At 47.5% G+C, this 70,990-nt stretch overlaps 2 protein-coding genes across 6 annotated transcripts in view; one reads left to right on the top strand and one right to left on the bottom strand.

Annotated features, from left to right (window-relative positions):
* Positions 1 to 17,139, bottom strand: part of LOC101099909 (mediator of RNA polymerase II transcription subunit 15) — a 69,940-nt gene extending 52,801 nt beyond the window's left edge. For 3 of the 4 annotated variants that reach the window (XM_045042178.1, XM_045042173.1, XM_045042174.1), the window contains exon 1: positions 16,988 to 17,139. In XM_045042178.1, coding sequence (XP_044898113.1) covers positions 16,988 to 17,055 — 68 coding nt within the window. In that variant the 5' untranslated portion in view covers positions 17,056 to 17,139. The remainder of the gene's footprint in view (positions 1 to 16,987) is intronic. The other variant, XM_045042177.1, reaches the window with a different exon arrangement.
* An 11,023-nt stretch (positions 17,140 to 28,162) lies between these two features.
* On the top strand, positions 28,163 to 68,813 carry KLHL22 (kelch like family member 22). Of its 2 annotated transcripts, none has more exons than XM_023241683.2 (7): positions 28,163 to 28,228; positions 34,927 to 35,192; positions 44,342 to 44,507; positions 49,544 to 50,262; positions 57,354 to 57,546; positions 64,455 to 64,688; positions 67,854 to 68,813. In XM_023241683.2, exons 2-7 carry the CDS (start codon positions 34,966 to 34,968, stop codon positions 68,217 to 68,219), a joined length of 1,905 nt encoding a protein of 634 aa, XP_023097451.1. In that variant the 5' UTR covers positions 28,163 to 28,228; positions 34,927 to 34,965; the 3' UTR covers positions 68,220 to 68,813. The 2 variants fall into 2 exon arrangements, with proteins under 2 accessions (XP_023097451.1, XP_023097452.1); XM_023241684.2 differs by having other exon boundaries at positions 28,193 to 28,307.
* Positions 68,814 to 70,990: the final 2,177 nt, after the last annotated feature.

The following is a 70,990-nucleotide window of genomic DNA, read 5'->3' as shown; positions in this document are numbered from 1 at the left end:
ATACCTGTGCAATTGTCGTGTATGTGGGGGGGTAAGCTCCCAGCACTTGTGGCACAGCCCAGGAATGCTCTGTTTGGTAAAGCAGAGCTCAGGCCAGCACAAGAGAGAGCTGTCCCACCCTCTCTAAATGCCGGCTGGGTCTAAGCATTGCCCATGGTTGAGGCCTATCCCAAACTTTCTGCCCTGCCCCAGAGGAGGAATCCTATGAGCCCACCCCTAGAAGGGCCAGGAAGTGAAAACAGACCAGAAGGAAAGCAAATCACTACACTGGTCCTGAGCAGGAAACACAGTTTTGACTTAAATTAAGCTAGCTTAAGCCACAGTGCAAATAAATACGTTCCCTGCAATAATTTCATTTAAAAATAAAATTAAATATGAACCTCCAGGCTGGCATAAGGAACTGAACCTGCACGTCTAATTTTGTTCCGTCTTAAAACCCCACTAAAACTACCGATAAAGGGGGATTTTGTTTTTCTTTAACACAAACTCACAAAGCCAGGAAGGACAGGAGTAATGGCTCCAACAACAGGATTTTAGAATCTAGAAAGCCGATGGTCCAGTGGTGATAGACACAGCAACCTAAGAAAGCAGAGTCCTAAGTAAGTGACAGTGAGGAGAGCTGAGGGCCAACCCAGTGACAGCTCCAGATCTTGGCAAAGCTCAGGACAGGGTGTGCCAGGCACTCAGGAACCAAGGGTAAATGGAAAGATTCCTGTGTGAAAGCCTTCCCCGCATCCCCTCCTCCACTTCACACTGCTGGGTAACCATTCCCACACCAGCAGATACCAGAGATTTATTCTCTGGAGAAGAGTCACTGCACTGGGAGGGGTCAACCCACCCACGTGAGAGGGCAAGGGGAGGATAATGAAAAAAGTGAACTATGTGGCCACTGGGTGTCTAGATCCACACTAACTGTTGAAGCCCACCTGTCTCCCTTCTGCCCACCCGTGGCTTCCTCCAGTGTAGCACCCAGGCCTTCACTCTACAGCCCAGTGTTTAGAAGACCATGTTTTGGAGGAAAGACACAGAGCCTGAAGCTACATGAACCTCTGGGGAAGCTCCCAGTGGACAAGCCCCTCGTGCTAAAAGCATCCGCCTGCCTTCCTGGTACCCCTGTCCTCTTGAGGTGAGCCACCAACCAAGGGCTTCCCAAGACACCCTTACGTGGCAGATGAAGACCCCATGAGAAAAAATGCCAAGAAACTATCTTTACTATCCAAAGATAAGACGTTGCATCCATTTAACAAGAACAGGAGTCTACAAAACAGGAAGTCAGGTTACAAAAAGCAAAGCAAAGAGTTCTTAGAATTAAAAGCATGTTAGCAATGAAAAGTCAGAGATAAAACTGAAATATCCCGCAGAACACAGCAAAAGGACAAAGAGATGGATATAGAAGATAAAAGATAAATTACAAGAGGACCAAAGGGCCAACATTCAGACACAGGGGGGCAGAGGGAACACAGGGAGCAGAAGGAATGTGACACGACATGATTTGGAGGAACTTTCCCTGAAGCACCCGACATGAGTTGTGGCCAATGAGACAAGTCGCCTCGAAGCTCACTGGGAGAAGTGCTGGGCCCGCACAAGCAGCAGCACGAGAAACAAGAAAACAGCGGGATGCACTTCTCAATCCTTGAGTTAGTATTTCCAAACCAGAAGCCCATGTGCACCCAAATGGACATGGCCTCCAGAAATTGAGTTCTTTCTCTAGAAGCTAGTGGGATGAGGGAGTGAACCAAAAAGAACACACCACAGGATACAGGAAACAAGAAACCCAACAATGGAGCTGTGCAGCTCAAGAGACTAGCACTGCCTCTGGCCTGTGCCCATGAGAGCTCCAGAGGGAAGTCCAGGGAAAAAGCCAGAGCTGACAGACAGCCTGGCAGCACTGAGCGTGGGGATGACCGTACTGAGCGGTGACTGGAAGATACAGGAAAAGTCAGCCACAGGTACACAGAAAACTGGGCACATTTTTAAGAAGGCAATTTAATTCTGGAGAAAAAAAATAATGGTCATCTGTAGGATATCATTTGTATAGGCATAAAACGTAAGTATTCCTTACGGATTTACCCAGAAGGTAAAATACTGGCAGAACGAGGGAGAAGCACAGTTAATGGCTGTGTAAAGGGAGCTACAGAGAAAGTCAATAGATAATTTATGAAACTCATAAACGTGATGACCTGAGATAGAGGCACATGCATGTTACACGGAATCACAGGCACATGCCAGAAGGAAGAGCAGAGAGTCACAGGGGAGTACTCAGTGAGTGGGGACACACCACGGTTTCTTGTCTTTTACCACTCCTTGACTTTTAAAACTGAATGTGCATATATTACTTTGATAAAATAAGAATTGAAAGTTCAATGACAAAATCCACATAAAGAGTGTGCCACAGACTCTGCCACAAAGAAATACTTAGTGAACACCAGCTGTTAATAAGGGTCTCTTCGGGCCACCTGCTTGGCTCAGTGGGTACAGCATGACTCTTGAGTTCAAGCTCCATGTGGGGCATAGAGATTACTTAAAAAAAAAAAGGGGGGGGTCTCCACCTTTCTTTTTTTTATTATCATTTATTTATTTTGAGAGAGAGCATGAGCGTTCAGGAGGGGCAGAGAGACAGAATCCCTAGCAAACTGTGTGCTGACATTGTAGCAACACAGGGCTCGAACACACGAACTGTGAGATCATGACCTGAGCTGAAAATCAAGAGTTGGACACTTAACCAACTGAGCCACCCAGGCGTCCCTCCTTCACCTTTCTAATCCTTCCAGACTCAGACAACATGGAGACATGATGCTCACACTTCATTGCCAATTTTGACCCCAGGAGCATCCCGAAAAGCCTACCACACATTCCACAGCCCCTCAGTCAGAGAAGTCCTGAGCAAAGCAGTCCCCTGCATCCTCCCATCCAGCTGAAAAAGCCCCTTCCTGTCCATCCCACCCCCCCAAAGCGCAGGACTGTTCAGTTGGGTCTTCGACCTTCACCAAGTCCTTAGGAAGCTCCAGAGCAGCCTCCCGTGCCTCTGTTGGTCTCCTCTCCTCTCAGTTCCGTGGCAGCGGTTTACTGCCCCAGGTGGTTTCGTCTAGGAGGCAGGCAATGACTAGACACCAATTGTTCAATCACCAATAGTAACCAATGCAAACACCTGGCCTCAACAGGGAGTGGGCCTTCTTGACCTCACAGGTAGCCGTTAGCAGAATACAACTGCTTCCTTTTCTTTGTTGCCATCCTTCTGCATTCCGGTTCTCTGACTTTTTGAAGAAATATAAAGTGTTTTCTAACTAGATAAAAATCCGTATTTCAGAATTTAGCCAGCCACCTACATGTAAGGAAAGAATATTTTAGTCTTGCAGAAAGAAATTTCTTAATCATACAAACACAAGAGACTGAAAGCACTTTCTTCTCACATTCCTCTTGGTTTGTTTGATCAAGCTCTCCAAATTCTGCCCTCAAGATTTCTCAATCCCCAACGAACTGGATCAACAGAAGAACTACTCCTAGAGAGAATATCATTGCCCTGAAAAGAGCATGTTGTTATTTGAGCTAGTTCAGAAGACTTACAAACTTTGTCATTTACTCCAATCTGCTGGTTTGGCCTCAACAGGTCCAAGAGAGTCCTCGAGATCCCTGTTCAGGCACTGGCCTCTGGGCTCCAGGCCTGCAACCACGTGCTGAGGATTCTCTCTGCCAAGCCAATAATTTATTAAAATGCTTATCTCACATGATTTTGTGGTATTTGGAGAGTAAAGCCCTATCTACAGATCTGCACTCAAGGACTAGCAGTTGACATCATATGGTGTCTGGAATGTGATTGAAAATAGTCCAGGAGTGGGTGGAGAGGGATGGGTGAAACTGGCCATATGTTGCTAACTCTCCAAGTACCTGAGAGAACATTCTTCTATCTCAACTTCTGCAAATATTTGGAAAAGGCCATAATGGAACTTTTAACAAGATAGTAAATAAAAAGCTCGTGTCAAGCATGCAGGATGACTGTGCAGAGGAGCTTGGAGAAGGCTTACTCCCAAGACTGCCTCACTGTGAGGCCATCTTGGCTGTCACACAGGCAGTGAACATGCACTCTGAGTCACCCTGGCTGCACAGTCCCCCTCAGCCTAGGGAAGCATGGCCCTCTGGAAGGCAGCAACCAATAAATGTCTTAAGAAATCTGCTCCCACACCACAGGTCAGTCCAGTTCCTCACAACCCAACCACGGGAAGAGTCCCATTGGCCAGAAGCTTTGCTATAAACCGGGGCCATAGGCACACAGTTCCCAGCCAGAGTCACCCCCAGGAGAGGAACACAATCTGAGCTGTGAAAAAGCCAAAACCCAAACTGAACTCAAGAGTTCAAGTATAAATTTTAAAAAATTAAAGTTAGGGGCGCCTGGGTGGCGCAGTCGGTTAAGCGTCCGACTTCAGCCAGGTCACGATCTCGCGGTCCGTGAGTTCGAGCCCCGCGTCGGGCTCTGGGCTGATGGCTTGGAGCCTGGAGCCTGTTTCCGATTCTGTGTCTCCCTCTCTCTCTGCCCCTCCCCCATTCATGCTCTGTCTCTCTCTGTCCCAAAAAAGATAAATAAACGTTGAAAAAAAAAATTTAAAAATATACAGGTATAAATAAACAAACAGGTGTGTGTGTGTGTGTGTGTGTGTGTATACACACACATATATATTCACATATTTAAAATACATACATATCTTGGCACAAACACAGACCCTCAGGGGGCGCCTGGGTGGCTCAGTCGGTTGAGCGTCCGACTTCAGCTCAGGTCACGATCTCGCGGTCCGTGAGTTCGAGCCCCGCGTCGGGCTCTGGGCTGATGGCTCAGAGCCTGGAGCCTGCTTCCATTCTGTGTCTCCCCCTCTCTCTGCCCCTCCCCCGTTCATGCTCTGTCTCTCTCTGTCTCAAAAATAAATAAAACGTTAAAAAAAAAAAAAAAAAAAACAGACCCTCAGATCAATGGAACAGAATAGAGAACCAGATAGAAATGGACCCACAAATGTATGGCCAACTAATCTTTGACAAAGCATGAAAGAATATCCGATGGAATAAAGACAGTCTCTTCAGCAAGCGGTGCCGGGAAAACTGGACAGCGACATGCAGAAAAATGAACCTGGACCACTTTCTCACACCATACACAAAAATAAACTCAAAATGGATGAAAGACTTAAGACAGAAAGCCATCAAAATCCTCAAGAGAAAGCAGGCAAAAACCTCTTTGACCTCGGCTGCAGCAACTTCTTATTCAACATACATCCAGAGGCAAGGGAAACAAAAGCAAAAAGGAACTATTCGGACCTCGTCAAAATAAAAAGCTTCTGCACAGCAAAGGAAACAATCAGCAAAACTAAAAGGCAACTGACGGAATGGGAGAAGATATTTGCAAACGACGTATCAGGTAGAGTCAGTATCCAAAGTCTATAAAGAACTTACCAAATTCCACACCCAAAAAACAAATAATCCAGTGAAGAAATGGGCAAAAGACATGCATAGACACTTCTCCAAAGAAGACATCCAGATGGCCAACCGACACATGAAAAAAGGCTCAACATCACTCATCATCAGGGAAATACAAATCAAAACCACAATGAGATACAACCTCACACCTGTCAGAATGGCTCACATTAACAACTCAGGCAACAACAGATGTTGGCGAGGATGCAGAGAAAGATGATCTCTTTTGCATTGTTGGTGGGAATGCAAGCTGGTGCAACCATTCTGGAAAACAGTATGGAGGTTTCTCAAAAAACTAAAAATAGAACTACCCTACGACCCAGCAATTGCACTACTAGGTATTTATCCAAAGGATACAAGTATGCTGTTTCAAAGAGACACACGCTCCCCAGTGTTTATAGTAGCACTATCTGTTAACAATAGCCCAAGTATGGAAAGAGCCCAAATGTCCATCGATGGATGAATGGATAAAGAAGATGTGGTATCTATATACAATGGAGTATTACTCGGCAATCACAAAGAATGAAATCTTGCCATTTGCAAGTACGTGGATGGAACTGGAGGGTATTATGTTAAGTGAAATGAGTCAGTCACAGAAAGACAAATATCATATGACTTCACTCATAGGAGGGCTTTAAAATACAAAAAAGATGAACATAAAGGAAGGGAAACATAAATAATATAAAAACAGGGAGGGGGACAAAACATAAGAGACCCTTAAATATGGAGAACAAACAGGGTTACTGGAGGTGTTGTGGGAGGGGAAATGGGCTAAATGGGTAAGGGGCATTAAGGGATCTACTCCTGAAATCATTGTTGTACTATATGCTAACTTGGATGTAAATTTAAAAAAATTAAAAAATAAATACATTTTAAAAATAAATAAAATACATACATATCAAAGCATACACCCACAGAAGCAGGACTGAAGAGAAAAAATTAAACTGTCAGCAATAGCCATCTCTGGGTAGAGAGAGTATGGAAAACATCTTCCTGTTTTGAAATCCTCTACAATGTTATCTGAAAGGGAATTAAGTACTGCACCCATCAGTCCTGAACACAATGACCAAAACAGGAGACAGAGGCAGGCCCAAGCTGCTGGGACTGGCTTCCCGTGCCCACACCGCCCCACCCCAGTCTCTCCAAACATCTCCTCTGCCCACCACACCCACCGCCAGAGCCTTCTGCCTGGCCTCCTCTGCCACTCCCACCCACTTCACAACTGCAGCTAACTGCTCTTCCAAATTTGTTCCTTGCATCACCCACTGGCCACTGGACTCTCTCCTTGGAAAGGTTGACACCCCACACACTCCACACACCATCACCTTAAATTTTTTCATTTATTTAATGTTTATTTATTTTTGAGAGAGAGACAGACAGAGCACGAGCAGGGAAGAGGCAGAGAGAGAGGGAGACACAGAATCCCAAGCAGGCTCCAGGCTCTAAGCTGTCAGCACAGAGCCTGACACAGGGCTCGAACCCATGAACAGAGAGATTATGACCTGAGCCGCAGTTGGACACTTAACTGACTGAGCCACCCAGGCGTCCCTATACACCATCACCTTGTACCCCACCTGTCAGAAGCAGCACAGAATCAGGGCCCATCTCCCTCAGGGGTGCATATCTGTGTCTTTCTCCTCCCCTTCCTCCTGCACGTACACACAGTTGCCGAATTTCAAAGCTTCCTTACATATAGGATCTCTCCCTCCTAAATCATCCTCTCCATTCCCACTGTCGTGGCACCTAGTGGGTCTCAAATTTGAGTATGCATTCAAAATCACCAAGGATGCTTATTATAAAGGCAGGTTCCTTGACAATGTCAGATGTTGGTAAGGATGTCTGACAAGGGGAACACCCCACATGGCTGGTGGGAAAAGTAAATGGATACACACCACCTGGGAAAACTGTCTGGCAGACTGCACCCCAACGTCCATCGAGTGTAGAACAGAACAGAAAAGTGATCTGGGGTAGAGTTGCACAATGGATGACACATGGCATAAGTAAGAATGGCTACCTAAAAGGTTGATCACCCATCACAGACATGCTAATTGAAAGAAGCTGCTGAGTGAAAGAAGCCAGACATGGTGTGACTCCAATGACAGGGAAGTTTAGGAACAAATGTCTCCCTGGCCTGGGAAGCCAGAAGAGTGGGGGCACATTGGCTGAAGCACAGGGGGGAGCCTGCTGGGTGCTGGGCCTGTTCCAGATGCAGGCCTGGGCTGTGGCTAAGGGGGTGTTTTCATGTGTGAACATTCATCTGGTAGTGTCATGCTGAAGATGTGTCCTTTTGTCATTCACTGAAGTAGGTTTGTTATACTTCAATATAGAGAGGCACCATGTGAGACAACCAGAGCTCCTAAGCCCTGACCCCATCCTCAGGTTGGACTGGATTGGCCTTGAGCCTGAGTTCCTAGTACACAGCACCTGGTGAGGATTTGCTCTGCATTTTCACAGGCCTGAATCCCTCCAGCATGAATCAGAGCAGACCCATGGCTTTTGGAGGGCACAGAGTGTGTGTTCCATCAGGGTTTCTCAGAGCAAATCTGGCATTCTTTGTAACAGGTGCTCCACGCCACACACAGTGGCCAGATCACTCAATAAAACATCACCTCTGATGAGGATTGAGAGGGAGTCAGAAAGGGGAGAGGGGGCAGAAAAGAAGGATGAGCCTCTGGAGGTGTGGAGAGGGGGGAGTTCTGGTCCAGGCCCCTTAGTCCGGATGTGCCCACCTGCCTGTCCCTCTCCTGGACTGGATGCGAGTGGGTCAGCTCAAAGGCAGCTGGGTCACTCCTATTCCCTACCCACCCTACTCCCCCACCCCCTCCAGCAGATTCCCAGGTGAGGAACTTAGAGAAGACTGTGGGGCCACGGGCAAAGAGAAAACAGGGTCCAGAAGGAGGAGGGAGCAAGACGGAACTTGGCTGTCATTCACCAAGCATGAGCTCCAAGATGTGTGTAAATGAGAACATGGGTAAACCTGAGGGAAGGGTGTACCCAAGCACTCTATACTATCCTTACAATTCTGCATGTTTGAAACACTCTCAAAATAAAAAGCTCAAAGTAAGGAGAACAGGGACTTCAAGAGGTCAAATGTCTTCTCCAAAGGCTCACTGCTCTAAGTAACAGCTATGCCACCTCAAGATACTTAACTCATTCAATCAGTGATCTTTATTAACCCTCACCATGTTAGCAAGTGATTTGTTATTAAAATGGAAGGGAACATCTCCATCACAGTATAGGTTTCAAGATTATTATGCCTGGGCTTCTAATGTATCTTCTTTGTTCTCCAGGATTGGATACTCATTTGTTTATCTGTTAAACAGAACCACCTACTAACTGCCTGGACTCTCCATCTTTAATTTTTTTTTTTTTTTAACGTTTATTATTGAGAGACAGAGACAGACAGAGCATGAGCATAGGAGGGGCAGAGAAAGGGGGAGACACAGAATCTGAAGCAGGCTCCAGGCTCTGAGCTGTCAACACAGAGCCCGACGCAGGGCCTGAACCCACAAACCAGGAGATCATGACCTGAGCCGAAGTCAGATGCTTAACCAACTGAGCCACCCAGGCGCCCCTGAACTCTCCGTCTTTAAATAAATGTCTTGATTAAAAAAAAAAGGCTCAGAATGCGAAGTGGTTCAATGTTTAGGTAGCACTGATGGAGAGAAAGCCCTGCAAGGCCATCAGAAGAGAAGCCAGCACTGCTTTCCACCATCCTACCTGTGATTATTATGCACCTCTTATCTAAGCCAAGGCATCATGCCAGGAGCTCAATGAGATGCAGAGGTATAAGACCAGATCCTACACTCTAGGAATTCATAATACTGTTGGCAAGGCAAAAAAATAATGATGAGTGTAAAAATAGCAAAAAAGAGTTAATCTGTTTAGTACATGCCAGGGTGCACCCAGTGCGGGCCCTACAAACTCAAGAGGAAGTAAGAATTGCCACGGTCTGAGCCATCAGGGCTCATGAGAAGGGGATGATGCCAAAGCCAAACCTCCAATAGGGACGAGAAAGAACAGAGAAGTATGAAACCAGAGGGCCTGGCATGGAGGAGGGAGCATCTGGCTGGGCCTCTCATACCAGCATGGTGGGAAAGCCATCTGGAAGGACAGTTTCAGACTGAAAGGAGAATGCTTCTTAAAAGGGGTGGAAAGAATCATCTTAGGAAGGCTGTGGTGGCACTCAGGGCCCAGATGAGGGAGGACATCCACACTGAAGGCAGAACACATGTGACTTTCCACCTTATGGTAGCTATCTGTGACCATGGCTCCATCTTCCTCATGTGCACACAGGGCACTTCATCTGGACCACATGTTCTGCTTGCTAACCTGTTCTCAGTATCATTGGGTTATGAACATCTCTTGTGTCATTTTTTTAAAAGATTTTTAAGTAATCTCTACACCCCAAAGTGGGACTCAAACTTACAACCCCAAGATCAAGAGTCACATGTTCTACCGACTGAGCCAGCCAGGTGCCCCTCCCATATCTTTTTTTTTTTTTTTAATAAAGTTTATTCATTGGTGGGGAGAGGGAGGGAGTGACTGGAAGAGGGAGAGAAATAGAGAAAATGAATGAGCAGGAGAGGGACAGAAAGAGAGCAGACAGAGGATCCAAAGTGGCCTCTGCACTTACAGCAGAGAGCTCGAGGCAGAGCTCAAATTCAAACTGTGAGATCATGACCTAAGCTGAAGTCGGATACTCAACCAACTGAGCTACCCAGGCGCCCTGTCTCATATCATTTTTTTTAAGCAATTTTAATGTTTATTTATTTTTGAGAGAGAGCGCAAGCGCACAAGTGGAGGAAAGGTGAAGAGAGGGGGACAGAGGATCCGAAGTAGGCTCTGTGCTGACAGCAGAGGCTCGAACCCATAAACCATGAGATCATGACCTGAGCCAAAGTTGCCACTTAACTGAGCCACCCAGACACCCTCTCCCATGTCATTTTCTTAAAATTGTTTTCATGTTTATTTATTTTTGAGAGAGAGAGAGAGAGAAACAGAGCATGAGTGGTGAAGGAGCAGAGAGCAGGAGACAGAATCTGAAGCAGGCTCCAGGCTCTGAGACGTCAGCACAGAGCCCTACACGGGCCTCAAACCCACATGCAGTGAGATCGTGACCTAAGCCCAAGTCGGAGCTTAACTGACTGAGCCACTCAGGTGCCCTTCCCATGTCATTTTTAACAGCAGCACTGAACCTGCCATCTCCAGCTCCCACAACAAATCTAATCCAGCTCCACTGCTGGCTAATCTCCCCTGTCCCACTCCTGACTTGATGTGGACATGAGCATCCTCACTGCCAACAGATTTTGAATACTCTCCTGCCTATAGCCTTGGAGGAAACGCCTAAGGAAGTAGACATTTTAAGCTTACAGGAATAAACGGTATTGCCAAATGGCCTTCCAGAAAAATGGCCTCATTTATGTGCCTCCAGCAGCAGCTTGTGAGGAATGTCGGTTTGTCTGTGTCTTCTTGTTCATGGTTCACTTTCTCCAACTTGGGGCACCTGGCTGGCTCAATGGGCAGAGCATGTGACTCTTGATCTCAGGGTTTGGTTTTGTTTTTTAATTTATTTTTGAGAGAGAGAGAGAGCACACAAGCCGGGGAGGGGGTAGAGGAGGAGACAGAGAATCTTAAGCAGGTTCCATGCTCAGCGCAGAGCCCGATGTGGGGCTCTATCCCATCACCCTGGGATCATGACCTGAGCCAAATTCAAGAGTCAACATTCAACCGACTGAGCCTGAAGCTGAATGTGGGTACATGGGCATGGAGTCTTTATACTACTTGGTTTCTGGATTTAAACATTCCATTTTGAATTCTTAAAAATTCATTAGAATTCCTTTAAAAATGTGCCCTCTAGTATGGAACCAACATTATTGCCCTGAGGAATGCTTTAAAGGGTACTCCCCTGCCTTGCATGACAGTGGTATGATGATCATGTGACCACCGGGAATGCCAAACATGGAGCCTGGGCTAACCACCCACCTTGTCACAAATGGTAGTAAGAGTCGGAAGACTTCTGGTCAGGAATGGATGTTAAGGGCTGCAGGTGTGGCAGGTGGGTGGGATCTCTTACAAAAGGGAGCTGGTGAGGCTGGGAGGCTGGCTACAGCCTGTGTGGAGGCCAAAGATCATCAGAGGCTTGCTGGCTGGCCCTTCCGCCATTGTTTGGGTCGCACTGACTCACAGGGAGTTGCTAAAACGGATGCCCACTGGCACTTGGCTTGGGTTAATTTCCAGAGCTGCCATCTCCCCTCTACCCCTAAAAAAGGCATGACCTCTTTCAGATTATAAGGCAGTTTGCCTCTCCTGTTCTGCCATGGTTCAGCAAACATTCATTTGTAATATGCAGAGCATAACTATAAGCAGCAGTGACTTCTCCTCTACACCTCAGTTTCTTCCCCTTAAAAACAGGAGTAACAAGTGCATCGAATGACCCTGCAGGCATGAAGTCAATGGGCTAACATAGGTCACCTCCTGCAGCGGGGGTTCATGTCAGCTGCTGTGTTGCTGCTGTTGAGGAAGCCCTGGACCCCTGAGCAGATGAGGGCTCACATCCCTTCAGGTTACTGTCACTCCTGGTCTAGAGGCAGTAGGGCCAAGGGTCAAGACTCTTGAAGTCAATGGCTCCACGATCACTTCCTGATTGCTGTCAGGGGCAGCAAGGCTTAAGGTGGTCAGACAGATGGGCCCCTGGCCTCAGGGAATGAACATTTTAGTGGTGGCTTATACACAGAAGCCTGCAAGCCAGCCCAGTTGTTGAGGTACGGACCAGGCTATCAAGAAAGCAGAGGAGCTCAGGAACTTCCCCACTGGAAAACAAGGGCCAGAATCGCACCAGGAGGGTACCAGGCTGTTGGGATGCCTGAACATGATAAGCCACAGAAAAAGCTCACCCAAGACTCGCTCACTTCTGCTTGGAGGATAAAACATAACCCACAGGCAGAATCTAGACATGCAAGTTTCAGGGCACTCTCCATCCTTCTTCCCTAAGGCCTCTCCAGGACCTTGGAAGTTGCTATTCAGTTGTTTGTTCTTTGTTCCTTATGTTTTGTTTTGCTTTGTTTTATTACATTTCTGGCTAAGTAGCACTCAACTTTCTCCTTATGGTACAGGCAGAAAGCTCTCCATCTCCTAGGTCCCAACTTGGAGCTCAAATCTCTTTCAGAGGCTGACTTGTTTGCCCTGAGTCTGCTTCATGCTCCCTAATCTCCTGGCACTTGAGTAGAGAGCCCTGATACATGCTGCCCTTCCCCCACCACCCGTATCTCCTCCCCTCTGCAATCTGTTCAACCCAACAGACATTTATTTATTTCATGTCTATATGTGCAACATGCTGTACTAAGAAGTGGGAGGCATAAAAAGTCTCAAGAATAAGATGGAAGAAAAATTTAGAAGAACCGGAAGAAGTGATTGACGAAGTCCTTTCATTCATTCACTGCTTACCTACTCCATTCCAGGCACAGTGCTGGCAACTACAAATACATGCTTGTTCTCTGGGATCCCACAGACCAGACCCATGGTCAACACTAATCCAACAATTCCCCCAGGAAGGCCCAAGGCCCACAAAGGCCAGCTTGAGAACTCTAAGGGGGGATTCTCCTAGAGTGTTGCGGGGACGGTAGATGTTCAATGAAGAAATGATCTGAACTCACCAACAACATCACAACTACCCTACCCACGAGCTCCTTTAAGTGTCATCAACTCCCATAACCAGCCTTGGGGGTTTCACCTTCACCTTCCAGGGCTCGGATGGAGGTCTTTTTATTTTCCCTCCACCTTCCCTGTTAAGACAGACTGGACTCCAGCCATTTCATAGATAAAGATGATGATCCAGAAAGGTTAAGTATCCTGCACATGGTCACTTGGGCTAACAAGTAGAGAAAATGGGGTTTCCAGAGCTTCACAATGCACGCTGGCACAGGTAAAGAAGACCACTGTAGAGAGAGCGGTGCACGCAGCCTCTAGGAAAACACTTACTCTTGCACATCTCAACAAGTGTTTTATTTGCCAGGTGCCATGTTTCATAGGACTGGGGTCCCACCAGAAACTACAAGGGGCTGAGATCCAACACATCGAAGGAGGTGACCCACTTTGGCCAGGTAGACAGGGAAGGATCTGGAGTATTTGTTATTTACGCAGACATTTAAAGGAAAGGAAGAGAAACTGGTCATAAGTGTGTGGGGGGGGGGAGTCTACCCATTGTCAAATACCCTAAATACTTGGTAATAACTTGTTTAAAAAGAGAGGAAAAAAAACTTAGAGTGTTCAAGAAGCTGAAAAACCAGAGAGAATGGAGCAAGTTGGGGGGTTTGAGAAGAGGTGACTAGGCCAGGCCACCTGGAGTCTTATTAATGCTAAGAGAAGTCACAGAAGGTTTTCAGCAGGGCAGCAGAGAGCAAGGGGAGGTGCAGTCCAGAATGGGCCCCAAATGAGGTAGAGGCGGTGGAGGGCTAAGAAGAGGCTATACTAGAGAGTCCCTGCAAGGGCTCTCCTAACCAGCCCCAACTCAAAACTGCTTTTTCTCATGATGGACAAGAGACTAGATTATTGGGCCTGTGATCTGAAGCACTGTTCTCTTGGTAGATACTCAAGAGCAAGATGGAGAGAGTGAACGAGCTATCAGATGCTTCTCCTTCTGTTGAAACTCCCCAGCTCTTCACTATGCTTTCTTTACTCCCTCACTCATCTATAAACTACTCGGGTTCAAAACATTTCCCAAGATATCCACCTTCAACCAACAGCATGAACACCAGAGGAAGTCAGAATTAAACCCATGAACACAACAAATCAAGGTACCAAGAATCATGATTTTCAAAGTGAACCATAGAGATAAAACAGACAAATCTGCGAACTCAGAACACCACATCATGTTAGGCAGACAACCTCTGAAACTGCTCATCCCAGCAGTGGTAGCAGAAGAGCTCCCAAAGGTGTCCATGGGAATCCATGAACACGCTACGTTATATTTACAGAGATAATTAAAGTTATGCACTTTAAAATAGGAACATCACCCTGGATTACCTGAGCGGCTCCAATCTAATCTGAGTCTTGACTAGAGAATTTTCTCGGCTGAAGTCAGAAAGATGCAGAAGAACCCACACCTAATGGAGGGGGCCAAAATACAAAGCGTGAGACTGAATACAGGCCGCTTCCAGGAACAAAGACTGACCACTGGCTAACAAATAGTAAGGCACAAGAACACCTCAGTCCTACAACTGCATAGACTGAATCTGACCAACAACCTGAATGAGCCTGAAAAGCAAATTCTACTGCAGAGCCTCTGGGGGAAAAAATGCACACCTAACCAACGTCTTGATTTCAGCTCTGTAAGACCCTAAGCAGAAGACTCAGCTGAGTCCACCTAGATCTCGGATCTACAGAAACTGCCAGGTAATAAATTTGTGTTGTTTTAAGCCACTGTATTTGTGGTATTTTGTTACGGCAACTAGGGAAAAACTAACACACAAGCAGCTATCTGGCAGAAAGGAACGGAAAGGGAGGGGAGGGGAGGGGAGGGGAAGGGAGGGGAGCAAAGCGGAGGGAAGCGAAGGGAAGAGAAGGGAAGCGAGGGAAGCGAAGGGAAGGGAGGAAAGGAAAAGAAAAGAAAGAATCCAACTTCCCTAGAAGCAGAAGGAAGTCGAATTATGAAGTATACAGTCAGTCCTTGACACCCAGAGACTCTTCAATCGCCCTCCTTAACCTCTGACTCTCCCCCCACCCTCCCCAATTTCCTTTGATGACAACTCATCCTTCTGGTTCTTTGGTCTCCCCAAAGAGAAATCACTGCCCTGGGGGCTTTTCTTGAAGGAGCTCTGAAGTGGACCATCCATCAAGATTTCAGCTATAGACAACTCCAGGGCATCCAAAAAACCCCAAAAGCCAAAAAACAAAAAAACCCAATATTATCAGATTCTGCAATATCTGCAGAATTGTCCCCAGACTATTCCATGGCAGTGCCCAGAGCCACTAACTCTACAGTCCCTATGCCTTCCACTGTACTAAGAGGCTTCCCAGCATTCCATCCCACTTCCTTCCTTCCACACTGCTGCATTCCACCCCCTCCAGTTAGTCATCAAGAACTGTCTATGCTTGCTCTCCCCTATCTCTGGATGGTCTTCCTCTTTCAGTTTCCACCACTGTCTACTGCAGACCTTTATAATCTCCTGCCGACTAGGTCATTCCACAACCATTTTATGGAGCAACGTGACAGGCAGTGATCTAGCAGTAAGAATATAGGGATGAAAAATGAAAGGTCCCCAAACCCCAAGAGTTCAAAACTCATAATGGCCTAATTGGCCTCTCTCTCTCTCTCTCTCCTCTGTTCTTGATCCATCTCCAGGGACTCAGGGAATCTTCCCAACTTTGGCATTTCACTACCTCAAAGCAGGCCACATGCCAAATACAGGCTCAACTCCTTAGCACAGCACTCCCACCACTAACATGTCAGCACCTGCTCACCCTCATTCCATTACCATCTCCTGAACCTCCTTACTCCTCAAACTCCAGAAACCAGCCTACAGCAATGTCCTCCATGCAGTGAGCATTCACACTTCTCCACTCTTCAGCCTGGAACGATGGTCTTTCACACTCCCACTTGTTTTTTTAGGGTTCAGTTTATTCGTTACCTACTCCACAGACTGCTCTTGGTCTGCTCAAGCAAACTGACAATTCCTCCCAGAAGAAAGAAGGCACTGTAACTACTCCTTTGTGGTAGCGCGTTACCCGAGGGCAGAAGCTGTCTCAGGTAAATTTGTGGCTATCACCACACCAGTAAGCTCAGTAAAAGACTGCTAAACGAAACAAGTAGTCGGTGCTGAAGCCTAGGGAGCACTGGCAGCATTGAAGGGTTCAGCAGCTGAAACTGGGGACAAGGCACTAACTAACCCCAGCTCTTCATTCCGTCCTCCCAACCAAAGGTCGCTTCCTGACAACCTCTTCCTGCCACCCCTCGAGAAATCCACACTGGGGCGGGACTGGGGGGGGCGGCGGAGGCAGGTTACCCCTAGATTCTCCATCCCCTACCGCCCTCAGCCCCAAGCACCTAGCCTCCGAACCTCATCCTCCAGCCACCCTCTTCCAATTTCTTTCTCTCATTCTGATGCGCTTTTCTTAAAGAGGAATCACAAAACACCCAGATCTGCTAAAGCCGCCACGGGCTGCCCCTTTCCTTTTTCGAATTCAGTGTGATTCAAAGCAGGGGAAAGTCTGCAACCAAAGCACACAAATGACGAATGAGAAAGCTCAGGACGATGACTCATAACCCAGGGCTCGCTGGTTTGCAGAGTTCGGCCCCAGGAAAGCTAACGAACAGTCCGTATCAGCGAAGAACGGAAGGGACAGCCGAAGGCTCGGCCGCGCCCTGTAACTCACGCGAGTCCCTGGCGCCTTCGGCCTCCCTGCACCCCAAGCCCCCGCGGGTCCGGCCGCCCTAGGTCTCCCACGGGTCCGGCCCGGCCTCGCCCTCCGCGCGCAGGGGGGCTGAGGGGGGAAAGGTCCGGGGATCTCGGCCTCTAGACCGGCCCCTACTCACATTTGACTGACCAACTTCTGCCGGAAGGCGGCGCTCCGCCAGTCGGTCTCCTGCCCCGAAACGTCCATGCCGGTCCCTCCGCTCCCACCGCCCGCGTCCCGCTCTGCCGCCGCTGCCGCCGCCTCTACCGCAGCGCCAGGCCTAAACCCGGAAGCCGTTGGAGGCGCCTCCGCCGCGCCGGAAGCCGAGCGGGGATTGTGGGAAATGGAGTCGCGCGCGAGGGCCTATGGGAAATGGAGTTTCAAGGCCCAGCGGGGTGACTTCTCGGCGCCCGCCCCCTCCCGCGTACCCCAAATCGCTGGCCTTTCTCCCAGCGCGGCTGTCGCGCGGGACGTTGAGCCCACATGCTCTGGGCTGACGAGAGCCGGTGGGCGGGAAACATGGCTGCATAGTAGTCCTGATACTGCCCTTAGCAGGCCCACGCTGGCCACCTGCATTTCTTGCGACCCTACTGCGTGCTAGTCTCACCGAATCAATGAGATCCGCACGTTTGGGCAGAGCTGCTAGCAGTCTACAGATGAAATGGAAAGATTGTTTATCTGTCAAATATTTATCAGCACCTACTGTGAGCGGAGTACTGTGCCAACATGGTCCAGGTTCTGCTTTCCTGCCACTACCTTGCAGCGCCACATGCAAAGCGTGACCAGATAGACTTTTGTTACTGCTTCTGTTAGACTTGCAGAATCTCATATCCCACTGTATTTTGTAAGGGGTGGGGATGTAAGGAGCCTAAACTAAACCACGTTTATTAAGTTTTAGACATGGGAAATTTTGCTTGGCCCAAGAGCCATGTCCTGTTCATGGAGAACACAGCCCAGATCCTCGCTGGTGGCCAGATACCACACAGACTTGTTGGGTGGAGGCAAGTGAGCTGGAGGTAGGATGCAAGGGAGTGAGAGGGCCTGAGGATGCTTTTAGAAGGATAAAAGTTCTGCTGGGTAGGATATATGTGGCCCTTGTCAGTGCCAAAGGGAAGGGAGGATAAGCGGCAAAAATTCTGAGCCAAAATGGTCCACAAGTGCCAAGTGGACAATCACCAACATGAGCCTCAGAGAGTATATGAGCTGGCACCTACTGTTGCCTGTTGAGTGCCAGGCCCAGGCTAGGCTGGGTACACCCCCTGTCTGGGTGTCCCAGGCAGGAGCTTAGGGTGGGGTGGAAATTGAGAGAGGAAATCGTGACAGTTTTCCCAGAAAGGCCCCTCTTGCCTACAGGGTTTCAGGTCTTGAGTCTATAAGAAAGCTTTTCACATCTTCAAGCTTTTTTTGCTCATTCTCCTGAAAATAAGTTTTAAAACTCTGTATTTAGGATGATCAATTTGTTCTGGTTTCTCTAGGACTCTGTGGACTTTAGTTCTGAGATTCCTGCATCTCTGCAACTCCCTGAATCTGGGCCAACTGGCATAGTTGATGACCCTATCTATATCCCTCTTGCACATTTGTTTTCCTCTTGCACATTTTTAAAAAACATAAAATTTGGAGCACCTGGGTGGCTCAGTTGGTTAAGCATCCGACTTTGGCACAGATCATGATCTCACAGTTTGTGGGTTTAGGCCCTGCATGAGGCTCCGTGCTGACAGCTCAGAGCCTGGAGCCTGCTTAGGATCCTGTCTCCCTCTCGCTCTCTGCCCCTCCCCCACTTGTGTGCACGCATGTGCTCTCTCTCTCTCTCTCTCTCTCTCTCAAAAATAAATAAGCACTTTTTAAAAATTGAGACATAATTCATATACCATATAATTCACCATTTTAAAGTGTATAATTCAGTGTTTTTTAGTATTATTCACACATTCATGAGGTTGGACAACCATTGCCACTCTCTTACACATATCAATTTTTTTAAGTAGGCTTCACACTCAGCATAGGGCTTAAACTTATGACCCTGAAATCAAGAGTCACATGCTCTACCGTTTGAGCCAGCCAGGTACCCCACTCTTGCATATTTTTAAGTTGACATTTAAATACTTTTCTGTGCATCACTGGAAAGGTATGACTGCAGTGTATCCTATATTGTATATGGGCTCCAAATGCATTTTTTTCTTTTTTTTTTTTTTAAGTATGTTTCATGTCCAGTGCAGAACCCAACATGGGGCTTGAACTCATGACCCCAAGATCAAGACCTAAGCTTAGAACAAGAGTTGGACTTGGGGCACCTGGGTGGCTCAATCAGTTAAGCATCCGACTTCAGCTCAGGTCATGATCTCACAGTTCACAAGTTTGAGCCCCGCATACTGACAGTTCACAGCCTGCAGCCTGCTTTGAGTTCTGTGTGTGTGTCTCTCTCTCTGCCCCTCCCCTGCTCACACTCTGTCTGTCTGTCTCTCTCTCAAAAATAAACATTAAAAATTAAAAAAAAAGAGGTGGACACTTAACTAACTGAACCACCCAAGCACCTCTGTATTTTATTTATTTATTTTGAGAGAGAGAGAGCAGGGGAGGGGCAGAGAGAGAGAGAGAGGGAGGAAGAGAATCCCAAGTAGGCTCCACACTGTCAGTGCAGAGCCCAATGTAGGGCTCAATCCCACAAACTGTGAGATCATGACCTGAGCCAAAATCAAGAGTGGGACGCTCAACCGACTGAGCCACCCAGGTGCCTCAACCACCCCTGCATTTGTTCTTCATGTCCTTGGGCCTGCACATTCCGTTCATCAATTTATGGAAAACATTGGCCTCATAACCTCATTGGTAAAGCCAGTCCTCACTGTCAAATCCTTGGGCAAATGAGACTGAGACTTCCTAGGGTTCTGAAAGTAGAGAGTGAACTTCCTATCATGTTTAACCGAAATGAGCATTGACATTTCTTCCCCTTCTGCACTCTGTTTTGGGAAGGCTGATAGACACAGAGATTCACAGACAGACAGAGACTGGGAGCTTGTCAAGAGTTTGTCACTGGGATAAAATTAAGTGCTACCCCCTTTGCTGTTTGCTCCAGAGCTCTATTTCTACTTGTCCCTTTGCGGCCAGAGGTGGTAACTCCTAGGGCAGTGGTCTTTGGTTAGAATCTGGATGGGTGGCCAGGGAAGGAGAGGAGGTAGAGACAACCATAGACTTCCTAGCCTCAGAGAGACAGGAAGTCCATGGGAAGGTGGATCCTGAAATGGACCTGTACTCTCTCAGCACCTGCAGACCCCCCTGGGGACCTCAGTGTGAAAGTGGGTAGTTTAGACCCTGAAAAGGAAATGATGGAGGAAGCTGAAGCCATTCCCAGGCTTGACCAATATCCCACACCACTTGAAGGTAAGGTCTCTGCCCTCCTGGTTCCTGCAGGCTACCTTGCCATTGCTGGATCCTGTCACTGGCCACACATTTTATGAATATGATCCTGGGCCCTGCAGGAACTGGGAGCTGGAAGCTTCTGGGGCAGATGAAACTTCCCTGTAGGGAGCCTTGCACATGATCTTTGAGCATTTGTCTCTGTCTCCCTTCAGCCTCATGTGAGGACCCCTCTGATTCCCCACCTTGTTTTGGTGCTCAATCCATGGAAGGTACTCAGCTGCCCCTCTTTCCACCCTAGCACCCTCTACTGTGTTAACCTGGAGCCTCCAATCACCTCTTTGTGTGTGGATGGGGGTGGGGGGCGGTGGCGGTGATTATTGCTTCTACAAACAATACATGAAAACTTTAGAAAGGACCAAACATAAATCCCATCTATCAAAGGCAGCCATTATTTATATTTTGATAAATTTTCCTTTTCTCTCTTTCTCTCTCCCTCTATTAGTTTAAAAAATACAACAAATCATGGTGTAGCTGCCATTTGATCCTGTGCTGTAAACCTACCATTGTAGAATAAGCATCTCCCAAGGATTAACAAATATTTGGCAATTGGAATTTTAATTATTATTTATTTATTGTTTTTTTCTTTAAAAAAAATTTTTTTTAAGTTTATTTACTTTTGGGAGAGAGAGAGAGATACAAAGACAGAGACAGAGTGCAAGTGGGGGAGGGGCAGAGAAAGAGGGAGATACAGAATCTGAAGCAGGCTCCAGGTTCTGTTCTGCCAGCACAGAGCCCGACGTGCGGCTCAGACCCATGAACCATGAGATCATGACCTGAGCCAAAGCTGGACCCAACCAACTGACCCACCCAAGGCCAACCAACTGACCCACCCAGGCGTCCCTAATTATAATTTAGATTATAAAACTACATCATGGGAAAACCTATAAACAATCAACTGTAACCGGTGTAAAATATAATTTTAGTAATAGTATCATATACTGACTATGAAATCTGTCATCTTAGTCATTCCCCTGTTCTTGGACCTTTAGATTGTGGATGTTTCATTTCCTATTACAGATAATGTGTGACAAACATCTTTGTGCACAGATCTCTGTTAGTGTTTCAGAAAATTTCCGCAGCCCAGACCTGAGTCCTGGGTCCTGGGGACATACATTTGTAAGCTCTAAATTAATGCATTAAACATATTATAGAATAATTTTTTTAAATAGGTAAAATCATAACTTTCAAGCAGATATTAACTTATTGAAGAGAAAGCTGTTAGGGGCACCTGGCTGGCTCAGTTGGTAGAGCATGCAAGTCTTTTTTTTTTTTTTTTTTTTAATGTTTATTTATTTTTGAGAGAGAGGGAGAGAGGGAGACAGAGGATCTGAAGCAGACTCTTGGATGAATGCAGAGAGGCCGATGCAGGGCTCAAACCCACAAGCCATGAGGTCATGACCTGAGCCGGAGTCGGACTCTCAACAGACTGAGCCACCTAAGCTGCCCAAGCGTACAACTTTTGATCAGGGTCCTGAGTTCAAGCCCCATGTTGGGTGTGGTGGCTACATGAAAGAAAGAAAGAAAGAAAGAAAGAAAGAAAGAAAGAAAGAAAGAAAGAAAGAAAGAAAGAGGAAGCTGGTAATATATTACCAGCTTTTTAGTATTTGACAATATTGCACTGAATATGTAAATGAGATAAAACTGGCCTCTTCTGCAGTGGGCGAGAGAAACCATTTGAATCTCCACCTGATATGATTTGCATGTCTACGGACAAGAATTATTTTGCATTGCTATTATCTACATTGGACAGAGTAGTAAATCAGCTAGGGTAAGGAAAGACTAGAATCCGATAGATGAGAAGGGTGTATTCTACACAATGCACAGTACCCCTTGAAGCATGAATTTTCCTTAAGTGCCTATCACATAATTTTTACACTTTTCTACTTTTTTCCAAGAAGAAAGCACTTTGCATGCCCACCAGCGGTTGTCACATTGTAGACTACAAAATTCAGTCTGGGTGAAACTACAGATCAAAGGACCTGGTTTCTTCAACAAGAAGAAAAATACAACATGAAAGGGAACTCAAAGATTAAAGGAGACTTTCGAGGTATCCCAACTATATGAACTATGAGTATGAGATCCTCGTTTAGATCTTGATTCAAATAAACTTCAAAAAGCAACAAAGAAGAATGTGTATAGGATAATAGGGAAATGCGATCCCTTGACTACTTGGTGATATTAAGAAATTATTGTTAATTGTGTGTGTGAGAGAATGGAATTGTGTGGGTGGAAGAGGTCAAAGGCAGGATGTTTACACAGCGGACCCTTGAGCTACTCAGCGGTTAGTGTTGCCAACTCCTGCAAAGCTGAAAATCTGCAAATCGTTTCTAAGTCCTCCAAACTTAACTACTAATAGCCTACTATTGACTGGGACTCTTACTGATAACATGGCCAGTTAACACCTATTTTATATACTTATTATATGCTGTATTCTTACAACAAAGTAGACTAGAGAAAAGAAACTATTATTAAGAAAATTGTAAGAGGGGGCACCTGGCTGCCTCAGTTAGTAGAGCATGTGTCGTGAGTTCAAGCCCCACGTTGGACATGGAGTCTACTTAAATAAATACATTATTTATTTATTTATTTATTTATTTATTTATTTATGTATTTATTAAAAAGAAAATCATAAAGGAAAGTACATTTACAGTACTCTACTGTAAAAAGTCCATGTGTAAGTGGACCTGTGCAGTTCCAATCCAAGTTGTTTCAAGGTCAACTGAATTTATAAGGCTTGGTGGGGGCAGGTCTTTTAGTGTTGGAGCCAGAGTAGAATTGGGCAGAACTCCTGATATATAATAGTTTGGGGGTGATGGGCACAGCTAGAGGAGGGTTTGGAAACAGCCCTGAGGAGTAAAAAGTCTTGAAGGCACCCTGTCTTGAGCTATCTGCTACGCATTGAGCTATCTGCTGTACTGACATGGGACTATTCCTTCTGATGGTGGCTAGGGCTAGTTGAATAGCCTATTGTTCAGATAAATAGATTCTCAGGAAGTTCCTGAAAGAAACAATACAGTTATTTGCAACCTCATCCTTCTGGATAAAGTCCTGTTCACCCAGTGTGGCATAATAAGAAGTCATCTTGATGGAGACAAGGAGCTAAAGTTTAGGATGGCTTTAATCCTCAAAGCTCTTGTTGTTTTCTGCACAAATGTTAGGATATGAATCTTTTCACAATTTGTCCTTGTCACTTACTGAAAGTTATTGCTACATCACCACCTCTAGATCGCCTGCTATAGGTCATTCCACAGTGCCAATGCACCATAGTTTATTGATGGACATTCACTTTGATTCTGCTTTTTCACAATTGAAAACATCCTCTGCCATGCTGTCTTACATCCTTCTGGGGATATTTCTCCAATACAGACACCCAGAAGTGGAATCATTGGTTGAAGAGAGCCACTTTACATTTTATTTAAATGGTAATAGCTGCTGCCAATTGTTTTAGGGTATTAGTTATCTAATGCTACTGCATAAAAAATTACACAGCCAAGCAGCTTATGACAGCAGTGACAAACATTTACTATCTTTCACAGGTTTTTTAAAAAAAATTTTAACATTTATTTATTTTTGAGAGACAGAGACAGAGCATGAGCAGGGGAGGGGCAGAGAAAGAGGGAGACACAGAATTCGAAGCAGGCTCCAGGCTCTGAGCTGTCAGCACAGAGCCCCATGTGGGGCTCGAACTCACAAACCACGAGTTCATGACCTGAGCTGAAGTTGGACACTCAACTAATTGAGCCACCCAGGCGCCCTTCACAGTTTTTTTTTTTTTTAATTTTTTTTTTAACATTTATTTATTTTTGGGACAGAGAGAGACAGAGCATGAACGGGGGAGGGGCAGAGAGAGAGGGAGACACAGAATGGGACACAGGCTCCAGGCTCTGAGCCATCAGCCCAGAACCTGACGCGGGGCTCGAACTCACGGACCGCGAGATCGTGACCTGGCTGAAGTCGGACGCTTAACCGACTGCGCCACCCAGGCGCCCCCACAGTTTGTTTGTTTTTTTTTAACATTTATTTATTTTTGAGAGAGAGAGATGGAGCGCAAGTGAGTGGGGGAGGGGCAGAGAGAGAGGGAGATTCAGAATCCAAAGCAGGATCCAGGCTCTAAGCTCTCAGTATAGAGCCCAACACAGGGCTCGAACTCACAAACCGTGAGATCATGACCTGAGCTGAAGTCAAACGCTTAACTGACTGAGCCACCCAGGTCCCCCTCCTATTTTTCACAGTTTTTAGGGGTCAGGAATTCTGGGGAAGGTTAGCCAGGTCCTGGCTCAGTCCCCCTTGAAGTTCCAGGTAGATGCGGGACTTCAGAAGACTATAGTCTGGCAGAGAGGCTGGAGGATCGACCTCCAATACAGTTCACTCATGGCCAGCAAGCTAGTGGCTGGCTTTGACAGAGGTGTTCGTTCTGTGGAGGCCTCTTCTTAGGGCTGCTTGAGTGACTTCAGGACATGGTGGCTCACTTGCTGCAGACTCAACAAGACAGAAGCTGCAAAACCTTATATGACCTGGCCTTGAAAACCACAGGCTTTTTCTTCTGCCTCATTCCATTCCTTGGAAGGCAGTCACTAAGTACCGCCCATATTCAAGGAGAGGAAGATTAGGCTTTACTTTTTGAAGGGAGGAGAGTCAAAGAATTTGCAGATATATTTTAAAAACACCGTGTGCTCCAAACTTGTCATTCTGATTTACATGCTTATCAGCAATGTATATATTCTTACCCACACCAACCAACACTGGATCTCATCCTATTTTATATTTGCCTTGCTGATGTTGAGAAAGAGACTCTCCTTGACCGAACTTTAGTCAGGCTTCTTTGAGCCCTCTTCTCAACCAGGCCTCAGCCTTGGCCCCCTTGGCCTACCTAGCTCAGCCTTAGCAAAGAATTCTACTAAGTCAGTTTAGGGAGCATCCCCCACCTTTGATATCTAGTCAAGTTCTTCATCCCCCAGCTCTGATAACCCTGGTGGGCCAGTTTAGCAAGAATCTCCCTATCTTGATGTCTGATTTTAGTACTCTTACATCTACTGATCCTCTCAGTCTGCTCTTTGGCTATAAATCCCCAGCTCTCTTTGCTGTATTCAGGGTGGAGCCTGATCTCTTTCCCTATTGACATACCCCTATTACAATAGCCTTCCTGAATAGTCTCCCTTACTGTTTTAACAACTGTCAGATTAATTTTTTCATTAACAATGTGTGAAAACGTGGTGTATTGTTTGCACTTCCTGATTATTAATGAAATTGAACTTGACTTCCTTTGTTTATAGCCACTGGGACTTCTTTTTCTGTGAGTTTCTAGTAAATATCTTTTACTATTTTTCTGGCTGGTTGACTTTCTCATTCTCAATTTTTAGAAGTTCCTTATTTATTCTGGATAATAATCTTTTGTCTGTTATATATGTTGCAAAAAACATTCACTGATATATTTATTGTATCATTTGTGTTTTTGTTTCTTCTTTCACTGATGTTGATGATTCTCTCAGGCATTAAATGATTTGTTTATCCTCTTTTGAGTATTCTCCATTCATGTCCATTTCCACTTAACTGGAAATTCCTAATATCTTTTTGTTTTTAACTTTTAAGTTTTATTTATTTATTTTGACACAGAGAGAGAGAGAGAGTGCGGAAGGGGCAGAGAGAGGGAGAGAGAAAGAATCCCAAGCAGGCTCCATACTGTCAGTGGAGTACCCGATGTGGGGCTCGAACTCATGAACCACAAGATCATGACCTGAGCCAAAATTAAGAGTTGGACACTTAAGCAACTGAGCCATCCAGGAGTCCCTGATCTGAGTACATTTTGAGATGATGGTCGCTCTAGCTCTGAGAAGACTTGGGAATGTCCTCTCTTCTCAGTCCTGGCCAGCATCCCACTTTGCTCTTGGCCTGCTCCCCTTCACTCATTCTCATTCTCTCTACCCTCCAGCTCCTCCCTCCATCCTGAAGGTGCCGTCTTCAGTCTCTTCTCAAGCTGTGGTCCCATCTGTCCTCATGTCGGAGGCCAGACCCATCCCTGCCATCTTCCGGTCTTCCCCGTCCCCTGTCCTCTCCTCCTTTCACACCTCAGTCACTGAAGGCTGGCTTCTGCCACTCCAAGGGAAGGGCTCCTGTAAACACACCAAAGGCCTCCCCGTAGCAGATCCAGGGGCTTTGCCTCCTGTCCCCTCTGGGGCCACCCTCACACGTGGACCTTTGAGATTACTCTTCCCCTGTCTCCTCTATGGGTTCCTGCTTTCTGGGTGTCCCCTGGAACATCAATGTGCCTCATGCTCTGTCTTCAACTCACTCTCCTTTCATCACACATGTACTAGTTCGGTGTATCACCTCTGGCTAAAGTGCATGATGTCCATGACTTTACCTCTAGGCTGAAAGGTCCTTAGCTGGACATGTGTAGTTTCCTTACCCTGCCTGGGGCCAAAGTGAGCCTAGTCTTCCCCCAAACCTGCTCTTGCTCCAATGTCCTTGTGATGTGGGTAGCCTCATTGTTCTGCACCATCTCTTGGGCTCACTCTTCCTCCCACATCATTCATGTGCAGTGGAGAACTTGTGTCCTTCCCGGGTTTCCAGCCAGCGCCAACCTGTCTGCACTCCCTGCCCATCTGAGGCTATAGCTTCACTGCTGCCCTTATACTTGGCCTCCTCCCATCCTGTAGTCCAGAGTCTGCAACCCATCTTGGCATCTGCCATCCCTAGCTGAAGGCTGCCCTCCCGGCTACATCCACCTGCACCTCCAGAGGTAGTGTCTGCTTTCGTCTTACCTTCAGGGTCAGAAACTCCTGGTGGCCTCTGGACCATTCATTCCTCTGGATCTCATCTTCGTGCCTCTGCTGACATTCCTCATTCTGGAATGCTTTTCCCACTCCCCCTAAATTCTAATTTGTTGTGTAGCTAGGGGGTCACCTCCTCCAGAAAGCCTTCCCAGAAGTCCACTCCTATTGGGAACCTCTGGTCCTGGAGTCTGGTCCTACTCTCCTGACCCTTGTCTAGACTCTTGGGCAGCTGTGTGGGCTCAGCCAGGACAGTGCCTCTCTTCCTCTTCGACATTCCCCTACACCTTTCTTTTTAACCAGGAGCCATCCCTAGCCACATCCTTCCACCACAGCTCCACCACCCTTCATAACACCTCTCATCAAAAACGGTGTGGAACACCCCAACTTTATCTATCAGGAGGCTCTGCTGGCTGGAACCTCTGGACAGGGCAATTACAAACGAGCCTCGGAGGACAAGATCCTCTTGCAGGTGAAGTGTGGAAAAATGAACGCCAAGAGCCTCCTGGCAGACTGCTGGGGTCTTTGGAATGGGAATTGGACTTACTCCAGAATCTTAGTAAACAGGAAAATACCTGTTCACTCTGACCGTGTTCATCTTTTCTCTCCAAGATCCAGCAGAGGGCAGGCGATCAACAGGGGGCCTAAAGGGATCAGGAGGGAAGGAAGCAATGAGTGAGAGATGGAATGAATGAGAATGAGTGAGAGAGATATTGAGGAGAAAAGGAATAAAGGAGGGAAGGGATCGAAGGAATGAGTGAGTGAGGGATGAATAAGTGAGAGCGAAGGAGAGATGAAACGAGAGAAGAAAGGAGGAAATAGATTTACGGGCGCGACCCTCCCCAAAAGGCATTGCTCTATTTATTCACTTATTCATTTATTCAGCCCCACTAGGTGTAAAGAGTTAAGTTAAGCCAGATGCAGAGACGCACGTTCACCCGGGCAGCTGTAGCCCTTCTCCACTGAGCCAAGACCGGAGCCGCAACCGCACAAGAGCTGCTTGGGGCGGCGCCCCTCCTCCTGCCCCGGCCGGGCGCCCTTCCCCCAGCCCCCTAGTGAGGCGCCCCCTGGTCCCCGTGCGCACCCTGTCGGCGCCTGCGCAGCGCGCCCATGTGACTCGCTGAGGCCCCGCCCTGCGGCCGCCCGCCCGCCCCGCCCCCGCCTCCCGCGAGTGCGGCCTCGGCTTGCGGCGGCACCAGGTGAGCTGCGAAGCGCGGGTAGGGCGGGCCAGGCGGCAGAGAGCGCGGGTGGTAGGCGGCGGGCGGCCGCTGGGCCTGGGTGAGCAGCTCGGGGGGCGCGGGGACACAGGGGCAGGCGCGGGCCGGAGGCGCGGGAGTGGCGGCCTGAGGCTAGCCCTCGGCCTGACGTGGCGGGGGCGCGGCGGGCGGGACCCCCGGGCGCCGCCCGGGGTGGGGAGCTGGCGCTCGCAGAAGTACCAGGCCTCCGCTTGTAGGCGGGACCCGCCGGCCTTCTAGCTCTCGGGAAGGCCTGTCACCTGCGGCGGGCCTTCCTAGCCGCGACCCTCCGCGCTGCGCGCGGGCGGGTTCTGCAACAGGCGGGCGGGGCGGGGCTGGGCTGCTGCCACCTGGTGTGACCTTGGACCTCGGCCTGCCTGCCTCAGTTTCCTCAGCGGCACACCCAGGCCCAGGGTCGGGGGCCCGCGGGTTGCAGCTGAGGGAGTCCAACCTCGCTGGCTGGCGAGGTTTCCCAAGAAAAGCCGGAGATCGCGCTGTCATTGCAAAATCTCGGGCCCCGAAGCGTTGGCTGCGGGTTCTAATTATTTCCAAGCCTGGGTGGGCTGGAGTCTCGGAGTTGCCATCGCCTGATGCCCAGGGTCCCTTTCGCGCTAGGCGTCCGTGGGGCCGGGCCTGGGCCGTAGGTTTGGCGCGCCAAGATGCCCCAACTCAGCTTTCTGGAAGACTCGTGCCAGAGAGCACCTCAGTTGGCACCTCTGTGATAGCTCCACACTCTGGAAGTTGGTACCCACTCCCTCGTCTCCTCTTCCCAACTGTCGTTTTCCCTGTATTGCAGACCTTGCTTCATGCTGCTAAGGATTGGGGTTCATTGAGTGCAGACGCTGTTTTGGGGCTCTACAGAGACCTGAGGGGTGCCTGCGCAGTGGTGTTGAGTTGGGGTACCTGGGTGGCCCAGTCGGTTGAGTATCCGACTTGGGCTTAGGTCATGATCTCACAGTTCTGTGAGTTCGAGCCCAGCGTCGGGCTCTGTGCTGACAGCTTGGAGCCTGGACCCTCTTTCCTTCCAATTGTGTCTCCTACTCTCCCTGCCCCTTTCCTGCTCGTGTGTGCGGGCGCATGCTGGTGGGCCCGCGCGCGCTCTCTCTCTCTCAAAAATAAATAAGCGTTAAAAAAAAATTTTTTTTGAATGGTATTGAGTTGAAAATTCTTTGAAAATGCTTTTGACTCTCATCCATGAGTTCATAAAAAAACATTTTACATCTTTCAATTTGGGACATAAAGCTTCCTTCCTACTCACCTCAAAAACTTTGAACAACACAAAATGGAGGGGCCTTGCTTGTGATGAGTAGAATCAGAAATGCTATGGAGCCAGAGGGAACTTAATCTAGGGAAGAGCTTCATGATAGAATAACTTCTGTAAAATGAATCGAGAAAGAAGGTGACACCAAGTGAGCGCCCAAGAACATTTCAAATAAAGAATGACATGGGAAAGGAATCCCAAAAGAAGTGTTGCATTTGACCTAATTTTTTATTTTTTGAAGCTTTGTCAATTACTGAAGTATAATTACTTTGTGGAATGCTGTTTTTCTTTGTCTTTTTTTAATGTTTTTTTTTTGAGAGAGTGAGAGCGCCTGTGGGCTTACACAAGTGGGGGAGGGGCAGAGAGGGGAAGAGAGGACAGCAGAGAGCCTGACTGGGGGCTCAAACACACAAACTGCTAGATCATCTGAGCCAAAGTTGGGTGCTTAACCTACAGAGCCACCCCAGGCACCCCTGATATGCTGTTTTCATCTAAGTCAACAAAGAGTGAAAAGAAATGCTATTGGTGGGCAAGACAGTGGTTGGAATCAGGTTCTCATACTTTGCTGGTGGGAGAATAAGTTAGTACAACCTCTATAGAGGGCAATTTGGCCATATGCCTTACAATGACAAATATACATTAAAATTAATATGATCCAACAGTTCTGTATCTAGAACATTTTCCTCAGATCACTGCTACATGCGTGGCACATACATCTAAAGGATTTTCAGTGTGTAACTGCAAAAGCAGACAATTGGAGGAAACCCAGATGTCTCTCTGAAAAGAACTGGTTAAATATGCTTTATCCATACAATAGACTGTGGGAGGGATATTAAGTTTTCATATGCAAAAGTTAATAAAGGGTAAAATGGTGTAGATTTACAGATTTGCCTTCGAATCTAGATGCCCCCTGAAGGGAAGGTAGAATAGTAGTTTTCTTCCAGGAGAGGATCTGGTTGGGGCATAAGTTGGAGGGAGACTTAAGTTTCACAATATGCTTTTCTGTGCCTTTTGAATTTGAATCATGTGAACATATTAAAAATAAGTTTGAGAATGTAATTTTTATTTTTATTATTATTTTTTTTTACCATTTGTTTATTATTGAGAGACAGAGACAGACCGTGAGCAGGGGAGGGGCAGAGAGAGGGAGACACAGAATCCAAAGCAGGCTCTAGGCTCAGAGCTGTCAGCACAGAGCCCGATGCGGGGCTCGAACTCACAAACCGTGAGATCATGACCTGAGCCGAAGTCGGACGCCCAACCGACTGAGCCACCCAGGCGCCCCAGAGAATGTAATTTTTAAATATTTCATACTGACAGAAAAGTTACTCACCGCCTCTCCCTATCAGATCCTGATGTTTTGTCTTACTTGTTTTTTGTTTGTTTTAAAGAAAGAAAACATTCCCTTTTTCCGTGCTGGAGATAATCCTGATCCTGAATTCCTTTAACGTGTCTATACTATCTTATACCATAACACCTATCTATAAGTAAAATTGAACGGCATTTTGTTGGGTGTTTTCAAACTTTCTGTACTATATTCTGTGGTGTGCTTGTTCCTCTGTGCAGCTTTGAGATTTCTCCATGGTCATGACTATAGCATGAGTTCTAGTTTGCTCATTTTAACTGATATCTAGTGTTCTGTCAGCTCACTGTGTGCAGCATCCGTTCCTCTGAGGATCGACATTTTGGTCGTGGCCAATGCTTGCTTTATGAACAAGGCTGTAAATGTGTTGTGCTCCAAGCTTTGCTCCTTCAGAGCAGGAAGTCAGTTCATTTTTCTTCACACTGCACTCAGCACCTAGCTTAGTTCCTTAATTGTGCTTGGTGAATGTGCTTGGCTTACCCAAGGAGGCAGTCTTCTCATTGTACTGTATTCTGGACTTGTAGTAAGTGTAGCTACCATTGATTCCTTCCCAAAGGGGCAGAAGTGCTGATGTGCTCACAGAGTGTGGGGACTCACTGGGGACTGATGTCTGTTGGAGTAGTCAGTCGCCATTGCCACCACTAGAGACGGAGGCCCTCTTGACTCCCTAATGGTCATGGTAGTGAGGAGGAAGCTGCGGCTTGGAGATGAGCTAAGTGCCCAGAGTCCTGTGATTAGCAGGACTGTGATTAGACAGCCATGGGGTTCTGCGATGTGGGTGAGGTAAAGCCTTAGCTGGTGAGTAGCTAGAACAGCTGCATTGATGGAGCATGCCTGTCATGTTCTTGATACGGTGACAGAGGGAGAAGTGATTGAGCTAGACCTTGACCAATATGGGGTTATAAAGAAACAGGCCTAGGTGGGAGTCTGAAGGTGTTCAGAGGATGACTCATGTCCCTTTTGGTCTTAGGGCTAGTGACAGTATAGGGGAAGGAACATTTTGAGCCAGATAGCGGGGAGATCTAAGCAGAAGGCAGTAGGGAGCTAGTGCTTGAGAAGCCAGGTGGTATACTCATTGGGCATTTGGGGACTCCCTGCAGCCTGAGCAGGGGAACTCAGGAGGATGGGACAGGAGGAAGCAAACCAGTTAGAGTGTCACTACTGTGGTCTCTGACCCAGAGTGGTGGCCATGGAGGACTAAATGGATGGGCGTCTGAGATGGGAGAGAATGAATCAGAACTAGAGGGTCTGATAGGACACAAGGTATAAAAAGGAAAAGAGATCAGAGAACATTGAAACCATGAGGTTTCTGACATGGAAATGGTGGCTGTGTGAATAAGAAAACTAGACCAATGGAGAGGGCTGCTGGCTGGATTAGGCATTGAGCTGGAGGTGCATTTGCTAAAAGGCAAAAGATTTATATGATCTGAAGAGAAACTGGAGTATTGCATTTGGGAATATAGGGGAGATTCTTGGGAAAGAGGGGGAGGGCTGGGACAGAGTGTGTTGGCTGAAGGGAAGAGATCAGAAAAGAGGGCATTGCCACGCAGCAGCATATCAGGTCAGAAGTGGTTAGTGGGGGATATCCCTTGGCCTCAGCTGCCTGTGTATGAGCCAGTCTGGGGTGGGAAGGAAGAAGTGGATGGGCGAAGGTCCCAAATCCAGGAGGTACATTGAGGGGGCCAGCACAGAGGGAAATTGAATATGTTGGATGGGAAACAACAATGAGTCCAAAGCAATCAGGTGGAGTGGGGAAGAGGGGGAGAGGAAGGGGGAGGCAGTAGCAAGGGGTGCTCTTGAGCTCTAGTAGTGAGGAGGGAGGCCTCTTCCTTTTGGCAAGTTTTATAGTAGAATCTATTTTTCTTTTTTATTCTCTCTGTCTCTCTCTTTTTAATTTTAAGTAGACTCCATGCCCAATGTGGAGCTTGAACTGAAAACCGTGAGATTAAAAGTTGCATGCTCTGCCCACTGAGTCAGCCAGGCACCCCTATAATTTTTTCTCCTAAAGATACAGTCCAAGGGAATTGGAGAAGAAACTAATTTGGGGGAGGGGATAGTGGAATGGTGGTAGGTGGGGGAGGCAGATGTTCACAGGCAGTGAGGCAGGTGCCCCTTGGGCTATTGCCTGCTGGCTGGGTGTGACAGTGTTGTGGCCTGGAGAGTGCGTAGCTCAGTCCCACAGTGCAGTGCAGGACTGGGTAATCCCCTAACTCAGAGTGAGTGACCCAAGTGTGTTTGAGGTAGGTTTGTTTTACTGACTGGGTTTCTGAGGCTCCAACTCATATTGTGTGCATGTTTTGAACATGCTGACTCAATTATTACAAAGTAACCTTGAATTAAAAACATGATGCAGATATCTTGAATGCAGCAGGTCTAGTTGAAGTTACTGTGCTTGACTCAGAATCTTGGTAAAAGAAGACAAGTCCTGAACCCTTCTCTGGGTCTCCTGGTCACCACTCAGGTCTCTTGTCATTTTTATGCATCCATTCTACATGATGGAAACCCAATTTTGTTCTTTCTTTTTCTCTCTCTTTTTTTTTTTTTTATTTTTTTTTTCAACGTTTATTTATTTTTGGGACAGAGAGAGACAGAGCGTGAACGGGCGAGGGGCAGAGAGAGAGGGAGACACAGAATTGGAAACAGGCTCCAGGCTCTGAGCCATCAGCCCAGAGCCCGACGCGGGGCTCGAACTCACGGACCGCGAGATCGTGACCTGGCTGAAGTCGGACGCTTAACCGACTGCGCCACCCAGGCGCCCCGTCTTTCTCTTTCTTTTTTAAGTAAACTCTGTACCCAATGTGGGGCTTGAACTCACAACCCCGAGATTAAAGAGTTGCATGCTCTACTGACTGAGCCAGCCAGGCGCCCCAGTTTTGTTCTTTTATTTACCTATTCAATTGTTTAATTTTATTTTAAATGTTTATTTATTTTTGAGAGAGAGAGAGAGGGTGCACACCTGCAGGAGGGGCAGAGAGACCAGGAGATGGAGGATCTTAAACAGGCTCTGCAGCAGAGAGCCTGAAGCAAGGCCCAAACTCACAAACCTTGAGATCATGATCTGAACTGAAGTCAGATGCTTAGCTGACTGTGATACTCAGGCTCTTTTTTTTTTTTTTTTTTTTTTAACGTTTATTATTTTTGAAAGAGAGAGAGCATACCCACAGGAGGGGCAGACAGAGAGGGAGACAGAGGATCCAGGCAGGCTCCTCACTGTGAGTACAGAGCCTGATGTGGAGCTCAAACTCATGAACTTTGAAATCAAGACCTGAGCTAAAGTTGAACGCTTAACCAACTGAGCCACCAGGCACCCAGGGTTTGTTCTTTCTTAATGGCAGAGAGGAAGAGCTCTTGAGAACCTATTCTGTGCTGATGCTTTATATTCATTGTTTACCAGTTTTAGACTTTCTGAACAGGAGGGGTGATTTTATTTCCCTTTTTTCATTTGAGGATCCTGAACTCAGGTTGGTCATGCAGTGAATCTGTGGTAGGGCCAGGGCCCCAACCAAGGTCAGTCTGTTTCCAGAACCTTTTGTTTCCCAGAGATGCTAAAGGAGATAAAATTTAATGAAGAATCTTAGAGATGAAGGGACACACAGGTCATCAGGAAGGAGGCTGCAGGTTCAGATGAGCAGTGGGAGGGAAGAGGAAATTCAGGGGTTTAAGACCACAGGGGCAGGGCACCTGTGTGGCTCATTCAGTTAAATGGCCGACTTGGGCTCAGGTCACAATCTCAACTGTCGGTGAGTTCTAGCCCAGCTTGAGTCGGGCTCTGTGCTGACAGCTCAGAGCCTGGAGCCTGCTTCAGATTCTGTGTCTCCCTCTGTATCTGCCCCTCCCCCACTCGCACTCTCTCTATCTCTCAAAACTGAATAAATGTTTAAAAAGAAAAAAAAAAACCACAGGGGAAGCACAGGTGTGCTGGTGGGAGGAACAAAAGTGCCAGGAGCAGCAGGTGCCACTTGGGAGAAGAGCTGGCCAGTCTGCGTATTGTGTGGTGTTACCTCCCTGGCTTATTCTGTGTCCCCTCTGTCTTGCCAGCTGACAGCCGCAGTGGTGAGGTCTGGTGTGGTGGTCAGGATGGCAGAGGAGCAGGAGTTCACTCAGCTGTGCAAGTTGCCTGTGCAGCCCTCACACCCTCATTGTGTCAACAACACTTACCGGAGTGCACAGCACTCCCAGGCTCTGCTCCGGGGGCTGCTGGCTCTCCGGGACAGTGGCATCCTCTTTGATGTGGTCCTGGTGGTGGAGGGGAGACACATCGAGGCTCATCGAATCCTGCTGGCTGCGTCCTGCGATTACTTCAGGTGAGTTACATCACATATTCTGTTCTTACGAGTAAGGTAACAGGTAGTCCTGGCTCCACTAGGTATTGTGTTGGCACCCACAGTGATCTGGTGGGAGGGACCGGCCAGAAGCTGCCAAGTCCCTTGCTTCTCCCCGAGCTTCTCCCACTGCTTGTTGTGATGACTCCCCAACAGTGAGTGGGACAGAGGGGTTTTTGAATCTGTTTTTCTTCCAGCTGTCTTGTTTTTGGGGCACCTTCTCTTTTTTCCTATTTCTCTTTTATTTATTTATTTTTAAGTAATCTCTATACCCAACAAGGGGCTCGAACTCACAACCGCAAGGTCAAGAGTCGCATGCTTTTCTGACTGAACCAGCCAAGCGCCCCCCTTTCTTCCTGTTTTTTTAAAAAGCCAATGCTAGACTTTGTTGTGTTTTATAAAATGAATTTTCTATATCTTGGTATAAAACACATTTTTGTTCTATTTTACTCTGGTTTCCCCAATATTTCATTTTGAAAAATTTCAGATCTGTGGAAAAGTTGAAAGAATATTACGAACATCTTAATACCAGTTGTTGACATTTTGTCATATTTCCTTTCTCTTCACACACACAGACACACACACATACATGCCTCCCCCTTTTGTTTGGGAGAGTACATTCATGTGCATGCCAGTAGGGAGGGATGGGTGAGGGGGGAGAGAGGGAGAAAGAGAAAGGGAGAGGGAGAGAATCTTAAGCAGGCTCCACACACAGTGCAGAGCCTGACAACAGGGCCCCATCTAATGACCCTGGGATCATGACCTAAGCCGAAATCAAGAGTCAGGTGCTTAACTGACTGAGCCACCCAGGCGCCCCCATACACGCCTTTTTTAAGACATTGTGGCACTTTATACCTTAGTCTTTTAGTGCCCCCCTCCCCCAGTGGTGTTCTTGTAAGGCTGGTTAGAAGCCCACCCGAGCGGGTGCCAAGACCAAGGCTGAGTGGTCAGTCCTGTATATGTAGTGTCCACATAGCCATGTGTGTGAGGAATTGTGCCTTTTGTGCCCCTTCCCTGGCCGTGGACCTTCTGGCCCACACCTTCTCATCTTGAGGGCCTAAGTCTCTGACCTTCTTCCTTCCTCCCTGGATTCTTTGTCCCTTGGGGTTTCTCATGGCTTCCTGCATGACCCCATCCCAGCCATTGGCACATTGGGAAGAATCGGTGCCACTGCCCTCATTGCATGCTTGTGAGACGAGGCTCAGGAGTGAGCCCCAGCCATGGCTACCTGATTCCCATTCCAGTTCTGATTCTGATTGTTTCAAGTATTGGTTATAGTTCTTGGGTTTTTTTGTTTGTTTTTTAAGTAATCTCTATTCCAATGTGAGGCTTGAACTCATGACCCTGAGATCAAGAGTCACATGCTCCTCCGACTAATCTAGCCGGGCGTCCCAGATTGAGTGAAATATTTTTTCATGGTATAAGTATTGGCCTCCTGTTTTCCCGAAAGAGTTTATACAGAACATGACCAGTGGTGGCCTAGGGCAGACATGGGCAGGCTCTCTTGCCCCTGTTTTTGCTGTTACTCAGCAGTGCTGCCCTTCTCTGCCTTTCCTGCCCTGCAGTGATATCTTCCAGGCCCAGCTGAGGTGCATCTTCCTCTGGGGAGCTTGCTCTTCTTGTCTTGCACCTTTTCCCAGCCCCTGCCTCTCAGGGCTAGCTCCTCCCTGCAGGCGGCTGCTGACCTCTTGGGGCTAAAGAGCTGGATGGCACTTTTCTTTTTTTTCTTTTTTTTTTTTTTATTAAAAAAAATTTTTTTTTCAACGTTTATTTATTTTTGGGACAGAGAGAGACAGAGCATGAACGGGGGAAGGGCAGAGAGAGAGGGAGACACAGAATCAGAAACAGGCTCCAGGCTCTGAGCCATCAGCCCAGAGCCTGACGCGGGGCTCGAACTCACGGACCCGCGAGATCGCGACCTGGCTGAAGTCGGACGCTTAACCGAGTGCGCCACCCAGGCGCCCCTGGATGGCACTTTTCTTAAGAGGCGCCCCCTACAGGAAACCTCCTTTGGTGTGCACTCTGTGCAGGGTTTAGGGATTGACTAAACCGTGATCTTGGGTCTTGGTTTTTTGGCTTGTGGTAAGAACTGTCCACTGTACTAATCTTTTGGCTCCTGTAACCCTCTCCTGCTTTGCCCTGTCTACTCCTGGGCTGTGTGTCAGATGGCTCAAGTGTTCTGTATTGTATGTGGCCTCTCTGGGTCATGTATCCCTCCCTGTTTTCATACTGTGAATTGTAAGACAGTCAACTTAACTCAATGTCTGTGATTTTGAAAATTTGAATAAAACTGATGATTTTCTACAAAGTGTGTATTGATAGAACTTCATGCCTGAAACAGAAAGTTCTATTTTCCACGAAAGCATGAAGCCCAGACACATCCTGGGGAGTTATCCCTTTTATGAACAATCTCTAATGCCATTTAAGCTTTTTCATAGCAGATAAAGAGAAAGGAAGTTTCCAAATTATTATTATTTTTTTTTAATTTTTTAACGTTTATTTATTTTTGAGAGAAAGAGAGTGTGAGCAGGGGAGGGGCAGAGAGTGAGGGAGACACAGAACCCAAAGCAGACTCTAGGTTCTGAGCTGTCGGCACAGAGCCCGACATGGGGCTCGAACTCAGAAACTGCGAGATCATGACCTGAGCCGAAGTTGGATGCTCAACCATCTGAGCCACCCAGGCGCCCCAGAAGTTTCCAAATTTTTAAAAAAGAGAGTTATATAACACAGGTATCAAAATTGGAGAGATTAGCCAACACACAAGCTTGTTTGTGAATGACAGCATGACGTGTTCAGTGAGACCTCAGTACAGAGCTCCAGAACACCACTGTCCCTAGTGTTACTTGCAAAGCAACAGACCATAGCCCAGGGAGGCTTTGTTTCCATGTCAGAGAATCTTTTTTATAATGCAAGTCGTCCTTAATCGCTCAAAGGGGACCTTGTCTGTAGCCCTCCACAGACATCAGCATCCATTCCCACAGCTAAAATACTTTTTGAATATGTGGGAAAAAAGTTGAAAGCACCACTTTACCCCTGCCCTTCCTTCCATATCATCTCCCCACCTCCCCCTCACCCCCCATGGTAACTATTTTCAAAAGTTCCTATTCATCTGTTTATTTTTGCAAATACTGGTCCTGAAATTGACAAATTGCTTCGTTTTTTTGTTGTTGTACCACATTGCCAAAATGTCATAAATGTGTTCAGGGGGTCTCTTTAGAGCTATTTTTGTTAGTTGGTAGCTGTCTAGTGGTTGATTTTGTGGGGGATAGGGAAAGGTGGGTTCTCCCACATTGCCATTTTTTCTATGAGGTTTTTTTTTTTTTTTTTTTTTTTTTTTAAATTTTGGTACAAATTTACTGAACCACAAAACCTACCCTAAACTCATAGGAGGCTTATTTTATTTTATTTTATTTTATTTTATTTTATTTTATGAAATTTATTGTCAAATTGTTTCCATACAACACCCAGTGCTCATCCCAACAGGTGCTCTCCTCAATGACCATCACCCCCTTTCCCTTCCCTCCCACCCCCCATCAACCCTCAGTTTATTCTCAGTTTTTAAGAGTCTCTTATGGTTTGGCTCCCTCCCTAATTTTATTTTATTTTTATCCCACTCAGTATACTTGGAAATATTAAGGAGTTTGGATATGAGATACTGACCTAGGCCCTTCAGGGGTGTGACATCATACATGGCATGGGTGCAGTGTTTTTCCAGTTGAAGCCTTTTGAATTCTGAAACACACTTGGGCCTTTAGGGTTTGGACCAGGGATTGGGGGCCTGAACAAGCTCATGTAGGGAATGTTCCTCACTGGACATCAGAGGGAGCTTACTGGACATCTGGTTATGGTATCCTAGCAGTAGAGGCAGCCCTCATTATGATTCTGCAGTGTTCTGTGGTGGTCATGCCCTGCATTTATTTTGTTGGTCCCCTGCTGTGATTTTAAGGATATACGATAAGATTTACCATCTTAACCATTTTTTTCATGTTTATTTTTGAGAGAGAGAGAGAGAGAGAGAGTATGCACCTGTGTGTGCAAGCAGGGGAGGGGCAGAGAGAGGGAGACTGTCTGAAGCAGGTTCTGAGCTGACAGCAGAGAGCCCAACGCGGGGCTTGAACCCACGAACTGAGAGATCATGACCTGAGCTGAAGTCAGACGCTTAACCAACTGAGCCACCCAGTTTTTAAGAGTACAGCTGAATAGTGTTAAGTGTATTCACACTGTTGTGGAAGGGGTCTCTAGAACTTTATCATCTTGCAAAACTGAAATTCTGCACCCATTAAACAACAGCTTTCCATACCCTCCTCCCAGCCCTACCATTTCACTTTCTGTTTCTAGGAACTTTTTTTTTTTTTAACATTTATTTTGAGAGCTCATGTGTGCATGTGCATACACATGCAAGCAAGGAGAGGGGCAGAGAGCAAGGGAGAGAGAGAAACCCAAGCAGGCTCCTCATTGAGCGTGGAGCCCCATGAACTTTGAGATCATGACCTGAGCCAAAATCAAGAGTTGATGCTTAACTTACTGAACCACCCAGGCACCCCTCTAGAACTTTTTATAAGTGGAATCATATGTATTTGTCCTTTTGTGACTGGTTTCTTTCACTTAGCATAATCTCAAGTTTCATTCACGTTGTAGCATGTGTCAGAATTTCCTTCCTTTTTAAGGCTGAACAGTGTCTCATTGTATGAATATACCATTTTGTTAATCCATTCATTTCTCAATGGATACTTGGGTTGTTTTGCCTCTTGGCTATTGTGAATGATGCTGTTATGAATGTGGATGTACAAATACCTTCTTAACACCTTCCTTTCAGTTCTTTTGGGTATGTACCCAAAAGTGGAATTGCTGGGTCATATGTTAATTCTATGTTTAATTTTTTGAGGAATTGCCATGCTGTTTTCCACAGCAGCTGCCATCAGTTTAACATTCCCTCCAACAATGCAGAAGGGTTCCATTTTCTCTGTATTCTCACCAACACTTGTTACTTTGTTTTTGGGTCTTTTGTTTTTGTTTTTGGGTTTTTTTTTTTTGGTAGTGGGCCATCCTAATAGGTATGAGGTATGGACATCATTTTAAAAGTTTTTCCCCTTTTAAAGTTTTTATTTTGACATAATTTCAGTGTTACAGAAAAGGGGTAAGACTATGATAAAGAATTAAGCACCCATTTTTGGTTACAAACAACAAAACCAGAAGGAGTGCCTGCATATTTTATTTTTCTTTTGGCCTTTTTTTCCCTCCCTAACTCTTGTTTTGAAAGATATCAATCCTATAGAAAAGCTGCAAGATCAGTGGAGTGAACACACCTGTGACCTTTGCTTAGATTCATTGGTTAACATTTTGCATATTCACTTCAGAGTAAGTTGCAGCTATGACAGTTTTACTGGAAATACTTTATTGCACTTCTAAGAATAAGGGCCTTCTCTGGTATATCTTTAGTACCATTATAAATCTAAGAACATTTGCAGTCATTCCATAATTTTATCTGATGTTCATATTTAGATTTCCCTAGTTTTCCTCAAAATGTTTTCTGTCTCCTCCCACCCCTCTCCATTCAGGATCTAGTCAAGGTCCACGCAATGCTTGGATACCCCAAAGAGTGAGTCAGGGTACCACAGAGTGGGAAAGCACCCCCTGAGAGTGTATGCATGGAGTAAAATATCTAGGAATTAGACATAACGTGCGAGTGTCAGGTCTGTGAGCAGGTGACCTATAAGACCTGCAAAGAGACCCAGAGGCTGGCTTGTGAGATAGAGTCCATTGTGTCCGTCACAAAGATGCTAGCTCTCTCTGTATGAGTCTAGATGTGTAATGCATTCCCTATAAAAACATCAAGAGACTTGAGGCACCTGGTGGCTCAGTTGGTTGGGCATCTGACTTCAGCTCAGGTTATGATCTCAGTTTGTGAGTTCATGCCCGGCCTCAGGTTCTCTGCTATCAGCACAGAGCCTGTTTCAGATCCCCTGTCCCTCTCTCTATCTGCCCCTCCCTCCCCCCCAAAGTAAATAAACATTAAAAATTTTTTATTTTATTTTTTTAATGTTTATTTTTTAGAAAGAGCACGAGTAGGGGAGGGGCAGAGAGGGAGACACAGAATCTGAAGCAGGCTCCAGGCTCTGAGCTATCAGCACAGAGCCCAACGCCGGACTCCCAACTCACAAACCATAAGATCTTGACCTGAGCTGAAGACAGACATTCAGCCGACTGAGCCAACCAGGCACCCCAACATAAAAAAAATTTTTTTTTAAATCAAGAGACTTTATGGGGGTGGGAATTGCACATACTGATTCTAAAGTCCAAATTTTCAAAAGCAAGCAAGGCCAGGAAATTGTTGAGAAGGTAATGAAAGGAGACTGGCCCTACCCTACGTTAGTTAATGCATGTAACAGAGCTGCAGTAATCCAGGCTCCTGGTGCCTGAAGAAATGTTGGAATGTTACTGGGAAAGATGAGAGGTTTGAACACAGATACAAGCCTACCACGAACTTTGTGTGTGGTAGAGATGGCATCCCAAGTGGGGGAAGGTGATGATGGGGTAGTCCTCTTGAAAAACATAAAGTTGGACTGTTTTAAAAATTTTTTTTTATGTTTATTTATTTTTGAGAGGGAGACACAGAGTGTGAGCAGGGGAGGGGCAGAGAGAGAGGGAGACACAGAATCGGAAGCAGGCTCCAGGCTCCAAGCTGTTAGCACAGAGCCTGATGTGGGGCTCAAAGTTAGGAGCCCTAAGATCATGACCTGAGCAGAAGTTGAACGCTTAACCGATTGAGCCACCCAGGTGCCCCTGTTTTTTTTTTTGTTTTTTGTTTTTAAATGTTTGTTTGTTTGTTTGTTTGTTTCAGAAAGAGAGGGAGCACAAATGGGAGAGGGGCAGTGAGGGAGACACAGAATCGGAAGCAGGCTCCAGGCTCCCAGCTGTCAGCTCAGAGCACAACACGGGGCCCAAACCCACAAACTGTGAGATCATAACTTGAGTCAAAGTCAGATGTTTAACTGACTGAGCTACACAGGTGCCCCCTGGATAAATGTTTTTGATGTTTTTCCCTCATAGGGAAGAGCTGTTTTAAGTTTGGCATAAAACTCACAGGCAAAAAAAAGAAAATGAGAAATTTGCATTCAAAACAGACAGACTTCTCCATGACAAAAGGCATCATAAAATCAAAAGATCTGAGGTAGAAGAAAAAATTTCAACTCATCCAAAAAAGGGCAGATTTTTCAAATTAACAAGACAGAGTCTAATAGAAAATGGACAAAGAATCTGGACTGTTCAGAAAGAATATAGAAATGACACTTTAAGGAGCACCTGGCTGTCTCAGTCAGAAGAGCACGTGACTCTTGATCTCGAGGTCGTGAGTTCAAGCCCTATATTGGGTGTAGAGCTTATTAAAGAAGAAGAAGAAGAAGAAGAAGAAGAAGAAGAAGAAGAAGAAGAAGAAGAAGAAGAAGAAATAATGGCACTTAAACACTTGACAAGATTATCTGTCTGGTTCATTATAAGATTTCTCCCTTAGAAGATTGTTAGTATGTAGGCAGTACTATCAAAGTATAAATATATATATAAACCCTGTGTCCCAGCAATTGCTTTCATAAGAATCCTGGCAAGCACTTAAGCAAAATGTAAGACCATCCGTCTGGTGAAATAATGGGAGATTAGAAGTAACCCAGGTGTATCCCAGCAGCAGGGGGTTAAATCAACCATGATAGCCTTTACAGGAAGAGGGGCAGCCCTATGTATACCAGTAAGGAGCCATTTCCAAGATGCATTGCTAAGTCAAAACGTGATGTAGAATACAAGGTGCATACATGGAGTGCCTCTGGGTATAGTGCTGCCCTGGGAAGAGGAACTGATGGCCTGGAGCAGAGGAGGAAGGGCTGCTAGAGGGAGACTTTCACCCTGTTGTATATTTTAAGTCATGTACTGCACATACAATTTACCTAGTCGAAAAATAAACAAAAGGTAAAAAATAGCTACTCTGTCCTCTGTATGTTGCTGACTGTCATATTTCAGCCCTGCTGCCTCCCCTTTCTCCCCCAACCTTCTTCCCTCTGAACAACTAATTAAGTGGCTCCCCACTGGGATGCCTCAGAGGCATCTCACTGATGGTAACTGTGCTCTCTGGCCCCATTCCTCCCAAGTCCCCATCAGCCCAGCTAACCCAGCCAAGGGCCCTGATTCCTCCAGTGCTCTCCTAGATTCGGTTCTTCAACATATTCTCCCTGCCACTGGGCCCTCCCCAGGCCTGCAGGAACCCTCCCTCCTGCAAAGTCTACTCATACCACTCTCCTGTGTAAAGTTCCCTGACAGTGCCTGGATTTTAATCCTGGCTCAGTCTTGACCTGGGGGAAGCAGGACCTGGCCCTGTCTTACCTGTTCACTTCTTCCTTGCCCTTACCTGGCTGCCTTGTTTACTGAACTCATCCTTGCCCCACGACTTTGGCACCCGTCTCCTCTACCTGGAATGCTGTCTGCTGGCTGGTGAGGTGCCACCCAGCCCCATCTTGGTTCCTGAGAGCTAGCCTGTCTCTGCTCCTCATCACTCTCCACCGCTCCCCTCTCCCAGCTGGGTGCTCCTAGATCAGATGCCCAGTTGTGTTTCTTCCTAGCATTTCCTCACTCAGAAATGCCTTGTTCTTTACTTGCTGTTCTCTCTAGCATCAAACTCCATGTAAGTAGGAATCTTACACTTTACTTGACTGTTACACCTTTGACTCTGATTGGTATAGTTAGGCGCTCAGTTAATATATTTTGAATGGAATGAGTTTTATTGTTTCCCATTCATCCATTCTTTCATGACATGCCCCGGGCTGCTGCTGTGATCCAGGAAGTATATCATGGATACAGCAGAAAGCAAGCTGGACATTGTCCCTGTCCCTAAGAGGCTCATTCATGACACCTTGCAGCCCATGATGGTGATTTCTAGGATGGCTGTCCAAATTTGTTCAGGAGTTTGTGGGCACCTTCTGTGGCAAGCATCAGTGCCCAGAGCACAGAGTGAGCTGATACTCTATTGCACGTCACTGCTGGGTCAGCCTCCCTCCTGTTCTGGATGCTCTCACTCTTTGCGGCCTGGGCTGGCATTCTGATTGATAATACATTGATACGACAACACTGTTTCATGTTTTTCTTTGCAGAGGGATGTTTGCTGGAGGATTGAAGGAGATGGAGCAGGAAGAGGTCCTGATCCACGGCGTGTCCTACAATGCCATGTGCCAAATCCTGCATTTCATTTATACCTCTGAGTTGGAGCTCAGCCTGAGCAATGTTCAGGAGACGCTGGTTGCTGCCTGCCAGCTGCAGGTGAGGCTGCCCTCGCTCCAGCAAGGCAGACCCAAACCCAGGGGTGTTCTGCAGGTGTCTGCAGGGCAGTGGTATGAGGAGGATCAGCAGGCGAAGATGCCAGGCAGCAAAAGAGACTACAGGTCGGGCAGAGGCTCTTGGGTGGCACATGGCTCAGCCAGTTCTGGGCGCTGAAGCATAGCTGCTCCAAATGCCTCCAGGTCCAGGCTCCTTCTCTGCCTTTGCCCTCTGCTCTTCTGCTGGTTCCTTTCCTTCTACCTGGCCTCTCTGCCACTCAGAAGATCCTGCATGTAAACACGGGGGCCGACTCTGAGGTGGGTATGTGATGTCCTTCGTGCCCCAGCGTCCGACAAAGCTGAGCTCCCATGGTTGCCCAGACCCTTTCTGCTCGTCCCCCCACTTGGCTTTGTCAGTCTGTTTGAAACCACTTTCCTTTTTGTCATTGAACTTTGAATAGTTGTTTTCCTACAGAACGCCAAAAGTTTTCTGAGGCTTTGACAGTGTGACTTACATTTTAGAAGGCTGTATTAGCTCGGCAGTGTGGGTACAGTCACTCAGGGCTGGGCCTGCCTGTGCCTTTGCTCTCAGGAGCCATCATCAGATGGTTTCCTCTGGCTGGAGAGACTTCTTGCCTTACATTTGTTGAAAGTGAAAATGAAATGCTATGGTGAGTTTATTATCCTGACCTTTTCTCAGGTCAGAGCATGTTTGGGGCCATCAGAAAGAATGCAGGTCCGGAAAACCAACCTGTTTAGGGGTGTCAGGAGGCCCCACCCTGCGTGGCAGGGCCCTGGCAGTTCCCTGCACATTCACTCACACATGGGCGGGTGGGGGGCACTTGGCCCGTACTTGTTGGGTTGGTTTGACCACAGCTCTTCCTATGCCACAAGTGGGTAGAGCCAGTGCTCCTGAGCACATTAGTGTCTCTGAGGTCATTGTGAGGGGTAGCACGGGATGGGCATCCCTGCTTTACCTCGAGCAGCCTGGCTTTTGGGGATTTGATTTTTAACATATTGGGATTCTATGCAATGTTCCTTTTTTTTTTTTTTTTTAATGCTTATTTATTTTGAGAGAGAACAAGCACGTGGGAGGGGAAGAGAGAGAGGAAAGAGAATCCCAAACAGGCACTGTAAATGTGGAGCCCAATGAGGGCTTGATCCCACAACCCTGGGATCATGACCTGAGCTGAAATCAAGAGTCAGATGCTCAACCAACTGAGCACCCCTGGTGCCCCTGCAGTTTTGTTTTTTGTTTTTTATTTGTGTGTTTTTTGGGTTTTTTTTTTTTTGTTTTGTTTTTAATTTTATTCAAATCCCAGCCAATTAACATGCAGCGTGGTAATGGTTTCAGGAGTAGAATTTAGTGATTCATCACTTACATATAACACCCAGTGCTCATCCCAACAAGTGCCTTGCAATGTGGTTTTTAAAGCAAGTTTGACTTGGCATAAGAGTTCCAAGTCCATAGGCCCACCAGGGTCCTGTTTGTTCATGTAGCCAGTGACCACATTCTCCCCTTGCTCTGTGCCTTGCACTAATTCAGGATCACACTGTTCGTGGTGTCCCCAGAGACTTGGATCTGAATTCCAGTGAGACTGTCACCACTGGGTAACCTCTAGCAAGGATTCCTTTCTCCGAGCCTCTTGTGGGCTCCTGCACTGGGCAGGCCTGGGGTGATTCCTCTGTGAGCTTCCCCAGCAGAGGGTCCACTGCTGTGACCATGAGGATGGAAAGGAGACAAAGACATGGCCCCTGGATTCTTCAGGAGCTGCTTCTCCGACCCACTGAGAGCTGTTTGCTCTCACTTTCTATCCAGAAACTGGTCCTCAGTGTCCTGGCCCGTGACAGATCAGAAGTAGTATTTTAGGAAGACAAGGCAAAGCAGAAGTGCCTGCCAAGGGAGAAAACAGGTGGTCAAGTGAACTTTTAGGGCTTATCAAAACACAGAGGGAATGGTCCATGTGGGGCAGACGCATTCCTGGCACTTGGCAGGTCTTCCTTCAGCTCTCATCTTGTGACCTGGCAAGCACTGAGTATCTCGTGAATGTGAAAAAAATAAAGGTAAAAAGATTTTAAACGTTTATTAATAAGCTTCACATACCAGCAGAATTATTGTATGTGCAATGGTTAATTTGTTGATGATAAGTGAGATATTCACATTAAAATTTTTTTTAATGTTTATTTTTGAAAGAGAGAAAGAGAGAGAAACAGTGTGAGTGGGGGTGGGGGAGGGGCAGAGAGAGAGGGAGACACAAAACTCAAAGCTGGCTCTAGGCTCCACACTGTCAGCACAGAGCCCCATGTGGGGCTCCTACTCAGGAACTGTGAGATCATGACCTGAGCCAAAGTCGGATGCTTAACGACTAAGCCACCCAGCACCTCAAGGCATTTCCGCTTTTAGGGCTATTCTAAAATCCTGTTTTCCTAAAGAACGTAGCAATGCTTGGGCAGCTTTCCCCAGAGCCCTCCCCTCTGTCTCCGCCCTGCCGTGCTCTGGTTGTTTAATCACCAGGTGGCCTCTAAGCCTGTGGCTCACTTCTCAGCTCCCACCTCAGCAGTGTTGTCTCGCTCTCCTTCCATCTCATTCGTTCTTCTGCATGATTGGACACGGGCAAGTGCCAGCCACCTGTGACCCCTGTGCTAGCTGGAGTCATGCGGGCCTCTGCCCAGGCAGGGTGGCTCCCAGCCTTTTGAGAACCTAGTGGGATTCCCAGGATGGGTGCTAGGCAAGCGTCTGGAACGCTCTGCTGGCAGTTCTTAGCGCATGGGTGCTTCAGGGCCATCTCCTGGGGAAGGGGGTGGGTTCCCTGGGCCTGCATCTTTGGCTGAGCCTGCAGTTGTGGGGGTTGTGGCAGGACAAGAGAGCTGGATGTTTCTAGAGAGCCTGGTGGGGGGGGGCATGAGTCCTAGGTGCCTTCCAAACCAGGGGTAATTGATACAGTGGCCACTGTGCTGCTTCCTGATTCTCTGGAGATTCAATACTTCTGATCTGAAAGGTTTTACTCTGTGCCAGGTAGTTCCTGGGTACCATCTCATCTTCAACTTACTGCTCTCCACTTTATTTTATTTTTTTTCATTTTTATTTTTTTTGAGTTAATTATTTTTTTTGGTTTTCTTATTTTTTTAATATAATTTATTGTCAGATTGGCTTAAATACAACACCCAGTGCTGATCCCAGCAAGTGCCCTCCTCAATGCCCATCACCCATTTTCTCCTCTCCCTCACCCCCCCATCCACCCTCAGTTTGTTCTCAGTATTTAAGAGTCTTTTGCAGTTTGCCTCCCTCCCTCTCTGTTTGTAACTATTTTTTTCCCCTTCCCTTCCCCCATGGTCTTCTGTTAAGTTTCTTAAGATCCACATATGAGTGAAAACGTATGATATCTGTCCTTTTCTGACTGACTTTTTCACTCAGCATAATACCTTCCTGTTCCATCCATGTTGCTGCAAATGACATGATTTCATTCTTTCTCATTGCCAAGTAGTATTCCATTATATATATAAACCACATCTTTATCCATTCATCGGTTGATGACCATTTAGGCTCTTTCCATAATTTGGCCAATGTTGAAAGCACTGCTATAAACATTGGGGTACATGTGCCCCTATAAATCAGCACCCCTGTATCCCTTGGGTAAATTCCTAGTAGTGCCATTTCTGGGTCATAGGGTAGTTCTATTTTTAATTTTTTCAGGAACCTCCACACTTTTCCAGAGCAGCTGCACCAGTTTGCATTCCCACCAACAGTGCAAGAGGGTTCCTGTTTCTCCATTTCCTCGCTGGCATCTATTGTTTCCCGAGTTGTTAATTTTAGCCACTCTGGTGTGAGGTGGTATCTCAGTGTGGCTTTGATTTGTGTTTCCCTGATGATGAGTGACATTGAGCATCTTTTCATGTGTCTGTTGGCCATCTGGATGTCTTCTTTGGAAAAGTGTCTATTCATGTCTTCTGCTCATTTCTTTACTGGATTATTTGTTTTTTGGGTGTTGAGGTTGGTAAGTTCTTTATAGATTTTGGATACTAGTCCTTTATCCGATATGTTATTTGCAAAATATCTTTTCCCATTCCGTTGGTTGCCTTTTAGTTTTGTTGATTGTTTCCTTTGCAGTGCAGAAGCTTTTTATCTTGATGAGGTCCCAATAGTTCATTTTTGCTTTTAATTCCCTTGCCTTTGGAGATGTGTCAAGTAAGAAATTGCTGCAGCTGAGGTCAAAGAGGTTGTTGCCTGCTTTCTCCTCTAGGGTTTTGAAGGTTTCCTGTCTCACATTTAGGTCTTTCATCCATTTTGAGTTTATTTTTGTATATGGTGTAAGAAAGTGATCTAGTTTCATTCTTCTACATGTCCAGTTCTCCCAGCACCATTTGCTAAAGAGACTTTTTTCCATTGGATGCTATTTCCTGCTTTGTCAAAGATTAGTTGGCCATACATTTGTGAGTCTAATTCTGGGTTCTCTATTCTATTCCATTGGTGTATGTGTCTGTTTTTGTACCAATACCATACTGTCTTGATGTTTACAGCTTTGTAGTAGAGGGTAAAGTCTGGGCTTGTGATGCCTCCTGCTTTGGTTTTCTTTTTCAGTATCACTTTGGCTATTCGGGATCTTCTTGTGGTTCCATACAAACTTTAGGATTGTTCTAGCTTTGAGAAGAATGCCAGCGCGTTTTGATTGGGATCGATTGAATGTGTAGATTGCTTTGGGTAGTATTGATGTTTTAACAATATTTATTCTTCTAATCCAGGACTGCTCTCTACTTTAATCGCTGCTCTTATAAATGAGGAAACTGAGGCTCAGAGAGGTTAAGAATGTGCTACAGATCTCTTTGAAGCCCAGGTTTAAACCCAGTCAGTCTGCAGTGAGCCCCAATCATCTCTACTATTGGGGGAGAGCAGCTGCGCCAGGCCTCCACTTCAGGAAAGGTCAGGGGCGGTGGAAGGGGGCCAGCTGTAAACAATAGCTTCGCGTCCCCTGTTATCCTCTGTCTCCCTCACTCAGACACTGTTCCCAGCCCAGGCTTGAATGGGGCTTGTTCTTTTCACAGATCCCAGAAATCATCCATTTCTGCTGTGATTTCCTCATGTCCTGGGTGGATGAAGAGAACATCCTTGATGTCTACCGGCTGGCGGAGCTGTTTGACTTGAGCCGTCTGACTGAGCAGCTGGACACCTACATCCTCAAAAACTTTGTGGCCTTCTCTCGGACTGACAAGTACCGCCAGCTTCCCCTGGAGAAGGTCTACTCCCTCCTTAGCAGCAACCGCCTGGAGGTCTCCTGTGAGACCGAAGTGTATGAGGGTGCCCTGCTCTACCATTACACCCTGGAGCAGGTGCAGGCCGACCAGATCTCGCTGCACGAGCCCCCCAAGCTCCTTGAGACCGTGCGTTTCCCCCTGATGGAAGCTGAGGTCCTCCAGCGGCTGCACGATAAGCTGGACCCCAGCCCACTGAGGGACACGGTGGCCAATGCCCTCATGTACCACCGCAATGAGAGCCTGCAGCCCAGCTTGCAGGGCCCTCAGACAGAGCTGCGGTCGGACTTCCAGTGTGTTGTGGGCTTTGGGGGCATTCATTCCACGCCATCCACTGTCCTGAGTGACCAGGCCAAGTACCTGAACCCCCTGCTGGGAGAGTGGAAGCACTTTACCGCCTCCCTGGCCCCCCGCATGTCCAACCAGGGCATTGCGGTGCTCAACAACTTTGTGTACCTGATCGGAGGGGACAACAATGTCCAGGGCTTTCGTGCCGAGTCCCGGTGCTGGAGGTAGGCATGGGTGCTTGGCTGAGACTTGTTCTGTGGGTGACGCTGTGGTGCAGGAGTTGTGGGCCTAGGAGGCTGCTTATGGAGTGGGGTCTGCGAAGGCCGAGGCTGTAGCCTTTTAAATTAATCTTGTGGCTCATTGGGTAGGTCTGTTTTGTGGAGTAAAGTCCAGGTTAATTTGAAGAGTGAGGGCTGTGGTGAGGCAAGGAAGAGGGGACCCAGCATGCTTCCTTTCGCTGTTCTTTTCCTCTCAAACCCACTCACCATGGGTCATACCCACTGTCTTGTTGGTGAGGGTCTAGGTTGTGATTGTGGACTTGGACTGGCCAAACACAGGGAGGGGACCTAGTTGCCAGGAACACTGGGCAGGGCAGCTTCTCCTTCCATCTCACCCTCTCCGGCTTTGACATGTATCGTCCAGGGCTCCCTCTGCTAGGCAGCTCTGCCCTCTGAAGCACAGGCGTTGGTGGAGGATGGCTTCCGGTCCTCCCTCCCTCTTCTGCAGTGTACAGTTCTCAGCCTATGGGACCCAAAAGGCAGGCATCGCTGAACCTCGTGCCAGGTTTCACCACCCTTGCCTGCCCTGTCGTCAGTGGTGTTGCCGGACATGGGGTCCTCCGAGGTCCTCTGAGGAGGCAGTTTTTCAAGAAGGAGTGGGATATTGTGATGTACTATATATGTTTTTGCTATATGTTAGGTCTATATCCACAGTTTCTGGTTCACAGCTCCCAGAACTCAGAATTTCCCAAGGGAGGAGAGTGCTAATTTTGTCTTGTTATGTTAATGAGGTGACTTTGGAAGACCCCAAGTGTAAGGGGGTGCTGGTTACTGGGAGAACCAGCCCTGTGGTTAGAGGGTTGGAATTTCAGGCCTACCTGCTGACCTTGGGGAGGGCAGAAGGGTTGGTGGCTGAGTCAGTCGCCAATGGCCAGTGATTTAATCAATCATGCCTATATCGTGAAGCCTCCATAAAAACCCAAAAGAGGGGGTTGGGAGAGCTTCGGGATTGGTGAACACCGAGTTGGAGGTGCTGGGAGATTGGCACACCTGGAGGGGGCAAGGAAGCTCCCTACTCTTTCCCCAGACCTTGCTCTATCTATCTCTTCCTGTCTGGCTATGGCTGTTCCTGATTTATATCCTTTTATAACAAACAGGTAATCTAGTAAATATGTTTTTCTGAGTTCTGTGAGCCGCTCTAGCAGGTTAATTGAAACCCAAGTAGGGGTTCATGGGAACCTCTGATTTATAGCCAGATGGTCACAGGCACAACCTGGTGCTTCAGAGTGATATTCTGAGCCAGAGGGGGTTATTGGAACCTCCAGTTGGTAGCTGGTAGGTCAGAAGCATAGTACTCACAGCCTGAGCTTGTGAGTAGTGTCTGAAATGGGGACAGGTGGGGTGGGGAGGCATCTTATAGACTGAACCCCTAACCTGTGGGATCTGATGCTTTCTCCAGATAGATAGTGTTAGAATTGAGTTGAATTGTAGGACTCAGTTGGTGTTCCAAGAATTGCTTATTAATGTGCAGAAAGTGTTGTGGTCCCCCCACCCCACCCTCCGCCACCGCCCTGCCCCAACACACATTGGAACTGAGTACAGAAACCCAAAAGAGGGGGTTTTGTGGACTGTCATGGTCTGTAGGATGCTTCCAGCTCTGTCAGTCTATGGAGCTATGATCTCACAAATCCATTTTTGAAGGCAGAACAAAGAAACCAACACAGATCCCCATAGCCTCAGCTACCATTAGGTGTCTAGGGCCCCTCCACTGTGCTTTGGCTTGATATCGTGGGATTTGGTGCATGTGGGAAGTCTCCATCTTCTGTAGGCTGAAGGAAAGCTGGCATTGCAGGGAGAGAGATTGCCAGCTGCTTCCATGGCTGTGAGGTACTGACCAAGTTCGTGTTCATGTTTCCATCTTTGGGGGTGGAGGTGGGATCTGGCCTGGCCATGCCCCATGAGGGCCCCAGCACTTCTGCTGGGAAGAAATCACCTTTGTTAAACTGATGAGACGAAAAGCTTGGCAGCTCAGTTGAGGTTAAACAGGAGGACATGCTGAGTACAGAAAGGAGGAAACAATACTTTGATTTTCTCTCTAACAGAATACCCTCCAGAGTGGGTGTGGCAGCACCAGGTTCAGCCTTCCCTTGAAAAGCCTCAAAGCTTCCTTTTTAGGGGCCTGTTTCTTTCACAGTGGGAGGGCCATAGCCACATCTCCCTGCTGGGGCAACCCACAGACCTACAAAACAGACCTCTCTAGGGTGTTAAGGTCACCAGCCTTTAGCATACAACGGGGTGGTTGTGTGCCCACTGGGAGGCCAGCCCTGGGGCTTTCCCAGAGGGCCATGCCCAAGGGCAACAGTTGGGTCCACTGCCTGCCCTTAGTCTGCCCTTTTACTGCTTTGATGTCTGTTGCACTCAAGACTAGTCTAAATTTCCCATTGGTGAACATGTGCTCTGAGTCCCAAGCCAAACTCTGGAAAATGCTAGTATCAGCACCAGTGTTTGATAACCATGGCCTCAAACTCCAGTGAGAAGGTTAGGTCACTGTGGCAGGTAGGGTTGGTGAGGCCTACCTGGCAAAGGGAGGTACCTCAGAAGGGTTGGGGTGCAGTATCTGCCTGGGGTGATGGGGTGGTGGTGAGGGCCCTGGTGTCTGTTCTCTCTATAGGGTGAGAGTTCCTTTAATCTCTTCATAGACTTTTAAAACTGCCAGATGGGTCTTAATTTGAATGGTCTAAGAGTTAGGTTCTCTTCCCTCTCCCCTTCCTTAATTTACCAGTCTTAGGGTCTACAGACTCTCAGAATATGAAAAGACAAAATTTGCAGTTAGTTAGAGTTTGCATTTTGAGGCTTGAGGACTTAACAGATTATATCAGAACACTGGTATAGGAGCTTCATATAGGAAGTTAACTCTCTTGGAGCAAATTTTATTTGTACTCCTCCCCTACCCCGCTTTCAAAAGTCCACATTATTCCACTTTGCTTTCATGAAAGACCTACGTTAGTGCCTATTTTCATTAACCAGTAGAATTCCAAAGAGGATTTTCACTTTTACAAAAACAAGACGAAAAGAGAAGATCATGTTCAGCATTGGTTTAGCAGTGAACCTTTGTAGAGGAGCTTGCACCCTTAGCGAGATGGCCCTTCCAAGTGCCTTCCCCAGGAATGACACCCAGCATCTCAGCATCAAGTGACCATAGCTTTGAACTCTATTTGTAAGCATCTGTGCTTTATCTCCATTTATTTTGTGCATTCATCAGCAAGGTGTGACTTCAAGTATCAGAAAAGCCCTGAGAACGGTTATTTTTTGGGCCTGGGAATGCTCAAATTTTTTTCCATGTAAACTAATTGTAATTGCTCTGTTTTATGCCATTTCAACTTCTGAAAGGTTTCCAAGAACACCCTATTTTCGGATGGGAGAGGGCAGAGCCTGTACTGATATGCCTTACCTGGGAGTGGCCTTTTGCCCTCTGACCTTACTTAGAATAGCCACTTGTTTTTAACGTGGGGCATTCCCATGTCTGTTTGTATTTTAAAATATATTTTAAGCATTTCTTTGATTGTAATGGACTTCATTAATAGTCATAGGAATGTTGGAGCGCCTGGGTGGCTCAGTTGGTTAAGCATCTGACTTCGGCTCAGGTCATGATCTCACGGTTTGTGAGTTTGAGCCCCGCATCGGTCTCTGTGCTGACAGCTCAGAGCCTGGAGCAGCTTCAGATTCTGTGTCTCCCTCTCTCTGCCCCTCCCCTGCTCATTCATGCTCGTGCTCTCTCTCTCTCTCTCTCAAAGAATAAATAAACATTAAAAAAAAAAGTCATGGGAATGTTGGGGCACCTGGGTGGGTCAGTCGATTGAGTGTCCGACTTCAGCTCAGGTCATGATCTCACAGTTTGTAAGTTTTGAGCCCTTCATTGGGCTCACTGCTGTCAACATAGAGCCCACTTCGGATCCTCTGTTCCCCTTTCTCTCTGCCCCTCCCTGCTCTTGCACATGCTTTCTCTCAGAAGTAAATAAACATTAAAAAAAAAAATAGCCATGGGAATGCTTAAGTTGTGGAAATACAGAAGAAAAACGGTCTGCTCATTTTAACAAGGACTCCAGAGCGTTTTGTATCCACTGTAGCTTGAGCTTCCAAGTTTGCAGTAGGGTGATCTAAATTCTGCCTTAAAGTGACTAGAACTGTTTATATCCTTCTGTAGCTAGTTTTTATTAGAAAAAATATTACTTGAGAACTTATTCTGACAGTAGAAAATCAAGAAAGAAATGTGGAATACAGGACACAGTGGGGAGATAAGAAATGAGTGCAACTGTGATTGTGTCTAAATTACTGATGTATGGTGTGTGTGTGTATTGCGTGTGTGTGTGTGCGCATGCACACGCACGCACGCACACGTGCGTGTGTTAAATCTGAAACTGCAAATCCAAATGAATGCATCTGAGGAAGCTGTGAGGGCCGGAAGGAAGCAAGCGGAAGCATCGGGTGGGTCTTGCTTGTCTCACTCTGGTGGATGATGCCGACTTGCACTTAACTAGAAACGGGGTTGGGGGAACATGTACATGAATGAGTGTTGTACACAGGAAAGGCAGTGGGAAGCGCCATCCCAATCAGTTGGCAGGGCCTCACAAGTGCCGAGCCCTGGACTGGCTTGGGCTCCGGTCCCCAGCTGGACCTTCAACTGGCTGGGCCTTTTGTCATTGAGTTCTTAACCGCCACCTCCTTGGGAGGCCCTTCCTGGTCCCTGTGAGAGAGCTCTGACCTCCCGGCCCCCTCTGCCCAATAGATTATGATCTCTGAGTAGATCACCCTCTCTCTACCTCTGTTCTTGTCCTTTGTGGCGTTTGTCATTATATGGAGTGCTTGCTTACGTGTTCTCTTTAGCCTGCTTCCCATCTACAATGGAAAGAAGGGTCCTGGCCTGGAGTTTGCCTCTGGATTCGCAGCACTGAGCACCGTGCCTGATCCATGTTGGGTCGCCGGTGAATATTTGCAGAGTGACTGAATGATTTCACCTATGGTAATCTTTGTTTGATTCACTGAGCCCTGAGTTACAGCGAAGTCTAGGAATACAGACTTGAGTCAGTCTTAACGAAGTCCCTTTCTGAGCCCTCACGATAGCTTTTGGAGGCAGGTGGCATCCCCCTGTTGGCCAGGTGCAGAAACTGAGTGAATGTCAAGGGAGGGAAATCAATGCCTAGACACACCCAGCTGGATGGGGCAGACCAGCTGTCCATCCTGGGTCTGTGTGACCCACATGCGTGTTCTTTCTCTCCTGTTGGCCCCAACCCCTGAGCACCTTGTTTCCTGTCATTCCTGTCTGGCAGGGAAGAGCTGGCCAAAAGGTGCAGGCAGGAAGAAGCAGCTGCCTAGCGCATCTGGATGAAACTTGTCTCTTCACCAACCAGTGTGGGGCACAGACCCAGACCAAAGCAAACTTTGCTCACTCTCTAATGAGCCAGTTGAAGTTCAGCTTGTCTTCTTGGGGTTGGTCTTTCTGTGGAGAAATAACCACTTACCTGAAAGCGGCTGTAATTATGCATGAGCTATTGAGCAAGGAGGCTTCAGAAGCAGGCACTCAAGATGCTGGTGCCTGAGTGGATGTCCAAGGGAAGGGGCCAGATGCAGGTCAGGGGAAGAGTGGGCTTGGCCCTTGGACTCTCAGGGTCCTGGTCCCTCAAGGTTCTGTAATTGTCTGTATTGACCCAAGTAGCATACTCGCCTGTGTTCCCCACGGAGTGCCAGGCCTGGGGCATGGAGTGCGGCAGGGCTGAGTGCTGGCAAGGTTGGTGTGGACTGGGCTGTAAGGGCCTCCTCAGCTGCTAGGCTAGTGAGGATTTTGGTGTGAGCGGGGGCTTTGCTGCTGAGGGTAGTAGGATCGGTGGGCAGAGGGAGCGTGGGGTTCCGTTCAGGACCGGTGAGCAGCCAGCTGGAGATGGTTAGGAGGCCTTTGCAGTGTGGGTCTGACATGCAGGAGGAGGAAGTGAGGGATGATAGCTTGTCTCCTGGGGTGATTGAGATCCTGTGGGTTGGGCATGTGAGGCCCCTCAAAGGCAAATGAGGGGCAGCACGACCTCAGGGGGGCTATGGGAGGGGGGCAGCCACACAAAGCAGCTCAGAATGAAGTTGCTTGGGGATACGACTTTTTAAAAAAATGTTTATTTTTGAGAGAGAGAGTGGGGGATGGGCAGAGAGGGGTACAGAGGATCCAAAGCAGGCTCTGTGGTGACAGCAGAGAGCCCAGTGCGGAGCTTGATCTCCATGATTTGAGCTGAAGTCAGACACTTAACCGACTGAGCCATCCAGGCACCCCTCTCCATCAGCCTTTTAAAAAATCATATCCCCGGGGTGCCTGCGTGGCTTAGTTGGTTAAGCATCAGACTTGGCCCAGGTCATGATCTCGCGGTTTATGAGTCCCACGTTGGACTCTGCACTGACAGTGTGGAGCCTGCTTGAGATTCCCCCCCCCCCCCCCCGCCCAATCTCACTCTCTCTCTCCCTCTCTTTCTACTCCTCCCCCATTTGTGCTTTCTCTTGCTCTCTCATGATAAATAAACCTTTAAAAAAAAGGTTGATGGAGAAAGAAGGAGATGTGGGAGATGGCTCTCATTCCACCAGCTGGCAACAGGACAGCTTAGGAGAGGTACCTGAAGTGATGGAGGTGTGGTCTGTGACAGGATGCTGGCAGACGACTCTGGAGGGAGTGTTGGCATTGGCCATAGGCCGGGAGGCTGTTGTGCCTGTCCAGGGATGGGCATTCTTCAATGGGGATGGGACTGTGGGGACCATGGATCTGGATAGGTGAGATGGGGCAGCCTGGGGTGGACAGATAGGTGGGCTAGAAACCCCCCATGAGGTCACCCCTAGAATATGATGGCATCATGGGCAGAAACCCGAGTTCCTGGTCATGCTTTCCAGGCTCCATGCTGGGGACATATCTGTGTTCAGGCATGTAGCAGCCTGCTGGTGTGGCTGTGGGTAGGCCTGTGCTGGTGTGTGAGGGCAGCTGGGGTACAGTGATGGAGCAGGAGGTGTGGGCCTGCTGGGCAGGCTTTCTGGCCTATCAATGATGCACTGCCTTCATGTTCCCTCAAAAGGTATGACCCAAGGCACAACCGCTGGTTCCAGATCCAGTCCCTGCAGCAGGAACACGCCGACCTGTGTGTGTGTGTTGTGGGCAGGTACATCTATGCGGTGGCGGGTCGCGACTACCATAACGATCTGAATGCTGTGGAGCGTTATGATCCCACCACCAACTCCTGGGCTTACGTGGCTCCGCTCAAGAGGGAGGTAAGGAAGCCCCTCCAAGTGGGGCCTTCTCCTGTCTGCTTTCCTTAGACGGTGTGCAGAGTGAATGTGTGGCCAGGCCAGGGAACTAGGCCCAGTTGGTACCTCCAAAGACTCTGCACTGTGATTGGACGGGGGACCCCTGAGGTTCAGCCACCCCCTGGGGAGATCCTCCCGAAGCACGCATCAGACTCCATTCCCCAGAATTTCACCCCTATCTCGCCCATCAAGGGTCTCGCCACCTTGGCCCCGGAAGCTGCTTTAACCCTGCAGTTTGAATGCAGACAGAAGCCTTCCCCTTGTCTGTCCTTCAGGACAGTGGAGCTGAGCTGGGACGTGTCCAAAAATGTTAAACAGAAGGGACACTACCATAGAGGAGGTCTCAGGAGCCTCAGACTTACACAGGTTTCCTGGAGGGTGGGGCCTTTGAAAAGCCAGAAAACCAGTTTAGAAGTCGTATTTCATATTTATTCATTTGTTTTTTAAAATCATGTGCATCCTGCATAGTACTTTGGATCCGATTTGAAGATGTTTAAAATATGGTCATTGTGCAAAGGTGGTGCTTTAGGGATGTGCCTGTCTTATCTTATGGACTTGGGATATTAGGACCCTGGCTGTAAAACCAGGCACAAGATCCTAGGGCAAGGAAGAGGCCTCAGTGATCCAGGTCCCATGTTTTAGGTCCTACCTCAGAGCAGGGTAAGCACCCTTCCCGTATTGGCATTATAATTCGGGGAGCACCTTCTATGGCCCAGGCTACCTTTGGGCATCTCTGAGCCCTCTAGTGGCAGAGGATGGTGTGGGGACACACATGGGGCTATTTCCCAGGCTCTGCCATAAGAGCTCCTGCCTTTCTGAACCTCTTTCCAAACCTCCCCTCTTTATCTCTCACCTGTCTCCCAATTCCCTCAGGGGTGTAGATTTTGACCTCAGGGGGCTGAGGGTCTTCCTGATGGGCCCAGCTCTTTTCCAGGGCCCATGAGGCCTCTGAGACTGGGGTCTCCCACTGTAGTTCTCCCAGGTAGGAAGCTAGCCTGCTCCTTGCTCTTCAGCTTTGGGGAAGGAAGCCCCCTTTGGTGGGGTACTCACTACCCTCATTCTGGAAAAAGGAAAAGATTTTGTATGGGAAAGATCAGGGGGTCATTGAGACCTGATGGACACCTGAATTCTGTTCTGGAAAGGAGTGAGTGGGAATGGGGGGCTCCAGGGGTTCTTTGTCTGGGGCTGCCTGGTGAAGCTGTAGTTCTCCGATGTGGCCACAGAGGGGCAGCCTCGATCTTCAACCTGCTTCTCCCCAGAATGTCAGTGTTCCTTCCTTCCTTCCTTCCTTCCTTCCTTCCTTCCTTCCTTCCTTCCTTCGTACTGTTTGTTCATTTCAGCTACTTTTTATTAAGCACCTACCATATACCGTGTTCTGGGGATCCAGTGGTGATAAAAAATGAGAAAGGATTTCGCACGCGCGCACACACACAGGTCATGGCGCTCACAGCCCATGTTAAGAGAGACTGCTTTTAACCTCTAAACAAATCATTAAAGTAACTGTCTATTGTGCTAAGTGTGTTGAAGGAAATTGAGAGAGTTGAGCTCAGCATTGCTCAGAGAGGGGTCTTTGGCAGGACTAACCCGAAAAGACTGTTTGGGGAAGGCCCAAGCAAGATGTTGATTAGACCAGGGTCTAAAGGAAGCAGCTGTTGGGAGAGGGAAAAGAAGCTCCCAGGCCAGGAGGGGGACTTCCCCGTTCTGAATAAAGAGGGTTGGCATGAGGAGGGATTGTGAAGAGATGAGGGTAGAGGGGAGCAGCTCCTGAGCCATCAGGTGGTCCAGGTAGGGGCCACTGTGGCTTGTGCTAGGGTGGAGGCTATGGGGAAGGAGGGAGATGGGCAGGTTCGAGGTGTAGTTTGGAAGTAAACTGACCAGACTTGCTGATGGATCAGATGTTAGAGAATGAAAGGGGATAGATCATGGAAGATGCCCAGGTGCCAGGTTTGAGCACCTGTGCTGATGACCAGGCCGCTGACCAAGAAGACAAATGAGTTTGGGAATGAAAAAGAAAAGGAAAGGTTTCATCTAGGACATGATAAATATTGCAATTGGAAATGTCAGTTTGGCATTAAAAGTGAGCTCAGGGGAAATAGAAATGTGGAGGGTTTGTCAGGACATGATGGTGTGCACATGAACAGCTGTGATGAGCTCAGAGGAGCAGGGATGAAGAGAAGGTTGTGGAGGGGCAGCCAAGGAGGTAGACGAGAAGCCTGCCAGAGAACAGGGGATTTTCTCCTGTGAGCAAAGGGGGCCCACAGGTCCCAGAGAAGGCATCTATGCAGTCCACGTTGCCAACTCAGAACCCACATTCAGACATAGCAAATGGCCGAGAGGAAAAAGCTGTCACACAGCCCCATCCATTTGTCATGTCCTCTCACCTGTTTCTTAGGGACCCTCATAATGCTGAGTCCCACCAACATGGCATCATTAAGAACTGGTTGCTGACATCCCCCCAACAGACCATGAACTCTCTGCCCCAGCAGCAGGCAGAGTGTTGCCTTCCTGTGTTCCAGAGGAGAAAAAGGGGATCTCTGCAGGGATCTCTACTCACTTAAAAAACCCCTCCAAGAGAATTCACACTTCTAGGAAGATAGAGTAGATACATTCTTCTTAATTCCTCTGTGCTAAGTACAACTCAAAACTCTTGGCATTATACATAAACTTAAGACTCGGAATGGTTGAAAGAAGGCAGTTCAGCTAGGGATCTCAAGAACTGAGGACAACACCACACACTAATGTGTTCCCTGGGTTTTCTTTTTGCCTCATATATCTCAGACTTGTAAGTAAAGACGCTGACAGCTGGTAACACCGATGGGAAGCAAACTTCAATGAATGTATAAAAATTGAAATCCTACAGTGTGTTCTCCTACTCAAATAGACTCAAACTAGCAATCACCAACAGAAATCTCCAAATCATTGGAAACTGAACAACACACTTCTAAATAATCCATGGGTCAGAGGGAAATAATAAAAATACCTTGAAGTGAATGAAAATGGAAAGGCAGCATGTCAAAATTTGTGGCATCCAGCTAAAGCTGTGCTGAGAGGGGAATTTGTGGCCCTGAAAGCATATGTTAGAGAAGAAGTAAATCTCAAATCATTTATACAAACTCCTATCTTAAGAATTTGGGGGGGGGGGGAGCAAAATAAAGCCAAACCAAGCAGAAGAAAAGAAATATCAAAGAGCAGAAATTAGAAGTTAAAAGCAGTAAAATCGTAGAGAAAATCAACAAAACAAACAACTGGCATCTTATTAACAAGATCAACAAAATTGACAAACCTCTAGTAAGTTTGAGAAAGAAGAAAGAGAAGACACAATTTAAAATATCAAGAATAAAACGTGATATAATTACAACCCCTGCAAACTTCAAAAGGATGATAAGGGGGATGATACTATGAACAACTCTACACATGTAAACTTGATTACAGATGAAATGGACTAATTCCCCCAAAATACAACCTAACACAACTGACTCAAAAGTAAATAGATAACTTGAATAGCCCTATACCTGGTAAGAAAATTAAACTTCGCAGAAAGAAATGTCCAGGCCTAGTAGTATTGAGGAATTCTAAACATTGAAAGAAAAGCTAATACCAAATCTGCATGAATTTTTTTTTCTAGAAAATGGAAAAGGAGGGAATACTTCCCAATTTATGTTACGGGGTTAATATTGATAGCAAAACCAGACAAAGATGGTACCAAAAAAAGACAAATCTCTCAAATCTCTCATATGTATATCTCTCATATACATATAATATCCTTCACTGAATGTTAGCTAATAGAATTAACCCCCTTCAATAAATACATGACAAAATGGAATTGATTACAGAGATGGGAGGCTAGTTCTGTATTTGAAATTTAATCAGCGCATACTTGACCATGCTAAAAAAATCACATGTCAGTCAAAGCAGAAAAAGGATTTGACAATATGTTGCATCCATTCGTGATTAAACTCAGGAACTTAGAATAGAGATGCTTTTCTTCAACTTGCTGAAGAACATCTACAAAAATCCTACTGCTAGTAGTGTGTTTAATGGTGACAGACTGAATTGAATGCTTTTTTCTTAAGTTGGGGAGCAGGGCAAGGATGTCTGTTCTCACCACTCTTATTCATCATAGTTCTGGAGGGTCTAGCCAGGGAAACATGGCAAGAAAAGAAAATAAACGCATGCAGCTTGAAAAGAAAGAAAGAAAACTGACCCTACAAATCAATAAATTGTCAAAAATCTAAAGGAATATACAAAAAAAAAAAAATCCTAGCACTAATAAGTGAGATCAGTAAAATTGCAAGATATAAGATAAAAGTATATAAGATATAAGCATAAAAAAATCAATTGCACAGTGCCTGGGTGGCTTAGTCAGTTAGGCATCCATCTTTGGCTCAGGTCATGATCTCGCAGTCCGTGAGTTCAAGCGCTGTGTCAGGCTCTGTGTTCACAGCTCAGAGCCTGGAGCCTGCTTCAGATTCTGTGTCTCCCCCTCTCTCTGCCCCTCCCCTGCTCATGCTCGCTCGCTCCCTCTGTCTCTCTCTGTCTCTCAAAAATAAATAAAGATTAAAAAAATTTTTTTAATCAATTGAATTTTTGTGTACTAGCAACAGACATGTGGACACTGAAATTATGAAGATAATACTATTTACAATTGCTCCAAAAAATGAAATACATAGGTATATATTTAACACTTACAGGATTGATATGCTGAAAATTATAAAATACTAATGAAAGTTATAAAAGAAGATGTAAATGAGTGGGGAGACATACCATGTACATGGATTGGAGGACTCAAATAATAAAGATGTCAGTTCTTCCCATATCAATATATGGGACCTAGAATACCTCCATTGTGTAAAAGAATAAAGTGGGAAGAATCAATCTGCCTGATTTCAAGACTTAACTACATAGTTATGGTAGTCACAACCATGATATTGGCAGAGGGATAGACACATAGATCAGTGGAACAGAATGGAGAACCCACAATAGGCCCACACAAAATGCCCATCTGAATTTTGACAAAGATGCAGAAGCAATTGAATGGAGGAAAGATAATCTTTCAACAAATTATGCTGGAACAGTTGGACATCCATAGGCAAAGAAAGTGAACATCAACCCAAGTCTCATACTTTATATAAAAATTAACTCAAATGCCTTATGGGCTTATATGTAAAACATAGAACTATATTTATTGGGGGAAAGTAGAGAAGGAGAAGAAAATCTTTGGGATCTAGGGCTAGGCAACAAGGACTTGGACTTGACCTTTCCCAAAGGATGAGCCATAAAAAGAAAAATTGATAAAATGGACTTCAGCAAAAGTACAGAGGGGATGTACAGATGGCAAACAAGCACATGAGAAGATTTGCAACATCATTAGCCATTAGGGAAGCTCAAATTAAATTCATAGTGAGAAAACCACCTATCAGAGAAACTAAAAAAAAGGACTAAAAAATGGCAACACCCAGTGCTGGCAAGGATGCTGAGAAGCTAGGTTTCTCATACGTTGCTGGTGGGAATGTAAAATGGCACAGCTACACTGGGAAAGAACTTCACAGTGTCTTTAAAAAGTTGACTTCCAATATCTTGGGTATTTTTCCCAGAGAAATGAAAATTTTGTACACAAATATTTATATCGGTTTATTGGTAACAACCAGAAATCGGGGCGAGGGACATAGGTGTGATTACAAATCGGTAACAGGATTACAAATTGGCAAATCCTAGTGGAAGTGGCAATGTCCTGTGTCTTGACTATGTCAACATAAGTGTCCTGGTTGTGTTTATTGTGCTACAGTTATACTAGCTCTTACTACTGGGGAGTCTGGGTAAAGGGTACATATGGTCTGTATTATTTCTTACAACTACATGTGAATCTACACTTCAAAATGAAAAGTTTAATTTAAAAAAGCACCAAAACCTCCCAGCCCCTACCATTGATGGGAGAAGACTCAGACCCTTGGTATATGTCCTGCCCAGTGCTCTCTCCCCTGTTCTCCACCCTGTCCACCTCTCCAGCCCTTTACTGTGTCCCCACACAACCTGAATGTTAGTTACTGGCTCTGTAATACAACTCTGGAGCTTCCACACCCCATGGGGCTCCTCTACCCCTAAAACACACAGTGCTCTGCCTTGGGGCCCATGGGCCCAGCATGAAGGGCCTTGCTCAGGGTGGGTGGAGTGAGTGGGTAGGAGAGAGGAGGATGTGGTAGGGACCAGTGTGAGGAGTCCAGCTGGCGGGGCAGGGAGGAGATCCTCTGCCAGGGTGCATGCATAAGGCTGAAGACCAAAATCAAAAGCAGGGTGGTGTATTTTCCTCCTCCACACATAAGGGTCACTAAAATGGCATTATTCTTGGTGTTGATTTTGCATCTCACTTTTTTCCTCATCATGTCATTATATATTATTTGTGAACAGATTTTGAAAGTGGGGTCAGCAGTCCTGGAGGAGTGGCTGGCCATTGGGAGAGGGGGTGTGGGGTTGTGGGGGGAGGTGGAGGGCACTGAGCGTGGGTCAGGCAGTCCCAGAAGTGCTATCTATTCTCCTGTGTCTGGCTCTGAAAGCTGTGCTTTGATTGCTTTGGGCCCCCCATGCAGACATCTCCTTTAGGGGCAAGGGAAAGAGAGATTCCATTCTCCACCTTGTAGAAACTCACAGTTACCTCTGGGTCCACAGACTGTCTCCTGTTGGAGTAAGGTTGGGGTGGATGACTTGGACTGTATCAGGGAATATGCTTGCAGAACGTGAGGTGGAAGTTGGGATGCCATGAGGCATGGGGCAGCTTTGGGGGTATGAGTGGCCTTGGCAAGGGCTCCTGGTTGCCCTCCCTCATGACCCTCTTGCCCCCTTCCCGCTGTCCCGGTTCTCTTGGTGGCCCTGAGCAGGTGTATGCCCACGCGGGCGCCTCGCTGGAGGGGAAGATGTACATTACCTGCGGCCGCAGAGGGGAGGACTACCTAAAGGAGACACACTGCTATGACCCAGACAGCAACACCTGGCACAGCCTGGCGGACGGACCTGTGCGGCGGGCCTGGCACGGCATGGCCACCCTCTTGGACAAGCTGTACGTGATTGGGGGCAGCAACAATGATGCTGGCTACAGGAGGGACGTGCATCAGGTGAGCAGAGCTGGGCTGCCCACCTACACATTATTCCCATCCCTTTTATTTATTTATTTATTTATTTATTTATTTATTTATTTTAATTTTTTTTTTAACGTTTATTTATTTTTGAGATAGAGAGAGACAGAGCATGAATGGGGGAGGGTCAGAGAGAGGGAGACACAGAACCCGAAACAGGCACCAGGCTCTGAGCTGTCAGCACAGAGCCTGACGCGGGGCTCGAACTCACGGACCGCAAGATCATGACCTGAGCCGAAGTCGGCCGCCCAACCGACTAAGCCACCCAGGCACCCCTATCGCTTTTAATTGTTATGGATGAAAAAGTAATTGTAATGTGTATGGCTTTTTTTAAAATAGACTTTATTTACTAAAGTTTATGTATTTTGAGAGAGAGAGTGGAGGTGGGGAAGGGGTGGTGAGAGGGAGAGACAGAATCCCAAGCAGGCTCTGTGCTATTAGTGCAGAGCCAGACTCAGGGCTCGAATTCATGAACTGTGAGATCATACCTGAGCTGAGATCAAGAGTCGGACACTTAAAACCACCCAGGTGCCCAATAGACTTTTTCTTTTATGTTTACTTATTTTTGAGAGAGAGAGTTTGAGCAGGGGAGGGGCAGAGAGAGAGAGAGAGAGAGAGAGAGGGAGACACAGAACTCAAAGCGGGCTCCAGGCTCTAAGCTGTGAGCACAGAGCCCGACGCAGGGCTTGAACCCACGAACTGTGAGATCATGACCTGAGCCAGTCAGACACTTAACGACTGAGCCGCCCTGGCGCCCCTAGACTTTATTTTTTATAGCAGTTTTAGATTCTTGGCAAAATTGAGCAGAAGGTACAGAGATTTCCCATATACCCCCACCCCCACACACATGGTCTCCTCACTGTCAACATCCCCCACCAGAGTGAGACCTTTGTTACAGTCAGTGAACCTACGGTGACGTTACCCCAAGTCCAAAGTTTACATTAGGGCTCACTCTTGGTGGTGTACATTCTATGGGTTTGGAAGAATGACATGTATCCACCATTATAGTATCGTACAGGATACTTTCATTTGTTTTTATTATTAAAAACATTAATTATAAAATTAATATAACCACCTTGCAAAATGTTTGAATAATGGATAAGGGTGAGGAAAAGCACCCATAATCCAGCTCAGTGCCACTATTTTTTAGTCCTACCCATGCATAGTTTCCACCTAATTGTAGGTAAAGAGCATTCCATTCTGCTTCTGGCTAAAGTTTGTTATGGCTGTTTTCCAGTTTAATTCTTGATCTCCATAGCCACCTCTTCTACCTCAGTGGCTCTGCAGAATTCTGTCACGTTGATGCATCATTTGGATTGGTTCAAGTTTTAACTATTTCAAGTAACATAAGTAATATTTGCTTTGTAGAACTTTTCAGGTATTTTGGATTATTTCCTTAGGTGAGAGCCATTCTTCTCAAAGCGTGGTCCCAGACTACCAGCATCCAATCACCTGGGAACTTGTTAGCAATGTAGGTTATCAGGACCCACGCCGGGCCCATGCCCGACCCACTGAATTGGAAACTCTGGGGGCAGGGCTCAGCAAATCTGTTTTTATTTACTTATTTATTTATTTTTAATGTTTATTTATTTATTTATTTTTTGGAAAGAGACAGAGTGCAAGCCAGGGAGGGGAAGAGAGAGAGGGAGACACAGAATCCAAAGCAGGCTCCAGGCTCTGAGCCGTTAGCACAGAGCCCGACGCAGGGCTCGAACTCACAAGCTGTGAGATCATGACCTGAGCCGAAGTCAGATGCTTAACTGACTGAGCCACTCAGGTGCCCCTCAGCAAATCTGTTTTAATAGGTCTTGAGTGGTAAGAACCCCTGGGCTATAGTGGATTAGTTTCCTATTGCTGCCATGACAAATCACCACCAACTTAATCACTTAAAACGACATAAGCAAGTGTATTCTTACAGTTTGTAGGTCCTAAGTCTGATGCGGTCTCACTGGGCTAAAATCCAGGTGTCATCAGGGTGTCTGTCCTTTATAGAGGCCCTTGGGAAGAATCTGCTCCTTGCTCACTCAGGTTATCAGAATTCAGTTACCCGCGTTTGTAGAACTGAGGTCCCTGTTTCTTTTCTGGCTGTCGGCTAAAGGTCCTTCTTGGCTTCTGGTGGCCTCTGCATTCCCTGGCATGGGACCGCTTCATCCTCAGCCAGCAATGGCAGGTTGTCCTTTGACTTCTCTCCTGTTAGACTTTCTCCCCTCTCCTTTCAAGGACTTGTGCAATTAGGTGGGTCCACCCACAATATCCAGGATAACCTCCCCATGTCTAGATCCAAACCCTTAAGCATGTTGGCAAAATCCCTTTTGCCATGTAAAGTAACACTCACAGATTTTAGAGATTTAGGGCATGGACATCTTTGGAGGGTCACTTTTCTGCCGACCACAGCTGGAGAACCAGGTGTGATTATTAAGTCAAAAAGTAAGATTTTTGTGGCTCTTAGTACACATTGCCAAATAGCTGTCGTGGAGTGTCAAATGCGCAGTAGTATGGCTTCATTACACATTTGCCAGCACTGGATCTTGTGATTTTTTCTTCCCCCAGTGGCTGCCTGTTGTCAGGGACAAATTTAACTCCTATTTTACATTTTTTGGATTATTAATAGGTTGAACATTTTCCCATGTATTTGTTTACTGTTTGGGGTAATTTTGGAGACATGAGAACGTTGATGGTCATCTCTAGTCAGCAAGTTAACTATTTCCACATTTTATCTGCACTTGCCTCTGTGTTGGGTACTTTGTGGGGCAGTTACTTGGGGTCCTTGTCCTCAGTCAGTTTCAGTCTTCCGGAGGGGAGAGAACCCAAGACCTTGGAGAAGAAGCACAGTACACCCTCTCCTTGGAGGAGAACCTTGGAGAAGAAGTGTGCCAACTGGGAGATGCCCACACACCTGGGGCCACAGGCTGGCTGAGGGGCCCGGAGGCAGGGCAGAGCCTGGTCCATGGACAGGACATTTTGACGCTGGCCCCAAACTCTTCCTCCAGGGGAGCTGGGTTTACACATAGCCTGGCTGCATCCCTCAGCCTTGGTCTGAATCCAGGGCCTGGCTGAGAGTGCCGCCCTGCCCAGCTGGCCCAGGACGGGCTGGCAGCTCTGTCCCAGCAGGTGTCCAGCTTTACTCTGACCTTGGCTTTGCAGGTGGCCTGCTACAGCTGCACGTCTGGGCAGTGGTCGTCCGTCTGCCCGCTCCCAGCTGGACACGGTGAGCCTGGCATCGCTGTGCTGGACACCAGGATCTACGTGCTGGGTGGCCGCTCGCACAACCGTGGCAGCCGCACAGGCTATGTGCACATCTACGACGTGGAGAAAGACTGCTGGGAGGAGGGGCCGCAGCTGGACAACTCCATCTCGGGCCTGGCAGCCTGTGTGCTCACCCTGCCCCGCTCCCTGCTCCTCGAGCCGCCTCGTGGGACCCCTGACCGCAGCCAGGCCGACCCGGACTTTGCTTCCGAGGTGATGAGTGTGTCTGACTGGGAGGAGTTTGACAACTCGAGTGAGGACTAGGGCTCCGGCACCTGGTGTCAGAGGGAAGGTGGCAGGAGCTCTGAGGGAAGCAGGTCCTCAAGTGGTCCTTCCTGCTGGCACCGCCTGCTTGCTGGCTCCTGCCACCTATCCTTCACACTAGCCTGCCTGCTGGCCCATAGCAGTTATTTGGGGAGCTCTGCAGATCTGTGGCTGTAATTACCCTACGTTGGGGAATGCTTACAGAGGGCTCTGGTTCTCTGGAGGAGTTGACTGGGCCCACTCCTCCTCAGCTCGGACAGGGTGTGGCGTCACCAGCTGTCTTGGCCTCCCCAGTCCCTGGTTCTAGTCCCTGCTGGGCTGAGAAGGCACCCTTCTCCAAAGGGACCTGGGAACTGGCCTCACGGATGAGGGGGCCCGGGCATATTGCGCCCCCTTCCGTGGGCAGGGAGGGGGTGGAGTGAGCCCGTTGCCTGCCTGGCATCTGGGGGTTTGAGCTATTGCAAGCTCCCTGGAGAGAGAACAGAGATACATAGAATTGCCCGAGACTGGTTCTAGTAATAAAAAAGATCCCCTACAGCTGGGCTTTTCTGACCCTATGTTGTTGACAAATGAAATAAATCCTCTTACAAAAGGTGTGAATTGTTTTTCTATGGCCATGGCCACACTCCTTTCGTAGCCCGTGCAAGCCTGCCCCACCGGGCTTCCCGGGTCAGAGCTGCTGAGTGGCAGTGGGAAGCCAGGAGCCCCCCTCTGAGGGAGAAGCACAGTACACCCCCAGCTAGTGAGGCTGTTACTGGGAAACCTGGAAACCTACCCTGGTCTGCTGACAAGTGGTCGCTTGGCCTGCTGGAGCACCTTCTCTGGTGAGGTGCTCTTCTCTGAACCTGGGTCCACCTCGATTAGCAATCTCTTGGCCCCAAGTAAAGCCCAGCCTGACATTGAGAAAACTGCTCCATGCCTGGGGAGGGAAGCCCAGTCACGATAGGCTTCCCCCAGCTTGCTGGATCTGAGTGTGGCCGGGATAGGAAGGGGAGAGCTGCATTTCCTGTAGGTTCACTAGCTAGCTGAGTTCTTAGCACACCGTCTCAAGGGTCATGCTGCTACAGTGGATGGGAACCTCTCTGGGCCACCAGCGAATGGGCTGAGCTTTTAGCACCAACCTGGCTTCTCCACAGCTGAGCTTCTACCTGAACATCCTTCCCTCCTGCTGTAGTTTCTGTACTTGCAAACTCCCAACGGCAGGCCTCCCTGCCAGCAACACCCTGCTGGTGATCTGTGACTTCCCAAGTCTCCCGGGCAGAGCATGGGGACAACTGGGGCTTCTTTCTGTACCCCAGTGCCTTGCCCAGAGCCTGAGGCAGCTGGCACCCTGTCGTAGATGGAAGAGAGCAGAGAGGCAGTGTGTGCTACTTGATGGAAGGAAGAGGGTAGGATCCAGGTACCCTAAAGACTTTGGGGTGTGGGGTGAGGCCAGTGGGAATTGCTGTGCTGCTCAACACCATATGTATGATCTTCATAGCTGTCTCTTGGGGCTCGGGTACCCCTGTGCAAATATGCCCCCAATCCCTGACCACAACATGATCTCATGCCCTTACACTTAGGGTGGCAATCCTAGTGTTGGCCCTAATGGGTCACTTCTAATGGGACAGGATGGCCACATCCTTCAGTGTCCTCTCCCCTGCTCCTTGAGGGGCTCACAGCAGGAACCCGGCATTTCCTGTCTCTGCCACTACCGTGCAGGCCAGGGAGGCAGTTCCTACAGACCCCAGAGTTTCTGGGAAGGAGAAACCAGAAATGCCTACCCCCCTCTGCTGTGCCCCGGGCTTGCTGGTTCCATCCCCCTACCCAGAGCCATCAAGGTGCGGCCACAGCTTTATAAGAGACCTCTGCTCTTCAGGGGAGGAAAGGAGGATCTGTGAGGCCCTGTGGAGCATGGGATGGGGTAGACGCAAGCCCTGAAAGGAGTCTCGCCACTGTCCCATGTGGAGGCATTCATGGCTATCCACCACCGCCCTCCCCCTCCCCCCCTCCTGTCTCAGGACCTAGGCAGCCTGGGCTCTCCAGCTTGGCAGGCTCTCAGGCCCAGCATTCATACCTTCACTCAGCTCAATGCTCATCCCTCTCTGCAAAATCCTCACCCTCTCAAGTACCCCAGGGAAGCCATCCTGGCTGGAACGGGTAGGCCCAGGCTCTGGACCCCATGGTGTGTCTTGTGTGGTTGTTAGTCTGTGGGTGCCTGTGAACCCACAGCTTCCACAGGGCACCAGGCCAGCCATAGGGATGATCACTCACCCGCATTTCTCCATCTCCTGATAGGGATGTGGTGGCTGGGACAGACATGGGCCTTGCACTTGACACCTGAACTTGGCATCGACTAGGAGGTGGCCATGATGGGACACATGTAGGGGACTGTGGGTCTTGAGTGAGATGAGGCTAGGGACAGTTCTGCAGGCAGTGGGGGGCAGTCAGATGTGATTAGAAAGACTTCTGGGTGATACACTGATGGGTGGGTAGAGATTTGAAACATTCATGAAGTCTTGCTGATGGCATGGATTGGGGGCATCATCCAGCTGGTGCCCTTCCCAGAGGTGGGAATTTGGGGGTGGCAAGCAGTTCTGAGGGAAGGGAAAGAAGAGGATGGAGTTTGAGATATCTGTACATGAACTCAGCCCAGCTGGGGTGAGTGCCCAAAGCCCTGGGGCCTGTGCCTCTAAAGCCAGGAGCTGGGCTACCACAAGCTGCTGGGCAGACCCTGCAGCCACATGGGCCTCTTTTGGCCTCTGTTGCTGGCAGGCTACAGGGGCCTCCAT

The sequence above is a fragment of the Felis catus genome, chromosome D3, assembly GCF_018350175.1.
Source record: "Felis catus isolate Fca126 chromosome D3, F.catus_Fca126_mat1.0, whole genome shotgun sequence".
NCBI lineage: Eukaryota > Metazoa > Chordata > Mammalia > Carnivora > Felidae > Felis > Felis catus.
This window is presented reverse-complemented; position numbering and strand designations above follow the sequence as displayed.

Bases quoted from the DNA above. Each gene is read 5' to 3' on its own strand.
- KLHL22 (XM_023241683.2), top strand. From the start codon at position 34,966: ATGGCAGAGGAGCAGGAGTTCACTCAGCTGTGCAAGTTGCCTGTGCAG. The intron at 50,263-57,353 runs GTAGGCATGGGT...TTCCCTCAAAAG, and splicing joins GCCGAGTCCCGGTGCTGGAG to GTATGACCCAAGGCACAACC. The intron at 57,547-64,454 runs GTAAGGAAGCCC...GGCCCTGAGCAG, and splicing joins TGGCTCCGCTCAAGAGGGAG to GTGTATGCCCACGCGGGCGC.